This window comes from Calonectris borealis, chromosome Z, assembly GCF_964195595.1.
Source record: "Calonectris borealis chromosome Z, bCalBor7.hap1.2, whole genome shotgun sequence".
NCBI classification, from domain to species: domain Eukaryota; kingdom Metazoa; phylum Chordata; class Aves; order Procellariiformes; family Procellariidae; genus Calonectris; species Calonectris borealis.
In genome coordinates this window covers 67,941,974-68,011,650 of record NC_134352.1, presented here as the reverse complement: position 1 = coordinate 68,011,650, position 69,677 = coordinate 67,941,974, and the positions used below count along the sequence as shown (strand labels likewise).

General features: G+C 41.8%; 2 protein-coding genes across 2 annotated transcripts; both read left to right on the top strand.

Annotated features, from left to right (window-relative positions):
* The first annotated feature begins 12,673 nt into the window (after window positions 1–12,673).
* HSPB3 (heat shock protein family B (small) member 3) lies at window positions 12,674–13,369 on the top strand. Its single transcript, XM_075137103.1, is given in 1 exon segment — window positions 12,674–13,369. A coding segment is annotated over 1 exon segment (582 nt). The 3' UTR covers window positions 13,256–13,369.
* A 13,413-nt stretch (window positions 13,370–26,782) lies between these two features.
* Window positions 26,783–49,220, top strand: SNX18 (sorting nexin 18). Its single transcript, XM_075136834.1, has 2 exons — window positions 26,783–28,349; window positions 45,867–49,220. Exons 1-2 carry the CDS (start codon window positions 26,783–26,785, stop codon window positions 46,118–46,120), a joined length of 1,821 nt encoding a protein of 606 aa, XP_074992935.1. The 3' UTR covers window positions 46,121–49,220.
* The last annotated feature ends 20,457 nt before the right edge of the window (window positions 49,221–69,677 follow it).

The following is a 69,677-nucleotide window of genomic DNA, read 5'->3' as shown; positions in this document are numbered from 1 at the left end:
TTAAGACTTGCAGAGACTCAGGAATGAGACCACTTCCATATACTTTACAGTAAAATGTAGTAACAAACTAAGAATAGGCAGAATGTTCATTTCTTTTATAGTCTCCTTATTTTATACAAACTGTAATTGACTAGCTACCATTCCACGTTATTATTTCTAGGAAATTGCAAGTATATAGTTAAGAGAGAAAATCATGGGGTTTATGCCAATTATGCTTATGGTAATCCTGGATAAAACACATTTCTTTGTTGTACACTCTTCAGATTGTGGTCACACTCTGTTTAGCTGAATTTCCCTATAAACCAGATACTACTAAAGTTGTTGTACTTAATTATACACACTCAGCTGTCCTTCTGTTTTTCAGCTGAAGACTGAAATGAAGAAAGCCTTTTGCTATTTTACTGTATCAAATTTGCCCTTAAATATAAATAAAGTTTTCACAAAGATAAGTAAAATCATAGATCTAGATTTTTAACAAACTTTTGTTATCTTTACCAGGTCTGGTATCATATAATGCAAATTTCTTTAGGTGGTGGTGAGGAGTGTGAAAATCTCTGTCTAGGAGTTAATGCTATAAGAAGTGCCCCCATTGCCTGCCAAAGTGCACTATGGGAGGTTTGACTTCACTGAGAGTGAAAATTGTGTATTCCTGGTCAGCTTCTCTGATTCCCTTGCATGTTATCCAGAAAAACATCAGGACAACCTGAAAAGTTACAAGAAGGAAGGAAAGAACCTGTTTTTTATGCATACTCTTTGGAGAGATTGCAGTCTGAAAGGGTCATACGTTTTTGACTGTTTGATCCAAAGACATAAACAGACTCCTATTGACTTTAGCTTAAGACCTGAACTCCTGTAACTTCTCAGTGGCTAATGAGGTGGAGTTAGGGATTTTCTAGTACCTACCCTCTGCTTTATGAGTAGGAGCCTGCGTAAACCAAGAGAGAATCTATGCTTCGCACCCCAGTTTTCAAGAACTCATAAATCAATGATCTTCTAAAGATCTTTTTCCTTCCAGATTCAGTTTAAAAAAAACAACCAAACAAACAAAAAAGCAAACCAAAAACCAAAAACACCCTACCAGCAAGGGAATTCTTACAGTCATCAAGGATGTTTGGGAGATAAACAAGGCTTCTAAACATCTCCCACTTTCAGTGCAATGGAAAAAACTAGAGTAGAACAGGAAAAGCTGTGACAGAACACCAGCCAACAAAGCATAGGCTTAAGAAAAAGACAAAAATTGGGAAGTAAGGAAAAAGTGATGTCAGATCTGGTCAGTGAAATACTCGCCAGCACCGGGGTTTGGTTGGTCAGGATTGCTTATCTGAAATCCATCTCATGTGGGTTTTTGTCAGAAACTACAGCCAAACCTCCTTTTTTGTTACTCGAGTAGTAATTCTTATGTTCATAGTAATATCTGGGCACACTTCATACAAATACTTTGGATTTTCTTTCAATCTCCACTCAGAAACTCTCATGTGTGGAATTTACTTTTTAAATCTTGTCTGTCTTACTATCATCTACCAAGGGTATAGGAATACATATGACAGAGGGCATGCACAGCTGGAAATGCATTTCCACTCAGGCAATTTACTGTGTGGGTGGGAACTTTACACTAGCACTGTCCCCTTTTCCCACTGTTCCTACGTGTTTTTGGGATGAGGGTCTAAAGACAGTGTGTGAATTCAGCCACTCGGGTGTATTTCTTTCACCTATCCTACATGCAATTACAGCTCCAAAGGTGGGGGAAAGCAAGACAAGGGTGTGAATATTCTGAGTCCATCTCGAAGAATTTTTGGTTAGGAATAATCTGCATTTGTCCTTTAAGCATCCTCCACATAGTCTTGAGGATGGGAAAAACTGGCAAGTAGCCGGCCCATGAAGGAATGAAGGGAATCACAATTTAAAAGACATTGATAGACCTCTCAGCCAAAATGAATCTCAGATCAGGAGATAGCCAGTTTTTTTAAAAACTCATTAAGGGTTAGGTATTCTATGTGGCAACTGTATAGATTTCAGCTATGGGAGCAAGTCCAAGGCATGCTTTACAGGGTCCTTTGCCTCTCATTAACGTGTTTTTCTTTTTTCCCTTGAGGGAGAGGCCAGCAGCCAAAGTATAGGCTTCTTTTCTTCAATCCATCTGAAGAATATGTAAGGAGGAATACCTGTTCTATTTTATTTCTGTTTTATTTCAGCATGAAGGGTAGATAGATTTGGATCATACCTGATTTTCGTAGTCCTGGCTAAATAATAAACTAAAGCTTTCTGTATAACTAACATGAAATTTGAGTATTTCTTGTTGCTTCTACATGAAGGGTTTAAGAAGACAAGGAAGGTGAGTCTGTTAATTCATTAACATGTAACTCTGTTAATACTTACTGAGGGAATTAAGGCTAAAGATTAATGTTACACTGAACACGTGAAAAATCGTAAGTAGTGGTACCAAAATAAGAGAGAGACTGGGAGAATCTTTCAATTAAAGCTATATATATTGTGAGCAAAAAGCACAGTACATTTGTGTTTAGAGCAAATGATCCTCATTAGTATTGATCACTAATTCTTCATTTTCACCCTGTTCAGCTGTTCGGCATGCATATTAATGCACTGTCTCAGATCTGAACGAGCCTTGGGCAAAAGTAATGTTTTTCACATGTTCGCTGTTTGATATCTTGCTTTCAGAGGTCTGAGACATATTACTGCATACAAACAGATATTGGTAAAATGTCCCTATCTATTATGACGTGCTGCCCAATTATATAACTCTACTGTATATTTTCCACTTGACTACTTATTCAGTATTCAATTTTCCTTTTTCTTTACTGTTATTATTGCTGTGTATGGCCCCATGTATTATTTACTCACCACTTGTCAAATTCTGTCTGAGGACAGAATTATTCATTGCTTTGGCACATGTTATGATACTATCTAAGTGCTTCACAGATATTAATTGATTAGTTCATTTTCATAACAATCCTTTAAGATGAGAGAATATTATTATTGCTTTCTTTCAGAAGCAGGAATGAGGCACAGAAAGTTAAAGGTCAAAGTATCTATTGATTTTGGGTACCTAATAGAAGACAGACAGGATTCTGCAATATTTAGCATCAAATAGCATCCCAGCCAGACCGCTTTTAATATTATTTGGAAGTTCAGGTCTGAGTGCCTAACACTGCTGCAGACCAGGTCTTGACATTGTGGCTCAGACCTGCTGTAGTCTAACAAAGCGTGGGCTAACGGAGCCGGGTATTTCTGCTAGCCTTTCTCCCCACATCTGGAGGTAATAACTGCAGGGGGTTGTATCTGGTAACACAAGGGATCAGTCCAGTCATTCTGTAAATGCAGGCAATTAACTCCATATTAGTTTGTACAAAAGACATAGCTGACATGTAGCAGTCTCCTATGGCAGCCAATTTCGAGGCAGAAAGATACCCCTTAATGCACACACTCACACCTATGAGATGTGGATGTCAAGGGTAACAAGCTCTTGAAGACAAGTGACTGCAGCAGCTGCATTTTGGAAACCCCTAATGCCTTTTGCATGTTCAAATAGGGCTGAATTTTGCAAGTGGTCATGCACCTAATATGTAATTGGTGTGTAGCAAGCATCTTTTGTAACCACATCACCTAGCTATCTAAATGCTTACTTCACACTTGGGTATGCATAAAAATAAGCCTAAAATATGTGAACATAATGCTGGACATTTTAGATCAGGAAATTAAAATTATTATCAGAGTATGCAAAGTGACTTCAAAGACTAAAGAAATTGAACATCTACTGAGAAGAAATACTAACTTTGAGTTTTTACATAATCAGAATGTAGAACTGCAGCAGTAGAATAACTAAAAAACACTTTTCCAGCTTGCAGAATAGACTGGTATAGTATAGTATAATCAGGATGCATTGACTCTGGGAACAAGTAAAATAAGAACAAGAAACTGAATTCGACCTCTCAAAATAGCAGAGTCCTCTTGCACTATTTAAGTACCTAACCTTAGAGGATGCTGCTTTTCTTTGGTGCTAGGCTAGACCCAGGGTTACAGAATTACCAGTTGTTTGTATGTTGATCCCAAATCTCTATTGCTATGCAGTCTGTGCACGTTAGCCCTCCCAGAATTACGGTTTGTTCACTACTATTGTTTGCTCACTGATTGTTAATGGCTCTCTATGGCTTCCTATACCCAGGAAGAATGAAGCATGGCTTGGCAACTGAGGCCCTCATTCTTGTTCCTGAGCAGAAAAGGGGCCTCTTTCCAAATTACACAGATTCAGGTGTGAGAACAAAATCAAAAACAACATACAAGCTGTATCAAAGTGGACGCTTATCACCCAGGGAAGAACTAGAAAGCATCCCCTCCTCCATTGAGTCATGTGCTTCACCCTAAAATGTTGTACATAAAAAACGCGAAAACATTGCCAAAAAAAAATCTAACATTGCACCAGTGGAAAAAAATGCCATAGGCTGTAAACCGCTGGTATGTGACTTAATAGTCTGTCATTGTTCTTAATCCTGTTATTGTGTTCTTTGCTATTTGTTTCCACAGCAAAATTCCAGCAGTGATAGAAAATGAGTAACAGTGAGACAGAGCGGAGTCCATCTGAAACTGTCTGGTGGTTCTTTTTCTCCTAGATTGTTGCTAGAATAAGGTTTAATCCTGCGACCTTTACTCCTCCAATATCCCCACTGAATGCTATGGGAATAGCAATGCGAGTAGGGAGCTGGCAAACTGGACAGACAATCACTCATTATTCAACATCGAGCTGCCTTCGGCTACTATCGCTCAGTATATTTTGCTGAGTGAGAACTTGCTTGTACACTAGTAATCAAATTTCCTTGGTTTAGAACATTTCTCTCTATCCATTTTGTCTTTCACTCTCATTCTCTTCTTCTAACTTCCTTATCCATCCATCAGTCATGCTCCGTATAACTGAATATATTTTGAATTGAAACAAAATGCCAACCGCACTAACTCCTTTGACCGTGTTATGTCAAAGCCCCCTCTGTGGTTTGCGGTTCTGCTTATGGTTAACTCTTCTGAATGATCTTCGTGTGGCTTTGTTTATCCCTAGCACGCAGAAGCCCCATCTCACTTTATAAATAACAGAGTCCATACTCTTCGGCTGTCTGTAAGTAGCTTTGACCGACCCCAAAGAACGCTATAATCTATATGGAATAGCTAACATGCTTAAAAATGCCTGGTGAAGATCTGAATTAGTTTTTAAAGTTCTCTCCAAGAATAGGTAAGCACTTAAAAGTCCAGTATTACAAATATAACTACAAAACTATCCTATTAGCCTGCACAGACTTAATTTACCTACTAAGTACAGCAAAGTTTAATATGGAAAAAGAGCTTCTGCTGTGAAAATAAAACAGTTTCTATGACATGGGAGTTAAATCTGCCTTTATAAGCATTATTGCTGTCTCGATCTCACTACAAATATTTTATTTCTTGCACGATGTGCTATCTAAACATAAACCTTAGCACAATAAAGTTTAATTAAGGATCTTCTGATCTTCAGTAGAACAACATACAAGCAATAGATTTTGCACAGCAATTCTGCTCTGTATTATTATAAAAATAGCTGTATTGATAAATATTTTTGGGGAGGAAAGTATTGTAGTAATGGAAAGAAAGTGCTACCTTACCTAGTAACCACGTATCTGGTCATATGTTATAAATATTTACATGTACAGAGATCATTGCTTAGAGGGTACGGTAAAGACTGAGTGAGATTCTGCCAGTATGCTATATGATACAATGACTTTTTTAAGAAGAAAAGCAAGTCTCCCATTATTTTTTCCCAACTTACGCAGCATGGAGTCTTTGCACATAGGCAAGTGTACAAAGCAGGCCAGAAAACATGTTTTCAAATTTTTCAAATACTAACATGAATGAACAGAAGTTCAAGTAAGAGAGAGGAGAAATAAGTTTTAAATTTCAGGCATAACACTTAATTAAAGCATTCACTATCATGTCTGCGGAATATCATAACTGTTCAAGTCTTGTAAATTAAGATTCACAGTAAACTTAATCTGTGATCTTAAAGAAAAGTCTGGCCAAATGCTGTCTTCTGAGCTGAACCCGTACTATGAAAGAACATGTCATTTCAGAACTAGTATGGATGATAATGTTAAAATTAAGGATGTAAACTCTGCACTGATATACGCTATGTACAACTCCAATGAAGATAAAAGGATTATGTGGTTTATATATCAGAATTTGGTCCTCAGATTTAACTGAAAACTCTCCCTACAAAAAAGGATTTCTAACATCAAGTTTTACAACCTCTGCAGCCTTCCTGGCATCGCCAAAGTCAGGAAATTAAGACAATATGAAAATATTGTTCTAACTCCAATACTGAAGGAAATAACAATTCTGACATAGGAGCCAGATTTTGGTTGGCTTTCTGCATGTGGACAGGCAAGGGGAGGCAGTATTTTTGCCAATGAATTATTGGCTTTGCTTCTAAGACTCGAAACTTGGGGGAGAGGCTGGCTTTGTGATACAAATAGGTGGCCCATGGAATGGAGACATGGCTACCAACAAATTTCACATTATCCACTAAATCAGCATAGGAAGACAGTATCAATCCCCTATCAGTCACTCTAAACTTGAGATTTTGGGGCAAGCCTTCCCCACTCTCATTACTGACCCACCCAGTCTCCAGCTGCTCCTTGTCAGTTAAAAATGCTCATCATAGAAGTCAACTCCCAAGGTATGTTGACATTGAACAGCACATTTATGTCATTGGAGAAAGGAATTGTTCAGTAACCATAGCAAACTCTTCCTGTAAATCCTTCACAAATCACAGCAATTGCTCTTTAAGGACTTCCTGGATGAGGTGCTTCTACCCTGGAATCCGTAGCTGGCCACCTTCCAGACCAGCATGTTGACTCTCAGCCTCAACGAGTTTTGGGCTGAGTGATCTGGGATTCTTTGCTTGGCCCTAGGGAACTAACCCACCTTGGTGATGCATGGTGGTGGGTGACTTTTGGGTTGTTTGGAGAAATTTTTATGGATTCTTGATGTTAAAGAAGAATCTGACTGATTCTAGTTGTGCCGACAAGACACAGTCAAAAAGGACACAGGATGCAGCAATGCAGGATGCCTTAAATCAGTGGCTTCATTTAGCATCCAATGCCAAAGTCACAGACCTTTGCTAAAGCCACAGGCCACCTTCATATCAAGGGCCATTCAGCTGATATTTCATTGCTAGCAAATACTCAGAAAATATTGCCCACAGCTCTAAAATTTCCTAAGTACATGGAAAAATGTATTCTATAATGTAGTTTTGATTCTAGCACGCATGTCATAATAGAATATTTTCATGGTAGCTGAGCAATGAATTGTGTTCAATTATACCTTTAGTCCCTTCCAACACTTCAACACAGTGAAAATTTTAAATCTCAAAATTCATTTAGTAAGTTCAATTATTTTCTTGCAAGGAATTATTTTGACAAACATATCCACAGCATCAGTACACCATAGGTCTTCAACTCATTCTGTCTATTTAACTTCAGTCTTAACTTTGTTCTTAGAAAAAACCAAACAAAATGATATCATGGGGGTTTTGTGCTAATTACAGGTTAGCATGTTTTATGTGTAATTTAGGTCCTAGATTTTCCAGCCCTTACCCCTAGAAGCCTTAGGGAGTACCTAATTTTAAACAGCAGAAACATTACTACTCACAGAACTTCATAGGTGAGATTTTCAATACTTCTATTATTTTTACTAAAGCGGTCAACCTCAAAACATGCAAACCTGAAGATCTGATCCATGGAATAGATGTTTTACATCCTAAATAAGCAAGTGAGCACTTGCTATGAAGTTTAAACAGATCCAAAATAAATACCAATCCTATTGTACTCAACTGCCTTAAGTTATTCCTAACAAGTCCCAAGTCAAGACTTCAGTGAGGCAGAGGAGGAGGAAACCTGAAAACTGGCATTCTTCTTGGAACACTAGTTAATTTTTAACTGGTGAAAAATAAGACTGTTTCTACAGCAAGAGTGCATTAGATCCTGCCTTTCAGTGGCAAAACAGAGCTTCCAAGCCCTTAGGCACGATATTCTCTTTCAGTTGTTCATTTCCTCTCTACTGTTCTGTGTGCAAGAAGTGAACAGATTATTATCACTCCAGATAAAATACTGTAGTTTGCTTTCTATAGGAGTTTCTCAAGAATGCATTTGCCTATAACAGACATAAAAATGTTTAAAAAACAAGCCATGTCAATAACAAAACAAATACTTGTAAAGAGTTCCATAACATCACTTTAAAGTAACTTTTACGGTAACTTGAAATTTTAAAATCATTATTGTACAAGTTGCATTTTTATTCCTTCACTGTTCTGTAAAGTTGTTGCTCCAACAACGGCTGCTGTGTGGTCCTGTCATCCCCTGTCCTCATTCTTCTATCATCTCAACATATCAAAAGAAGTCTTGTAATAGTGGATGTAACATGTCAAAATGATAGACCTTTCCATGCTTACTTATATTTCTTACATAGCTTCCTAACAAATGAGCAAACACTTAATTCTCAGTGCAAAAGCTGACATTAGTTTTCCACTTCTTGAGAGCCCCCTAAAATTAGGAGATCAAGTTTACAGTTACAAGTGAGCATCAGTGCCCTGGAGAGATTTTCCAAGAGGTTGAGCAGATCCAGCCTTTTCCAGGTTTTGAAGGTCGTGACCCACGGACTGAAGCCTTCCTTCGGTTAAGCTGGCTGTGTAACAGCACAGCCTTTACAACTTGCAAGAAGTTGTATAACACAGCATGAAGTCTTGCTGCAGAAAGAGTTATGTTGTCATTCACTGACCGATATAAATGCATGTGGTTGGAGCGAGACATTAATAAAAAAAGATCCCTCAATATCTCTTGAAAACAGAACACCTGGTATCTGCTGATTAGACTGTTGCAGTAATTGTGATTACATTTTTGATTCCGTCAGAGCTTACAGATCTAACAATCCAGCTAAAAGGACAACTCACAGCTCTAAGAAGTAATGGACTCAAAGTGACACAAGTAGGAGACAATATTTTCTCACTCATTAAATGCCACGTGGAAAATAGCTCTTCACCATCCAGTTTCCGTAAGTGCCACCCCACATTCCATTCTCACATACATTTTATCTTACTATCTAGCTCTTCGGTATCACCACAAAGCTTAAACTCCCATACTGGATACAACAGACCCAGCACAGGTAAAACCCACCAAGTCCTACTCTTCCTTACGTTTCTTACACATTGCCAAGTCTGAAGTGACAGCATCTCTTTTGAATGACATGTGAAGTAGATCACGAGTGGCATCCTGGGGTGCTTTGGTAAAAGTAATTGCAGTGCTCTGCCTAAATTCATTTGGGTAATTACATGGCTCTCATTTGAATTTAGCCTGTTAGCTTTTGCTAGAAGAGTTCTTGTTCACTTCATCCTGCCAGCCTTTTAGCTTTTTTCCCCTTTCAGCAGTTACTGAATTTCAATGGTAGTTGAAATACATGCTTTTCTTTGGGGAATCAAGCATGCAGAGAATTGTGACAAGGCAATCTATTATTTTAAAGTTGCATCAGGCACGATGCACCTGCATTTCTGTAAAATATGCATCAAAAAAGTGTTATTCTCATGAGTTTGTGCAGCTTGCATTTTTGCAATTTACAATACAGCTTTACCAGGATGCCTGCTTTCTGTATTTTCCATGCGTTCAACATGAATCAAATATTTATTCCTCCCCCCCAAAATACTGAGAAAGAAGCTTATATGAGCTTGAAAATGGCCTCTTGTAATTTAAGTCTTGCGGTTTTCTTCCTCTGATTTGTCTTTCCATACAAGCGTTTCACAGACTGGCAGTGATAACTGGTACCAGCACGCAGCAGGCAGCCTGCGATTTTCTTTTCGCAGCTATTTTCTCCTCTCACCACAAGATGTCGGTGTGACCCATTTATACCGTGTTTCTCCCAGCCGACTGTTGCAAGTTGCCAATGGATCCCATTCCTTTCCCTTAAAAATCCGTAAAAGATACTGAGACCGTAAATACGTGCGATCAGCGAAAGAGAGCATGGACTGACAAGCGCGAGGCCACGATAACTAATGGCCTCACCTCAGTTTTGCAAAGAGCAGCTCTGCAACACTTCCCACGCCAGTCGGTGGTTTCCCACCCGCTGCGCAGCACCGGGCGAGGCCTTCGCGAGCAAGAAAAACAGGGAAAGAAAATGCAAGGCGCTGAGCTGGCAGTTAAGGACATCGATCCTGCTCCTGCCGGATCTGCTGTGAAGGTTTAAAATGACCTCAGTAATCAATTGTTATTAAAATGCATAGCTCGACTGAAGCGTGCTATAGATATTTGAAGAGTATAGCAGCATAAGCATCAAAAGTTCCTCAGTGTTGCAAGCACCGCATCCATATTTAAATTTGAAAGCCCAAAAATATATTCTAAATTGCTGGGATGTTTGCATTTCAAGGATGTTTTCTTTTTCCTGTTGACATATTCTCTGTGTTAGCAACAAAGATGTAAGAAAGATGGTGCTAATTCCTGAGCCCTTAGGTGGCAAACAGAGAGAAGAGGGGACTGGGACCACGGGGAGAGCAGGATGGGAGAGCAGAAAGAGGCTACACGGCTTCATTACCAAAATCTTTCCAATTCCTTGCCCTACAAAGTAGAAAGGGATGCTATTGTAGAGCTTTGCTCATGACATGAGTTTAAAGGGTATTCAAAGCATCCTTCGTGCTAATTAGGCCAGACGGACAGTTCTAAGCATGTTTTACACAGACATTTGAAAGACTAACGCAACTGTTTCTGGGAATAGATATAGTTGTCCCACAGTGAGCCGCACTGAGGTGGTGGGTTTCTGTTTTCATTTAAAGTGTAAGTATAGGCAAGTTTACCTTTTTCCAGAGAAGATGGGAATAATTAAAATAAAATAAAAATTAAAAGACTGCGGTATTCCTGCACAGTTTATTATTTATTAATGAAGTGCAAAATTGAAGTAAAATCAGTCAGGCTATCATCACAGGATTCAGTAGGGACAGCAGTAACTTTCAGCAATCTCTAAAAGCATAATATCACAACCAACCAGGCATACCGCTTCACTTCAGGGTTAAAGTTTCCTCATTGAGTGAATCATTGGCTAGCAAAACAGAAAACAGCTGCTGAACAGATAATGGGCAACGCTCCAGGTTATTTTTATCACTATTTGAGCATGCCATACATTCAGAATTGCATTTTTAAATGATTTCTGGAGGACAGTTTGACAGGAGAAGAGCCGATAGTTAAATAAAGTAGCATAACTCTCCTTTCCCACAATACTCAATTAAATGGTTGGCCATTACTGTAAGTTATCTTGAACTTTTAATCTACCTTTGAAAATTTCCTTACCTTGTGATGCAGCCTTCATGAGTCTAAAATAAAATAGCAACCTTAGAACTTTAATTATAGATATGTCTGGTAATCCTGCCCTGCTATCGACTCAATACAGAAGTTCATTTCTGATAGCTATCAAAATTCAACTGCCTCTTTCTTCATAAGCCCGTTAGCAACCAAAGATCCCATATAAACTGACTTGCCATTTTCGTGGTAATGGAAGATGTAAGGACAAGAGAGAGGCAGAGCTCTGGACAACAATAGCCAAACAAGAAGGAATAAAAGTATCTCGTTTGATTATTTCTAGCATTAGTGCAACTGAGGGAAATAAACAGTTTTCACCATCAGTTGCTGTAATGCATTCTGCTTTACATTACCAAGCCGAGCTAGAGGGATTTTCTACCAAACATACTAAAATTTGGAAATGCTTTTCCCTTTTCACTGCACCCTCCTCTTAGGTTTTGTTAACCAAACTACCAACACTTGTAGGCATTATTTGCCCTGAGGTCACAGAGTAGCAAGAAGATTACACCACAGAGAGCCTTTGAGGTCATCCATCCTGCTCCCCAGACGGATGCGATAGATGGGATCATAGATTCAAGCTGTTAAGCCCCAGAAGATGAAGGTTACTGGGACAATGTGATAGCAGTAAGGATTTGGAGTGGTCTTCTGCTGGGGAAAAATAACGCTGCCCTCCCCTGGAAGCTGTGAAACATGAGCTTTCACTGTAATTCTCCCTGCACTCCTGAGTCTGACTCCCTGACACGCTGGAGAAGGCTCTGCTGTGTTTGTAGGTCACTAAGATTGCAGACTCAGCCCTTCAGGCACCCCCTCTTTGGGCAGGGATGGTTACGGTTCCCTCCTCCCACCAATAACACCGTTAACCATGCCTGTATTTCACCTACACACAACTTCTGCAACAATGTCCAATGCACCTGATAATTTCAGTTTACCTAACCTGAAAGCTACTCCGTTCCTACTGTCAAGCTAATTAAATCCCTTCCCTCAGTACCTTTTTATTTCAGTTAGAAGAAATACAGAGTTTGTATCTATTGCCATGTATCCCTTGGAAAAACAGAATCATTAAACTTCCATTTAAATCAAAGAATCTTTCACATAATTTGTCTCCTCATTATTCATAACGACAAACAGCACAATACTGCAATAATCAGAGATGCATTAAAATTTTGCTTTTACTATTTATGCATGAAAGCTGTGCATGTGTTGAAGCCACTCAAGACCCCAGCACTATAAATAGTGTGCTCTATTGTCAGTGGATAAAAGATGAAACAAGTCTCCTGGCACTGGAGCACAACACGCCCTATCAAATGTTAAGCTCTGCCTGTGCTAAAAGTGAAAGGCGACATCAACCGATAAACTAGTCTACGGGTGAGGCATACGACCGGGAAGAGTTTGCTTTGACTCTGCAGCTTCCCCAGAGCGACACAGGAGCCTCAGCAATGGCAGAAGCTGTTATTAGACACTGGGTGGAAACTCCCGTACGCTATCAAGAGCAGTTTGCTGTCCAGGATCTGGAAGCACACAAACTGGACCACTCTTTATTCGCTTTGCCGGGCCCTTCTACAGCTGCACTGAGCAACAGAAGGTGTATCGCGGAAAGTACAGCTGGGGCCGGGAAGAGCGGCCAGGAGGAGGAAAACACACGCTTTCAGGTCTTGCTGGACGTTGTGCAGTTCCGCCCCGAAGATATCATTATTCAAACTTTCGAAGGCTGGCTCCTGATCAAAGCTCAGCACGGACCCAGGATGGACGAACACGGTTTTGTGTCCAGAAGCTTTACCAGACAATACAAATTACCTAATGGAGTGGAGAACAAAGACCTCTCTGCGCTTTTCTGCCATGATGGCATTTTGGTTGTTGAAATGAAGAACTCGGTGGGAAAGAATTAGAACCTTGTCCATAGTTATTGGTGAGATAAAATCATTCTTAATATAACAAAATAATACCATTCAAGCAACGCTGTAGAGTATAGTAAGCATGTGGCTGTATTTATATTACAGTAAAGGAAAATCTTTGTATATATTTTTCAGTATGCTGAGTTTATTGTTTGATGTGAAATGTTAGACTGCTTGTCTCCAGCCACATATGTGTTGGAAAGCCAGGCTTTTTGAACAGTAGAAAATTTAGGGTAGTCACAGAGGAAAAAAAAATCTGTTAGATAACATATTGAAAATAAAGCACATTTATGAGTTCAGTAGGAGGAGTTGTATTTCTAAGGAATGAGCATTTGTCATACATAGTCATAACCATTAAAAAAGCAACAGATAGGTTGTGAGTCTTATGGAAATTTAATTTACATATAAAAAAATCTGTTTTCTAATTTTTGAGATTAAATTCTTCTTCTTTAGGCTCTGGAAAAGCACACAAACTGAAGGATACTATCAAGGAAAAAAAAAACTATTTCCACAGTTCAAGCCTGTATACAAAAAACCCTTGAGAGATTACTTTTTAGAAGTGTGTTGCATGTTTGAAACGATAAGAAAAAAGAATAATCACTGACTGTATTTGCTTGAAAACACAGTAAGTAGAATTGATACTTTCTGACAAAGACAAATTAATTTGAAAGAAAACATTCAAAGACATTTAGAAAATTGGTTTTGTTTAACATATTCTGCTCTCTATTAGCAACTGAAGAAAAAATATATTGCTTACAAATACTCAAAAGGATCAAATTCTTCCTTGTGAAGCCCCAGTAATAAAAAGGCATTACTCTAGCACAGATGCCTTTATTCTTATGCATTTTAGGTAGTCTTGTTGTTCAATCAGATGAATATTTCATTCTTCATGTTGCTTGACAGTTTAGGCTGAGATCTTTGTCTTCAAGAGCAAATTTTTCTGCCTATGTATAGTCCCACTCTCCCCGAATGAATGTGAACTCTATATGAATCTAATTTTAAGTGCAGGGGTTCCTTACTACAGACACAGGTTTAATTTACTTCTCATTGCATGAAAGTGGTAGAGATGAAAAAAAATCCACCCACTATATCCAGTATCTGGTCTTCTCAACGTTAAAAGAAAAATGCTGTAAGTGAGTTTGTAAATACTCAAACATTTGAGGAGATCTGCAGCTGCAAGTCGAACTGCCTCCTTTTATGTGTACTGGAGATGAGCATGACTGCTGTGCTATGAATAGTAAAGGAATGTGGAATGGAAAGTGCCAAGTTAAATACAGACTCTTTATGATAGCCATCTGCTGTTTGGACAAATCGAAAACATATTCAAATGAAACGGAATACAAATATGATTTTAAGAATATGAGAAAAATCTGATGAACAAAACCCTGGCTTTCGCTAGCTGAAGCCAGAGAGTTCCTTTAGTTTAAAATGAAAGCCCTAAGCTTGTACATCTGCACATGTCCATTCATTAGAAAGATTTATGTCATGGTTGTTTAGACTTGAAGATACTTGAAGAAAAGTGGGTAGTCCAATTCTTGCATTTTATTCATTATTTGTGTTAAAACTCACAAGGAATTTGTACAAGAAAAGCAGAATAAGGTCTGGATTTCCATCATGTGCAATTACTTCATTTTTTGAATAGAGCAGAAGTCAAGAACCTAATGTTTTCTAACAAACCAAACCAAATATAAAACATAAGTCCCTACATTTCCACTCAACCCACACTTTTCCCTGGTATTGCCTGTGTTTAGTTTGTGTATCGGTTTAAGATACTAAACTGTCATGCTAGAAAATCAGATGTAGATTTTCAACACTTTTAGGTCCAGAAGCTTCCTCAGCCAGGAATCCGATGGAAGATGTAACATGGATTTAAAAAACCGAATTCTAGATACAGGTCTGGATTTAAACTTTACACACCAACTTTATAAAAGCTCACAAGTTTAGACCCATGGTTTCCACACCACCTTATGGCCCAACTGTTGGAATAGAGTTCAGGATCACCAGTTAGTAACCTGCTTTGGTGATTTTTATTTACAGAGGATTTTGTAAATTTGATCACTTAAAATTAGAGGTTATTATAAAATGATCCTAGCTATGATTGCAGTGATGTATTCATAGCCCTAGAGATGAAAAAGCAGTTCTAAAAAAACACAACTGATTTAATTATTTCAAATTAGATCATGATTAAACTTCTGGAAACTTGGCAAGGAATTAGACCAGACAGCCAAAATCATATCATCTGTTCTATATATGTTAATACCACGGTTACACACAGCCCTGCTTACGTACACAGGCCTGCCTCACAAATTGGGTGGAGAATTTGGCATTCGGCTGTTCTGTATCATAGGTCTCTTCACATCACTCTGTGCCCAGGTCTGTACTTACAACATCGTCAGTCAGAAGCCACTGGAACGTACTGACCCAAACATGGCAGGGACATACACAGGCGGATTTTACCTTCTCTTGTACCCAGAGCTTTACAAAAGTCTACGTTTGTGCTCCTTGGTGAATGGGAACTTGCCCTGCCTTGCACCCGAGTGCTTGTGTAACAGGGGCCACGCTGGAGTATGGACCTGCCGCTGGCTTCCTGCGTTTTAGCACCAAAAGCAATGCAGAGGAAAGTGCTTCTCTCCTTTTTTTAGTGGCAGTTTATTGAAAGTTCTTGGATTAATGTTTTTTATGTGTTTACCAGAACAGCCTCAAAGTGCTTGGCAGAGCATTTCCAAATTGCCTGGAAAGACCTGTTTTCACGTATCGTATGTGGTGTTTTACTTTTATAATCTGATTAGAACTGAATGTGAATGTCATGGAAAAAGCTGCTAATATTGCTCATGGACAGCATAATGAATTTATCAACAGCAAAGGATTTCAGAACAGCTACAGCTTAAGACAGGTTTAAGACATGCTGATGTGGTTAAACTAAGAACCCTGATATTGGCTGCCTACAAAATCCTGGCCCAGAATAAGCGATAAATGCTGCTGCAAGCCTTGCAGAGCAAATGTTATGGAGCCTTCTCAGTTCCCATCAATGAAGGATTACCTTCGAAATCGATCAGACTGCTCCTCCAAATGGATAAAGATTATTTCATGCATGAATCTAAGCACTGTGAAAAATGCTTTCATAGAAGAAGAAAATGTCTCAATATCAGCACTAGTTTCCAAAAGCAAGGTAACAAATACAAGTTTCCATGGGATCCCTGTGGGCAGAAAGCCCACAAATGCCTTTTTATAGTTTCTGCTGCACCCAGGGCATTTGAGATCTCTCTACACAATCCGTAGATACTTGTGGTGCAGTGAAGTGAACCGAGGCTGACACCCATCAGTCACTCAGTAATGGCTCGGCTACAGCCCTGGGCATTGGAAAAGAGGAAAGGAATCATGGTGGCAACATTCCCTCTAAGATGGGTAGGTCTTGTGCTCCTTAGTTCATAGCTAGGAATCAAAATGTGCTTTTTCATCTGAGTAATGCTACAAGATTTGACTTGTAATGTGAGTAGGAATATTTCTGAAAATATTGGGTGCACCTTCTCTTATTTGAAAAAGACGCTGACCTCTGTCTTGCTGACTACCAGAGACAACAGCTGACCCCTGTCATCCAGAGGACAGCATCTCAATGGCCCAACACTGTGAACGCAGGAGGTAAGTCTAAGGACTTAGACCTGTACATTACATCGGAGGTACCTGAGCTGGCCCCACTCGTGCTAACTCTGGACCCTGTGTGCCAAGTCAGTCCAGAAAGCCCGGATTGTCCATTGCTGTGCTCAGGCTAAAAAATCATCCCTTATTAAAAATAAGTTCACAGACGGAGAGACAGGAGAAACAGCTCAGGACTCCCTGCCCAGGTCAGTGCTAGCATGGGGGTCTTGGCTCTCTCTGCCACGGTGGGCTGTAGCCTCACCACAAATCCCATCAATGTCCTTAAAATGTAACTCTCTTTAACCACATGGTACTACCGCTGATGCCAGCGTTTTCAGGGGGAAGTATGTCTAGCAGCCGCTTGCACAACTAGAACTGATGCAAGTAGACAATCATTTACAGTTCCTCTCGTGCTCCTCAATGTGTTAACTGTGCTTTGGGCCGACCCCAACCCCAGCGAGTACCCCTCTTCTGCTGACCAAGCATGCTGCTCCCGAGCCCTGCGAACTAATACAGAAGCAGCAGCAGGCAGGTCTGTGCATGGAGAGGAGACAGAAAACTGTAGGACCAGGGTGGGCCTTGGTACTTAGCCAGCAAGGAAGCCCACCAGAGGTGTCTCAGGCTAGGATGGGGAGCAGGAAAAACTGGTTCAGAATATATACAGAGCGAGAGAGAGAGAGATAGTCCTGGTTTAACCCCAGCCGGCAACTAAGCCCCACACAGCTATTTGCTCACTCCCCCGCAGTGGGATGGGGGAGAGAATCAAAAGAGTAAAAGTGAAAAAACCTGTGGGTTGAGATAAAGATCGTTTAATAGGTAAAGCAAAAGCCGTGCACACAAGCAAAGCAAAACAAGGAATTAATTCACTACTTCCCATCAGCAGGCAGGTGTTCAGCCATCTCCAGGAGAACAGGGCTCCATCACATGGAACAGTTACTTGGGAAGGCAAACACCATCACTCCATCGAATGTCCCTCCCCTTCCTTCTTCTTCCCCGAGCTTTATATGCTGAGCATGACATCATATGGTATAGAATATCCCTTTGGTCAGTTGGGGTCAGCTGTCCCAGCTGTGTCCCCTCCCAACCTCTTGTGCACCCCCAGCCTACTCGCTGGTGGGGTGTGGGAGAAGCAGAAAAGGCCTTGACTCTGTGTAAGCACTGCTCAGCAGTAACAAAAACATCCCTGTGTTATCAACACTGTTTCCAGCACAAATCCAAACCATAGCTAGCTACTATGGAAAAAATGAATTCTATCCCAGTCAAAACCAGCACATATATATAAGGATTTTAAGGCATAATATTTAAACCTCCTACAAGAAGTATTTGACTTTTCGATAAAATGAGCATTTTTAAGGGCTGAGAACGACTTTTCAAAATGGCTTTAAGAACTTTACGTTGTTAATAGAACAGGAATACCACACATGGACTAAACTCTTGGTATGCTAGGATGAAAGAATAAATCACCTTCTATCTTCAGTTACGTTTCTTTCCAATTGCACATCCCTTCAACTCTCCCATCCATTAATTCTACACTCCCATCATGTAAGCAGAGGTACCATGGCAGAATCTCCAAAAGTTTCACTTGCTCTTAGCAGAGTTGGATGACATGGGGGCTAAAGTGCGAGTGCCCTATCTGAACAAGCCACACCAAAATTTCTACAGTCAAGTTCTCATCACCTCAAGCTGGTTTACTGATTCACTGTAAACTAGTCAACATGTGCAGTCACCCCTCTCATTGGCTCTGCATGGAGTTGGTTTGATCCAGCAAGACTTCCTCACTCAGGTGCCACCCTGCGCACAAAACACAGCACTAGGAAGAAATTTAACCCTATCCCAGCCGAAACCAGGACAAGCCTCCAGAGAAGACCGGCACGTCGCTCTCTCCCACCACAGTACTGATGCAGCGCAGAGCTCAGCTGGCTGCTCCTGCAGCTGATTCAGTTCTCCAGCTGGAACGATGTGAGTGGTTCACTGTGTGTGTGTGACTCCACACTAGAGGTAAGGTGGGATCAGAAGACGTTTTGGGTTCCAGTGGCAACAATTCCTTTATTATTAGTCCCCCTCCTCATTTTCCAGGATGTCCCGCTCTCCTCTTAGCCTGGACACTGGAGGTAGCTGTTCCACAGACGCCGCAGCAGTGCAGTAGTGCAGGCACTAGGAGCAGGCGTAGCTTTTGTCTGTGAATGAGCTGATTTTGAGTTTGGATGTTGGGTTTAAGTAAGTCCAGGTCTTAACTAAAAGTGATAGCATTACATCACAGCTATAATGAAAAATTAATGAAGGGAAATGATTTTCAGAGTGTGGTTTGACAAAACCACATAATTTCTTGTACTCTGTCTTACAAGGCAGACAGAAACTTATGAGCAGTGGTGACAGATGTATGCATTTTCATAGTATTTCAAGTATGTTTTTTGAAACAATTACCCAAGTCCTGCTGTCATGATCAGGACATGTATGTACTGTACAAGATGCACCATAAATACAGCCTCTGCCTTAATGTACACATGAAGCCTTAGGGCTTGATCCTGGAATGAAACTGATAGGGGCTCAATGCAGATTAGGAGACTCTGAGGCAAATACATGCAGACATATGAACTCTGAGACTCATTCTATCATAATACCCCTAGCAATATTTATCAGCAATATCGAAGACCTTCTAGAAACTTCAGCCTGAAATGGTTACAGCGTGAAGACAGTTAATGTTTCCAGATTTATAGGTTTAAAGGTCAGAAGGATCAGTGATGATCCCTAGTGTGATCCCCTGAACAGAACCCACATCATCTCGTTTACTAATTTCCTCATGAAGCCCATAATACGTTTGAAAAAGAACACGTATTTAAGATATCAAATCTTTATTTAAAGACTTCAGTTGATGTAAAACTCACCACATCCCTCCACAAATTGTTCAAGTGTTAATAATCTTGATGGCCAACAAAAAGCGGGTTTTCCCTAGCCCTCTGAGATTTGCTCAGTGATACAAATTTTACCCTAAACTAAAAGTAATAGTCTGGACAGCTCTTGGGACAGTTCTTTTACTATCCTGATGCTGTGAGTTACAAAGATATAAAAGTTTAACACCTGCTGCTTAATACCCTCTTTAGTTACTAATAGAACACAAAGGAATTCATTGAGATGAAAAACTGTGAATATAATTTTTCCACATACAGAGCAGAAATATTTCTTGAATAACCTTGGATATATTTAATATCTCTCCTGTATCACCATTGGCAGTTTTGTCATCTTCATGCCATACTCATCTAAACTATTGTTAAGATTTTGTTTCTTCCTGAATAAGTCCTGCCTGTTGTCCCACTGGCCGTATAATTTTTAATACACCTTTAGCTTTTTCTCATAACTATCAATTGGTATCGCTTGCTATCAACTTCTTAATTTTTCCATTTCTACTTTCACTTGCCATTTTATATTAAATACAGATAATTCTGCCTATATGAACACAGTTCTGTATTTATGGGTAGCTAATAAAACATTCTTCTAAATGCATACAGAATGGCCACATACAGGCAGGTTCTGACACTGTTTCTCTTAGGAAATTACCATCTCTCAACATTTCACTAATGGTATGGGATGCCTGGTATGTCTCCAGCACTGAAATTCCTTCTAAAACAAGTGTATAATAAAGAAGCAACAGACTGCACCACCGGTGAGAAGGAATTCATACTATTCACCTTCTCACCAAACCAAGCACAGCAGGAACCTTCTTCACCACCTCATCCTTTGGAGGCCTCTGTGTTTGCCAAAAGACCAGCAAAACCCAGAAGCTAAAACATTTACCTTAGAGTAACTTAATGCCATTTTCAGCCACCGAGCTTCTTAGCTCAAGATCTCTTGAGCTGACACAGACAACATGAGCACCTCCTTGACCGTCCTTTCTGTACTCCATGTCCTCAAGCAACAGCACAAGCTATATTTTTCTCCTTGAAGACGAGACAGCAATCTCACTCAGAATTTAATGTCGCTGCCTCCTGCTAGCAGAATGCACTGTCTCAGCTTAAACACAAACACTGAGAGAATGGAAGATAGTTTGATGGTCAAACTGCCACCAAAACCCATCTGTTGCCTAAGTTAGTGAGAACTTGTCCTGGTTTCCAGGCTGAGATTGAGAAATTACTCTCATAAGGTTCCACAATGGACAGTAAAAACTCACAGACACATAAAGTCAAGTTAAGGCTCAACCGTCCTGATCCGTTGACAGGTATAACCGAGGAGCTGCCAGTGACTAGTCCTTCACTCTGAGGTCAGCCTCTGCCAGCCACCTCTCTGCACAGGGCCAGAGCAACTTCATGGTTGATGTGAACCTCTTCAGCCCAAAGGACCCAAGTCCCATGGATTTCTAGAACCCAGCAGCATTTATTTTCCCATGATAGACCCCTGTGGGGAGAGGCCAGAGTTAACACAGGTACAGAATCCACTAAGCAGGTCCTCTCTGTAATTTCTCTATCCTGGCTGAGGATAGAGATACCTGCATGTGGGAAATGAATGAATGCTCAATCCTTCATTCTTGCTATACCATACTTTACTCATGCTATACAATGGGTTTATCACTGAGATAACTTTATTTTCATGCCACATTTATATGACGCATGGACATAATGTTCGCCTCACCTGGATTTCCTTACCAGTTACCCACGTAGCTCACAGCCTTGCTTTTTATAAAATGTTTGTTATCATAAAAGGTATTGCATTGCAATATATAAGGCTGAGATTACTCCCCAAGGACTTGTGTACCTTGGGCTAAAGCACAGCAGGCTCATGCATCCTCTTTCGCTGTGTCTCAGTCTTTAGGCGTAGGAGGTAAATTCTGCCTGTGTGCATGTCAAGGGACTGGCAGTCGACCCAGGCCCATTCGTCTGTAACCACGCAAGACTCTCAGCACCATCCAGAATGTCTGTCTAGCACATACCCCCACTGCCACGGCATGGAAGAACTGCATACATAATGGATTTATCTTGACAGCATCCTTAGATGGTTATGAAACATTATCTCTCAGACAAGGAACGGAGACAGACATGCATTCCAAGCAATATTAAATGGAGGGTTGAGAACTTCTGAGTAGCCATCTATTACACAGACTGGGGCTGAGAGAGCTAACACATATCGCAAAGGTCAAACGAGAACCTCAGTGTTTCTGCTCAATTACCTATAATTTTACACAATCTAGTTTGAAATAAATTATGCAATTTCTGCTTGATTTATGTTCCCACTTGAAAAATACTTTCCTTTCTCCTGAATTCCACTGCATCTTTTCCTAAATTCCACAGCACACTATAAAGTCCATTTCTGATATCTGTTTCATGTTTTAAAGTATGATTCTCCAAAACATTTAAAAGCTAGTCATATTCGATCTTTTAGAAGCTGAAAAAAAGAACCCTAGAATAACGCATTTATTGCATTTTCTTCACTGCTTTGCTAGTTCGAAGTCTTTACTTGCTTTTAGTCTCGTAACTTCAGTGTTTAAAGTAATTTCGTGCCCTCTAGTGGCAGCCCTGCCAGGTACCCTGAACTGCTGCCCTGGGAGGATTGGGAATTCGACATTACAGATGATGTAGAAGTGAAAGAAAAACCGTTTATTCCCCTTTTAAGTGAAATTTATTATCCATCTCTACAGTTTAAAAAAGATTACAGTCATTTCTAGTTATGATGAGAAAACAAAACAAAATCCAGCAACAAAAAAAACAGCAAAACAAAATCATCTAGAGGTACAACACAAATAGCAACAAAAAAAAAAATCACATACTGAGTAAGCATTTGACTGAGTTTGCTCTTCGAAATTATATTGATGAAAACTGACCTATTTGTAGCCATTTCCTTGCACAAAGCACTATTCAGTGTGTTTCCTACTAGGACATTATTCAATATCCAGACACAGAGTTTTTCCAGGATCCACAAAAGGGTATCATCATAATGAAAAGGCTAAGTGCCGCCAGAACTTCATCTTCTCTCATGGAAAATCATGCTTTTTTTACTAAAGCAGCAACGTGATAGCATAGAGGAAAATTAACAAAATAAAGAAGGAAAGATTTGGGTGCTTCAAGGAAAAGTTACACAGGGGTCATGCACATTTTCATTATTTTTTATTTCAGAGCCTCATTCACTTTTTCCTAATTCAAGCTAGCCTAAAGTCCTTACCTTTTCCCCAAAATGTTCCGAAATTTTTTATTTTAAGCTTCTGCACCTGAGCAGAAAAATCATGCTGCTTTCAAACAGCTCCTTCAGCATAGATTCTCAGAGGTCTTGACACGCCTAACCCCAAATTAAAACAATGAGATATCCCATACCTAGACATCAGTAGCTATTTGGCTTTAGTTTGGCTTTCAGTTTCACCCCTCAAATTACAAATCCGCAGGAACACATGAAATAATAAACATTTTCACTGAATTATAGGTTATCAGTCTCAATAGGATTGGAATAACAATCACTTTGACTCTGAAAATTCAATTCCCAATGAAGATGGTAGAAATTCCCGACCAAGCAAAGCATTCAGATACATGCTTTGTGCGGCTAAAATGCTGCAAGTCAATATGTGCTGTTTTTATTTTGAAATCCTTGCCTCTGCTAGTCTCAACAACAATAAACAAAGCTCAATCAATCCAGCTGTTCTATTTGGCACTGTAGATGGTTACCGAGGGCCTAAGAAGCTGGCTTCTTCAAACCCTTTCAAAATCTTTTCAGGGTGGCTTCTAATTTTGCAGGTTGGTTTCCTTGAAAACAATTGTTGAGTTTTTAAAAATGTTAATTTTAACATCCACAACAGAATGCCTGCACACAGTGGTAATCAGCGTTGGCTCACTGGTGGGAGAAAGATGGAAAATGTCATTTACAACCTTGCTATTGTTCCAAATTCTCTTTGCAGTTTTGTCCACTAGGGAAATAATGTAACACACTTTTTCCTTTCATGATTTTGCCTTATTGATGGCATTAGTGCCTGAAAAACCACAACCCAATTTCACATAACTTAATTTTTGTTGAAATCTCAAGATAAAAATGGAAGATCTTAGAGAATAACTACTTCACTAGTTTACACTTACTTATTTAAGAAATATATTCTCATTAGCTTTACAGATCTTATGCCTTCAAATTCTCCTGGTAGCAGTATTTGCACTTTTTTCAGAACTTGACACCTTTGCTTGTGTCCGTTTGAGATGCAAATACTGCATCAGTACTTACTAAGAAAACGTCAGGTCTAATGCACTAAGCGGGGCAGGGGGAAGCAGGACAGCTGCCACCTCCATCACCTCCACCATCGGACCCAGGGAAGTAAGGCAGGCACCCAGCTCAACATTGTCCCTTCATCCTGCCCCAGCCGTGACAGCTGCAGCCTGACAGGCATCGGCAGGACCACCTGGAGCAGCAAAATCCCATTCCTGAACTGGCTTTGCAGCTGCGCGAGGCATTTTGTTCGTCACTCCAGGTTGTTCAATGGGAGCAAATATTAAATGTGTCTATTTAGACAAATCAAGTAGGTCAGCATCATTTCCAGTACTGATCACCTCGTATGAAAAAAAGATGGTTTCAGAGAAAACAACATTAATGATTAAGGACATTGAAATTAAGATGAATAGGTCTGAAAAATTTGGGAAATGAGTTGAATCAGGTGCAGTAAAATATATATAAAACAGTAAGTGGTATAGAAAAGGCAGATCAGGAGCTAATTTTCTGTAGTTTAACCTCTGAGGATTCACATGAATGCAGAAGACTGCTCAGATGAATGTCAGGAGTAACTTTAAAACCCCAATCACTTATCTTGATTTGCAGTAGTCAGAATTTGGGATGAAATCTAAGACCAAGGTTAAACTGATCCACACCTACCTCCCGTTGGGGTTTTGGTCCTTGGCTGGCCACATGGGTGGAGGGCAGCACGCTGGACCATGGATCAGGTGCCATGGCAATCTCTGCATTTGGCAGAGAACCACGTCTGCGTCAAAGGCAGACACTGACAGCACACCGGCTCCAGCGGCAGAACGCTGGCAATCACTAGCCTTGATGGAAAAAGAGCCTTGAGAGCTCTAAGAGCACTGGCAGATGCTGATGCAGGGCTTGAGGAGCGCGTCAGAGCCTGCTGCGGGCGTTAGTCATGACCAGGCCAGGTCAGGGTGCTTCCACCAGTACCAAGTGGGATGGCACGGAAACCCAGAAGCCTTGATACAGAGTTGTCTGAAGTCAAGGTCTTCAGCTGCACCATCCTGGGCAGCTGCCAGCTCTCTCTCGGGAGGAGACTGATGCTTCTCGCTTTAGCACTGATGTTGATACTCACAACTGCTCTCTGTAAACTTGCTGCTGCAAATTTAGTGCTTGCGTTTGGAGATGGTGGCACAGCTGATGCAATATGAACGTGTTCTGCGGGCTGGCCCCCGAGGAGCTGGTTGTGTGGTGAACCATGTGGTTCTTTGGGCACTATCGGTATTGGCTAATTAAAACCGACTTCCAGAGTTGAGCAATAAGGAATTTGGAGCTAAAATGCTAGGCTGGGGTGAGCTGATATATTCAAAAAATGTTAAGTGCACAAGCCAAGCAACAGTAACAGAAAGGCGCTGTGATAACATGTGCACTAGCATCAGAAAAACGAAGGTCAGAAGAAAAAAGTGAAGAAAAGCAAAACCCAGGTATCAAGCACTAAAACCAGCAGTGAAAGGAAGCAGTGGTTCTTGAAGCATTCCAGTGAAGACAAATTATTTGTCACAAAGACCTTTAAGAAGAAACATACACTTTGAACTACGTCGGAGAAACGAGCAACAACTGCATATCTGGCAGGACGCTGATGGGAAAGCATGAAGAACTGGGGACCAAACAGGCACATCTCCTCTGGAGGACTTCTTTCTAATTGTTCATGAGCAGGCAGAAATCTTGAGAGAAACTTGTATCCAGGGATCCAAAGAGAGCTAAAAGATCGTTGGTGGGATGGGATCTATGTGATTAGACAACACAGGACCACAGGAGTAACAAGGGGAATCGATCAGGGCAGGGAAAAAAGAGGGGAGATGGGATTGAGGCTGTGCCACAGGAAACCAACACCAGCAGCACGACCACGTTTTTCGAGCGGGCTAAAATACACATTATCCGCACGTAAAATGCACGCTTTCCTAACTCTAACCTTACTTCTCCTTGTCAGCAACATGCAGCTGCAGGACCTCCATAAACAGGGCAGCCCCCCAAAAGCGCCTGCGGGACGCACCTCCTGCAGGGAAGCTGAAGCAGCGGCAGCACCGGCTCGTCCTGCTCACCCCGCGGGAACCCCGGAGGGACGTCCGAGCTCCCCGGGAGGCGCGCGGGCTTCTTGGCCAAGCCTGGAGGAGCGCCGAGACGCCTCCGAGGGGGGTCGGGAGGAGTCGTTGCGTGTTTGGAAATCTGCCAGACTTGTCGGAAATCGGTCACCGCACTGTAAGAGGCTGAACGTGCAGCTGTGACAACCTGCAAAGCCCGGTTCCCGACCCTCAAGAGGGGACCCGCGCCGCCGCCCCACCCGGGGCCCCGCGGCCGGCCGGACGCCAGGGGGCGGGCGGGGACGGGGCGGGCCGGGCCCATCGATGGGGGCGGCCGCTCTGCGCTCGGCTCCTCCGCCCTGCCTCTCGGCTCTGGATTAGCGAAACTGGCGACGTGGGACGGTCGCCGGCCCGGCCCCCGCGTCCTGCCTCGCCCGCCGGGGTGAAGCCGGGACTCGGTAGCCGGCCGCGCCGCAGCGCAGCGCAGCGGAGCTCGGGGAGCCAGCCGCCGCAGCCTCCCCGCCGGCGGGACGCGGAGGCAGGAGGCAGCAGCCAGCAGCGGCGCTCTGCTGCCGCAGCCCCGCCGGCGCGGCGCGGTGAGGGGCGGCGGCACCGCGGCGGCGGGGACCCCCCCCGGGGGGCGGTCGGGCGGTCGGGCGGCGGGGCCATGGCGCTGCGGGCCCGGGCGCTGTACGACTTCAGGTCGGAGAACCCGGGAGAGATCTCGCTGCGGGAGCACGAGGTGCTGAGCCTCTGCAGCGAGCAGGACATCGAGGGCTGGCTGGAGGGCGTCAACAGCCGCGGCGACCGCGGCCTCTTCCCGGCCTCCTACGTGCAGGTGATCCGCGCCCCCGCCGCTGAGCCGCCGCCGCCCGCCCGCTACGCCAACCTCCCCGCCGGCGGCTTCGAACCGCTGCCGCCCCCCGCCGCCTTCAAGCCGGCGGCGCAGCAGCCCCCGCCGGCGGCGGCGCCCGAGCCCTTCCCGCTGCCCCCCGCCGCCGCCGGGTACCCCTTCCCGCCGGCGCCCTACGGCGGCTCCTACCAGCCCAGCCAGGGCAGCGATGACGACTGGGACGACGACTGGGACGACAGCTCCACCGTGGCCGACGAGCCGGGCGCCCTGGGCAGCTCCTACCCCGACTACGAGGCGGCGGGCGGCGGGGCCTCCGGCCGCTACCGCCTGTCCACCCGGTCCGAGCTCTCCCTGGGCTCCCGCGGCGGTGGCCACCCGGCGGGCCACCCGCACCCGCCCGGCGGCGGCGGTGCCAAGAGCTCGGCCACGGTGAGCCGCAACCTCAACCGCTTCTCCACCTTCGTCAAGTCTGGCGGGGAGGCCTTCGTGCTGGGCGAGGCGTCGGGCTTCGTGAAGGACGGGGACAAGCTGTGTGTGGTGCTGGGCCCCCGGGGCCCCGAGTGGCAGGAGAACCCCTACCCCTTCCAGTGCTCCATCGAGGACCCCACCAAGCAGACCAAGTTCAAGGGCATGAAGAGCTACATCGCCTACAAGCTGGTGCCCAGCCACACCGGGCAGCAGGTGCACCGCCGCTACAAGCACTTTGACTGGCTCTACGGGCGCCTGGCTGAGAAGTTCCCCGTCATCTCCGTGCCCCACTTGCCGGAGAAGCAGGCCACCGGCCGCTTCGAGGAGGACTTCATCTCCAAACGTCGCAAAGGCCTGGCCTGGTGGATGGACCACATGTGCAGCCACCCCGTGCTGGCTCAGTGCGATGCCTTCCAGCACTTCCTCACCTGTCCCAGCACGGATGAGAAGGCCTGGAAACAAGGCAAGCGCAAGGCTGAGAAGGATGAGATGGTGGGTGCCAACTTTTTCCTGACCATCAGTGTTCCCACGGGCCCCGGGGCCGGCCTGGACTTGCAGGAGGTGGAGAGCCAGGTGGATGGCTTCAAAGCCTTCACAAAGAAGATGGACGAAAGCGCCCTGCAGCTTAATCACACAGCCAACGAGTTTGCCCGCAAACAAGTCACTGGTTTCAAGAAGGAATACCAGAAGGTGGGGCACTCATTTAAGTGCCTCAGTCAAGCGTTTGAGCTGGACCAGCAGGCCTTTTCGGCTGGCCTCAACCAAGCCATAGCCTTCACTGCAGAAGCCTACGATGCCATCGGGGACCTCTTTGCAGATCAGCCCCGGCAGGACCTAGATCCTGTGATGGATTTGTTAGCGCTGTATCAGGGGCATTTGGCCAACTTTCCAGACATCATCCATGTCCAGAAAGGTAACACCTTTTCATGTTTTCTGAAACGATGGTTTTATGTATCAGTGGTATGCACACAGATGTAGGGACCAAGGGCTGACTTTGCCCTGCATCTGGCTTGCTAGTCTTGGGTTAAATATTTCCATGTTTACTCAGGTAGACTGTTGCTAAAAATACAAAAAAACACATCACTGACAATTTTCATTCTGTGCCAAAGGTCTAGATGTCGTTGGGAATTTTACTGGTCAGAGGTTGCTGCGTTTGGCTGTGTATCTCTGAAAGAAACCACATCTGCCTATACTGCTGATACATTAAAGATTAATGAGCTTGTTTACAAACCCTGGAGATAAAGTGGTATGAAAACATCTATTACTCTTTGATGTACCTTAGGTATCTTAAATCTCTGATCTAGTAGATAAAAAATATGAACTAATCTGAAGATGCAGGTACTCCAGTTGACCACCTTGTTTGAGGTACGTCTGGTGGTGTGTGCGTTTTGCAGTGTCAGACAGTCAGATGAAATGTTTAAAGCTGCTGGGATTTCTCACTTCGGCCATGCATTAAACTCTCCTGGTGCCTTTGTGAGATTAATGGTCTGCCATGGAGTTCTCAGTTGGGAGTTGTTCATCCTTTGCCCTTACTATCATAAAAGGATGTTGATCGCCTGTTATCCTTTCAGCATCTTTCTAGCTGAAACACGCTTCTGAGGTTCAGGTTGCTGTTAGTATGGCACTTTGTGATCCGTCAGAAAGAAACTCCAGAAATGGAAGAATCATCTGGTATAGAACTAGTGACACTTGTTCAGATAAACAAGTTTGTAGCATTATATAAGTGTAGATGATGTCCCTGCTGTGAAATTAATGATGTTCATATATTCTTCACCATTGTGAGAAGACTAGCCCATCATTCCTTCTTTTTGCTGTTATATTCCTTACCTGTAGTTTTCAACTCGAAAATCAGGGCTGGGTGGGGATTGGGGCTGTAAAAGAGACCAAGAAAACATCACATATTGCTCTGCAAAAGCGGATGTGTGTAACGGTTACCTGAGAAAAAGCATGAGCTTTATTGAAAATTATTTTGGAAAAAAATTATTTTATTGAAAATTATTAACATAAGTGGTGTTCTGCATCCCAAGGGGCAGAGCTTGAATTGTCAGTCATGGTGAATCAGACTTTTGTGCCCTTATGTGACATTCCAGGGTTTTTGCATCTGGAACAGTACCTTGAGTTTGACGATAAAAGAGTTGGAAGTTTTTTCAACAGATCAAAAAGGCAGGCTTGCGGGAGGTATGCATTATTGCTGGAAAAATCTGAGGAAACAGAGTTGGTACAAAGTGCACAATTTGTTGTTGTTTAAGAAAGTAAGCTTTTCATAAAAATTGCATGCATCAAAGTCAGATTTCCATTCTCCTGTCGAATCTTGAATATTGTGAGTGGAAACTTAAACAATCTTAATATTATTTTGAAGAGAAAAGGGAAGTGTGCAGTCTAACCTTTGAGGAGTTGTTCTGCTAGCTGCTGTGGTGTGTTCTGATAGCAACTTTCAAGTATCTTAAATTTGGAGAGAAGGGTGGCCTTGGCAATGCCTCGTCTTTGGGAGTAGAGCAGAGCATTTTAAAGTGAGTTGTCAACTAATAATAGGATTATCTGTAAGCTTCTTGAAAAAAATAAAGGGAAAGATTTTTTATTAGGTGGAAAAAACCAGCAGATTATATATACTATTTAAATAATATATCCTCAAGCTTTAAGGCTATATAGAGTTCTTCACTGCAGTATTTTTGGAGACAAGACTTTGAAGAGAGGATTGGGAATAATAAGATACGTGCTTGACTCCACCCTATTTCTTTTATATGTCTGTTTGAATTTGCACTTACTGGTTAGGTTTACCTTGCTGAACCAAGGAATGTTCATCTAAATGAGCTTCCACTAGAGCAGTGCATGAGCATGACGTATGTAGAGTTGATTTTGTGCCAGAGCACTGTCCTGGAGCTGCTTGGAGAAACGTACAGCCTGTCTGTGTGCAGGTGTTAATGCTCCAGCACGTCTGGACTAACACTGCCTTCAACCCAGTATTACCCCTGGTACATACTTACCATCAGCAAATGGCAGGGGCTTGAGGAGTGGGTCGCTTGAGTGTCCACGTTCATGGTAGGAACAGGGTTAGAACCGGGTTACGTGTTTGTTGTTGTCGTTCCTGTTACAAAACAGGCAAACTGGAGGAAGACTGCGAGGAAGATGTTTTTTACCCCCAGTTCATTGCTGTTTTATTACTCTTGTAACAAGGTATAACTTTTCAATTCCAAATTGTAAACTTCAGATGAAAATATGAACTGTTTGGTGTTCTTCAAACATAAGAGCTTTCTTTTAAATTTACTATCTGGGATAGTTCCCAGTTTTGAGAATTATTATTGTCTGTATAGACTAAACAAATATCTGTTGGTGATAGTATATAATCTGAAAAATAGAGTTGACATGTCTTTCTTCAAGTGTTTTATTTTCTACTGTACCACTTCTTCATGCAGTAAAATGACCCCAAAGAATGACCCCGAAGTGCCTTTAGAAGTGGTAGAAAGAGCAGCCTGATTGATGCATTGCTTACATGGCGATGCCTTTAAAAAGATGAACTCTGAGATTAGGAGTACTTCTCCTTTGTTTTCTACATAGTGCAAATATATTGTCCACTTGAGACAAAAAGCAAGGCCTTCTCTAGACTCCATTTCTATATTCCCCTAGACCTGAGAAGGACCAGAATATAAAGGCAGCTGTGCCAAAAACATGCCCATGTCTGCTGGTAGAATGTTCAACGGCATTGTCCTGATACGGGTTTGCTCCACTGCAGATCATTGAACAGCTGCTGAATGTGATTTGGAAGTGTGTTTTGTGGTATGGACTGAGAAGTCTGGACCTCTGGGGTTTTTTAATAATTTCTGCAACTTCTGCAGGAAGAAGGACAGAGAATCCGTAAGTCAGAGACAGAAAATTTCCCTCCGTTTGGGCTTTGTCTTTTCTCCTAGAATTATGAACCAAAGCCGTGTCAGACCCACTGTCGCTTCGTCTGCTTATCAGCAGGAAAGTGTGTTAACTGTTGTGCTTCTGAGTGCTCTGGGGTCCAGGTCTTTCTGCCTCCTGTGGCGAGGACATCCTACGTGATTTGAAGTGTGCAGAAAGGGATTGTCATTTTGGTCACTTGTGTAAAATGTGAACCAATGGACTGTGGGAATCTTTTCAAACTGTTTATTATTTTATTAATATTGTACATATTTTATGAAATGGCCGTAGCTTCAATAGGACATTTTAAAAGATTCCTTTCCCTCTGCCTCCTTCATCTTGAGCACGCAGTGTTTAAGGAATTTTCTGTGAGGGAAGGAAGAGTTAAAGTTCCTGCTCCAGAAGAGACAGAGGAAGGATTTGAACTTTTCTGTCCCACATGTCAGTTGAGGACCAACTTGTCAGTGTTGCGTGAGAGACCTTACCTGGTTTCATGTGCGCTCCAGTCCAGGTCTGAAGATTCATTGGATTGAGCCCTACAGTGAAGAACACGCCATGTTGAAACCCCACGTTTCCATCTGGAAATGCTTCATTTGAGAGTCCCTGAGTCTGGCATAGAGCATATCAGTCCCCAGGCATGCATCCCTTACAAATGACTTGCTGTTTCATAGGTTTTATTTGGAAAACTAAGCAATTAGGGGAAAACTGGTATCTGTAGGGGTAGATGATGGCAGAGTGGTGTCTCAAGCATCTAAGCACCCAAATATTTGTATGAATCTAGCCTTCAACCCCCCACAGGTAAATGCTTCTAAAGTGCTTGCATGAAAGTATTCCTGTGCATACCTGTGTTTTTTGGAGTCGAAGATCCAAATATGTTAGACATATACTTGTACTCAGTTTTCTTTAGCCTCTGGCAAAACATTTGTAGAAGAGGAATGTTAAGTTCAATAGGCTCAAAAACTAAGCTGCACTTTTGTCATTTTGCAGAACTGGTGTATCTTTCAAGAAATACTAGATTCAGTTGCTTTAATTTTGATAAGAAAAGCAGCCTCCCGTCTTCATTTGTAATGGATAATGCCTTCTTTTCTGTGTTTTAAAGTCTACTTGTGGAAATTCCCTAGGCATTCTTGGCAAAATAATTCCTAAATATTAATTACTAGAGTTTCACTCAACTGATGAGATCTTCTGACTTCAATAATCTTCAAAATAAATGCTCACTGCAGGCCCGTGCAAGTTCAGGTTCAGAAAATCTATGCACATGTAAGAATTTGAGATAGTGTATGCTAGTTCTGTAACTCATGCTTGTCTGGCTATCTTGTCTTCATATTTGCTTAGTGAGAGTAGAGAAGTTACGGGTTTTCGGGTTTCTTTCTTTCAAGTTTTGTTTGAGGAATTACTATAATTGGCCTTTTGTGATTCCTGCAGTGGAGGAAATACTGACTAACTTGCTGTTTCATCTCTGGTTTCCAGATTTCTCCTTTTTCTTAACATTATGTTGTTTAACTCTAGACAAACTTTTGGTTATGATTTTTGCAAAACAGATTTGAGAAAGTGCTCTAAATATCTTCTAAGAGGTAGTCAGCAATTCTGTTTCCTCTGCATGCCAAGATTTAAGAGAATTATTTAAAAAAACCATCTGAATGACCTTTTTGCTTCCTGATCGCTGTTTGTGAAAAGTAAAATAAGGCAAATGGTCTTATTTACCTGAAGCAAACTTAATTGCAGACATTGGCTTTAAAGAATGTGCTGGGTGTGTTTTTAGAATATCTTACAAAATTATAGACGAAAAAACATTCCAGCTGGAAATGCATCAAAATTTCAAGCATCAAAAAAACCCAAACAACCCTGAAACCTGGAACTCTCTGTAACATTTTCAGCAATGTTTTTTTTTTTGCAGGGGGAAGGAGGGGTATGTGTCTTCACGAATAAATCAGACTGGTCAAATTCACACCTAAAATTTTATATCACAGTGTAAAAGCAGGGCTCTGCTCTCTTGCTTACTTTCTAACCTCTTAAATTTGTTGTGCAGGCATGTTTTTTCCATCTCTGTTTTTCCTTTTATCCACCTTTTCTTTTTTTCCCCTCCCTCAGATAGATACACTTTGCAAGGGGTTCAACTTGGGTAGCTACTGGCTAAGAGCTAGGCATGTAATCCTAGCCAGATGACCCTTACAACAGTAAAGAGAGATGGGTACCTACATTTCATCTGTTTCGATGAGAAGGGATGCGTTGCTCCAGGATGACTTGTGTCTTTTGCCCTGTCAGCCCCCCCATTGCTGTTACAGCGATGATGTAGCCTTGTCTGCCTGCTGCTGAATCACCCAGTATTACCTCCCAGTATTTAAGGGTAACCTGAAGAAGCTGAGACTTTTAGGTGGCTAAAATGTGAAAGAATCTTCACGTTTAGAAACTGTATAAAATCATAGCTTCCTTGGTGTGTGTAAAATCAGAGGACAACAATAAACAACACTAAAATTGAACAATAGCCTTACTGGAAGAAGATTAAACAGAAAGAGAAGAAAAAGGACTTCTATGCCCTGTCTACCTAAAAGATGCATGGGTCTTTTCAAAGTTTGGGTTTTTTTTTCTTTTCCACTCCCTCTGTAATCTCTTCTTCCCTTAGCTTTTTAAGGGAGCAAGATTCATGCAGTCATGATGTCTCTCTCTTTCCTGTTACCTTTTGAAACCCACTAGCCTGATATCATACACATTTGATGACAGAGAGATGTTTCATAGCTGATAAAACCCCAGTGATTTTTTTCAAAAACAGCCGGTAGCAGAGAAAGAACGTAACTGTTCCGCCCGTGGGGGAGACTGCGTGCGTTAGTGCACACCAGAAAGTCTATCCGGGCTGCTCACTTAGTCCCAGCAGGCTGGAGAGGTTTTGATCAGAGCTCACACCTGTAGTAGGTTTGACTGCAGGCAGTGCATTGTCACCTCTTGTGCTCTCACAGGTACTTGCTCACCGCAGGCGGCAAGGCCCTGTCTACTGGGAAGACCTTGTGGGCAGCTAGAGAGTAGCAGGACAGTGTAGATCTTGAAGAACTAAAAATTATTTTGTAGAAGGAGGAAGTAATTTTATTTCAAAGACTATGTAACACCTTTTCAGCTCAAAGCTTATGAAGAATCTAGATGGTGATATGGTTTTCTTGCAGCTCAGAGACTCCAGGTCTTGCTACAAGGACTTCCATCCAAACAGGGAAGACAAGAATTGGTAGACTGAAAACGGAAAGTAGCTTTCAGAGCTCTCCCAAGTCTTTGCAAGCACATTATCAAAAACAAACAAGCTGGCTGATCTTTCTATTTTGCAAGTCACCTTTGAAACAAGGACATGTTTCAGCCTTTCCAGCCTCTCTCCATGACTGCATTGTTAAACTTTGTTTGAACAGTTAAAATGACAAGTTAATGTGTGCAGACTGTATAAACTCATCCACCTGGTACCTTACTTTTAAATTGCTTTGTTCAAATAGCACAGAATTTGAAAGTTCTGATTAGAAAAATGAAATCGCATTCGGCTTAGCCGGCAAAACATGAGTTTTATGAGACTAGAGCAAACAAATGGCAAATGCTTTCTGCACAGTCTTGCTTATATTTTTCATGAAGGCCAGGAGGATTTAAATAAAATAAAAAAAAAAAAAGCCTAGTGAAAAGTGTGTTTTAAATTTTGGAGTGGAATCTCATTAAATCGGTGACAGAATATATACATTTAAACAAACTGTGCAGCTCTTGTCAGTGACTTTGGGTTGTTATTGTAGCAGACCAGGAAGAAGTCATTGCTTCAGCCTTTGTTTTAGGTAGGTATGCGTCACAGGTGGACAGTTTATGTAATCATGATGAACTGAACTACCCTTTTTATGCCTACATGCAGTTCTTTCATAACAATGTGAAAAGCAGATTCATGCTATGATTGGAGGTTTACATTGCTTTTTTGTCCCATAGTAAAAAGCAACTTGCTATTCTAGTTTTTTCAGGCTTACCATTTTGAATCCTTACATGCATGGATAGTTATACTGGCTACCTAGCAGTATACTGAAAAAAGAACCATTTTACCAAATATCATGACACTACATTCTCAAGTTGCTTGCAGTTTTGTGTAAGCCCAAACTCAAAGGGGCAGATCCCTTCCTCCTAAAAAGACAGAAAATTCTCTTCTGCCTTTAAAAAACTATAATATTTTCTCTAGATTATAATATGCACTATATTGATATATTAATTTAATAAAGTTATGTATTATAATTTTAAATTTATTAACATAATACAACAATACATAATGTATAGCATTTCTTATATATAATATTAATATAGCATTATATTATTATAACGTTCGCATGTTCTGCTTTTGTATTATATAATACATTTTAATTGGTTACATTAACGATGGTTTACCTTGCATATTTTGCCTGCAACAAGGAGTCTACTTCTTTTTGTCCTTAAAGAGATACTGCAGCATTCAGATTTCTAAGAGAGAGCATTTAAGGGGTACTAGAAAAAGTGGAGCAGCATCTGCATTTCATTTGGATCTTGACTCTTTTCATATGAATTTGTTACTGTCTATGCATGTTGTATTTGCTCATCTCAGGACAGGAGTGGAGCTAAGCAGATGATGAAGGACAAGCAAACGCCATAAAATGTGCTCGCTTTTTGCTTCCCTTCAGCCTTTACCAAGAACAACATCCAAAAGCAGGTCTTTCATAGAGCCCCAATAAAGAAGGGACGTATGAGTCGGTGGAACCTGCATTTATACTTGCTTCTCTCAATAATCTTATATGGATATCGATGTGCAGTGTTAACGTGTCTTCTCCTGTCCACCCACATCCGATGAATCTTAAGAAAATTGTGAAGAAGTTACCATTTGATATAACGATGCTTACATCCATTTTGGCCGTGATTTATATTTGTCTTCTGTAGATCCAGAGGACACATTTCTGCTCATATGCTGTTAACCAGTTTTACTGAAAATAAATTTACATCACACGTGCACAGCATCATTTCTGAAATAAATTTACATCACACGTGCACAGCATCATTTCTGATTTAGGTTGTTGTCTTGAAGTCAACATTATGAACAGGGCATTTACAAAAGCTGTTAAGAGCCTGTAGCATCATTCTAGCAGAAAAGTGCCTGTTCTTAGCATCCTAATTGGGAGCAACTAGTGTTCAGAACCTTTGACGACTGAACTGTAATAGACCAACTTAAATTTTGGAAAAACAGAGATTTATCTTAAAAGCTTGTTTGATGCCTTCTTCAGATGTAAGGTAGTAAGAAGTACTTGAAATCACTGAAAGGTTTCATCTTGGTACTTCTGCAAATTGTGATTGCTTAAATTTTCAAGTGTGTCCACCCTGAAAAATGTGACTGGCTTTCTAACGGGCAAATGTACTGTGTTTCTAGTGACCAGCCTAGTTCAAGTTTCACTCCTTTCTGTCCCTGCAGTCTGCAGTGTCAGCTGAAGCCACACCAAAGAAAAACTCCTTAAATGGTACATGTGAGTGCTGAAAAGTACAGGCTGCCTTAGAATTGGGCAAAACCAGCATTACCTAGTGTTTGCCTCTCAGGCAGTGGTGCAAAATGCTATGTTTGTGGTAAAGGACAGCAATATACACAATTTAGCTGGATTTTAAGATAAAATTATTACTGACAGGCTTCCTTTCAGACATCACTGTAGGTATCTGTAAAGTCAGAACTACTCATGAACGCAGTTTAAACATGCTTTAGTGGCTGAAATAAGGTCATTTGTTTGCTTAAAACACTGTTTGTGTACAATACATCTAAAGAGATATTAGTTTTAAAGTCACTACAGTCAAGATTTGAATGGAAAACTTCCATCTAATTTTGCACAGTTTTTACATGCGGTTACCTAGCTCTATGGGCTTTTCGTGTTTTATTAATGGGGTTATGCAGGGCAGTAGGTGCAATAAACTGGTAATTCTGTGATGTTTCTTTCATTTATTTTGACATCTTGTTCTCACCTCTATTACCAACTGTTTCAAGGGCAAACTATGGCTTGTTGCTCGCACAGCGGTGTGGTGTAGCATGGCCCATCCACCCATTCGTATGGGCGGTGCTGCACTCCAAAGCTTGTAGATTGCTCTGGGGGACTCTGGAACTGAAATGCACATTGCCAATGTGATAATTTAAATATTTTTCAGTAGCATGAGCACTTTGGAGCCTCTGAACATGCAGAGGTATGGTTACAATCCTTGTAGATCTGGATAAATAAATTGACCGTGTATGCTCTTCCTATGTGTGTGTACACCAACTGGCACGATGAGTCTAATCAGGTCTTAAATACCACATCATTTAAAATTAAAAAAAAAGATTAGTTAGACATGTATAGCATCCATTAACCTTGGTAGTTCTTTAAAATTGGGTGACATTTGACGCTGTGCATTCTAACACCATTGTTAATCGGTTATATATTAATTAAACCAATGTATATGTTAAAACGCCAGATGAGATTAGAGTTAATCAAGTTTCTGAAATCTCTAGCAAAGACTGTTTTATTTGTGCGTGATCTCTGAATCGTGTAGATTAGAAGGTGATTTCATTTTGAACTGAAGAATGCATCTCTGTGTGACAGCTTTCAATGAGCTTTGCAACAGGGTAACTGGAAGAACAAATAATTCAGTCTGACTTTAATAATCCTGCAGTCGGTCAATGTTAACGTAGATGTTAGCAGAGTACTGTGATTTGTGAGCCTAGATTTATAGGATAGTAGTATTTTATTCTGTGGTTTTTTGATTCATGGGCAATGAAATAAAAAAGAATAAACCTCGCTTTTTTAAACTATTTTTAGGCTGCAGATTCTAAAAGCATTATAGCCATTTTCACGTGTAAAAAAACCCTTGTAATACTAAAGTAATTGCAATTTTATTTTTATATTTCTAACTTTTGTTAAAGCAGTTTTGCATCCTTAAGGAGAAGAATATAATCTTTGAATTAGAAAGACTGGTTTTGAAAACTCTGTTGTGTTGGCACTTTCAGAAAGAACAAGTGACTTCATCATTTTGACGTTGATGTTGGAAATCACTTGCTTTTTTCTGTTTCAAACTGTAAAACCAGATTTTAAAGTAGCAAGTTGTTCCTACATTAATTACTGTAATGGTACTTTTTCGCAGTGACATTTCTTTTATACAGTTGAGTCCCTACTGGAGAAGTCTTCTGGTTTTAATTTCAGGCAAATTTCCATTATGCTGCTTTCCATTCTAAATCTTGGCCAGAAAATGTAAAGAATTTGCAGAATCTTAATGTAGGCTTCTTTTGTTAATCTGTGCTCAGAGTGTTCTTACGCAAATAATCTGTCAATGTAGTAAAATCTTCTGCCACACACAATTTCGTTGTTTCACTTTGAATTGAGAGAGGGAAGTTTGGGAGCTTTTTTTGGAGTAGGATTTCACGTTATGTGTAATCTCCTGTGGTGCTTCTGCAACTTCTCTTGTGTTGGAGCTAATGATTGTGTAGCCCTGGGCTGAGCTGGATCACATAGCTAAACCATTGATAAAACTAAGCCACTGTCTCCCTCCCCTCCAGGCAAAATGCAGTTTTTTATTGGATTAGTCATTTGAGTCATCTCGTAACATCATCTTTGCTAGATCTGGTGCAAGTGGGACGGCCATGTAGACAGGCTTGTTCTGGCAACAGTCTGCTGGATTAGACTGATAATCTACTAGTAATGTTGTTTCCACCACAGTCATTTCTTTCAGAAGGAGGGTAAGTCAAAACTGTGCAGCATGCACGTGGGCTACCCAGGGTTTGCGTTTTCAATCTTTAAGCAAAGACTTGTTGTTAAATAACCTCACCATTAGGTAAGGAAGAAGAAAATTTATTTCTAGTTACATTTTCTGCCTTTGCATCCTTTGATGAAAGCAACATCGTGAATATATTGTTTTCTCCCTTCCTTTAGAGATGGTGTCTCAGAACAGTGTCTTGTAATAAAAAGTAAAGCAAAGGGAGGTGTTAGACTAGATCAAAGCTCTCCCTTCAATAGTATGCGTTGAAGGACACATCATGCCTACTGTTAGACAATTTAATATGATGGGCAGCTGAATGGCGTGGAAATGTAAGTTGTTTTACTTTCTAGTAAGTAATGCACCAAATTTTATTTTGTAGCTTGCTGGTAGTAGAAAGATGAAAAATCGTTTATTGCACAGGTCATTTTATTTTCACAGGATTTCTGAGATACCACTGCTGAGAGATTTGCTTTGTCAAACTTGTGAGTTTCTTTGAAGATCACGGTGTTTTCTGACCCCAGCTGTCCTTCCACGTGAAGGAGCCACCTCTCAGAGGAGCTTTCGGACTTCGACACAAGGGGTGGTCAAGGGGACTTCTCAAAGGCGGTGGTCAAGAATGTGGCGGTTCTTTGGCTTTGCCACAGTTACCAGTGATGTCAAGGCCAGAACGTTCACCCTCCTCGGGTTTTTCTCCATTCTGCCGTTTTTATGGCTATTGTCCTTTTCAGTACCATTTACGAATAGGGTCTACAAATAGAATAAGTACAGGTTTGTGGTTGGAGGAGTTGGTGGCCAGGTGCCCTGTTTCCGTCTCTCAGCATGGTTACTGCTTCTCACCTGCAGCATGGCCAGCGGCCCCGGCAGTGTGCTGGCCCGGGCTCGCCTCCCTCCTGGCAGTGCCGGAGCCAGCGGGGAAAGGCAGAGAGCCATCGTGTGAGGAGCAGCACATACTGTTGAGCTGGCACCCAGCTCACTGCTTCACTCTCCCTCCCTCCCCCAGCTCCAGAAAATAATGTTCTTTTTAAGATACCAAAAGGAACCACAGGACTAACTTTTTGGTCTCCCGTGTCTTCTTTCAGTCCCTTTGCGGTTGTTTAGCAGTAATTCTTTACCTCAAGGTATGAAGTAGAGTAATAAGAACATGGGTATTTGCTGAAAGAAAGACTGTTGGACTAAGCATAACTGACATACTGACATGTAAACTGTTATTTCACTACTAGAGAAAGAAATCTATTTGCTCTCTTTTAGCATAATTCATCACTGAAGTGAAAGAAATATTTTAATAACTGCAGTGATAAAGGCATTGCAATTATAGGATCTAAAAAACTAACTTCTTGACTCCTACAAGCTGGGTGAGTTTTTAAGTTCAGTATTTTGGAGTGAGATACTGAAGGCATTGATATGTGGGTGACTTAAGAGATGATACATGTTCCTGAGAGCAACTGTGAATTGCAGACCTCCCTGACTTCAACAGATACTTACCACTGCTTCAAGTGCTGTATTCTAGCAGTGTTGAGCTGCTGCTTCTTTGTGTTTCATCCCATGTGCAGTGTTACTGTATGCAGTTAAGTCATCGCTGCTACAGCAATGATTTTTCAGAAATAGTGATACCGTTATGAACAGTCTCAGTAATTACTGCATGTGTGTTTTAAGAATCGAGCGAGCCCATCCGTGAAACAGATGTCCACTCTAGTAAGCACTGTGCAAATACAGAGCAAAAAGGGCTCCTGCCCTGAACGATTCCCTTTCTTTGGGCTTGTCTTTATTTGGATTAGTAGCTTCAGACACCACTGACATTTCACTCCTGACTGCTGTATGCAGCACTGGAAAGCTGATGTTCGGGTACTTTGAGGAGAGGTAGAGATAGGGCAGTAGGAAGATCATACACCCTTAGCAGTTACTGCTCTTCTTTGGCTTCTGATCGCCTGTGCTGGCAGGGGCAGGGCAGACCTGGCTTCAGGTGAGACAAAGGAGTTGAGTGAAGAGCCGTCTTGATTGCAGCCTTCATGAGCCGAGCTCCAAAACTTTTGCCTTCTGGTCATGTTGCAGGCTGCAACTTGGACTTGTGTCATGTACATTAAGTGTGAAGAACCAGTGTAAGGCTATCTGCTGGTAGGCTGATCATACCATGCAACTGGAGAGCTTGGAGATGCATACGCATCAGCATGGGTTTACATGTATATATGTATACTTACAGTGTGGAGGAAGAGTGAGTACAATTTCAAGTATGGATTCAAATCCACCCTTGGTTGACTTTCACACAATCTCAAAGCATTTATTGGTGTAATAAAAATGCAGGTGATGTGAAAATACATTGTTTGACCCAAACCTGAGTGCTCTCAGGTTCTTTTTTCTTATTTAATTTTCCTGAATATATTGGACTCTTGCTGCCTCATTGCAACCTCATGTTTGCATGGGCAGCTTACTGACTCAATGTACTACTTTTTTTCCAGATAACTCCTCAGCACACCTTTAAGTTGCTGTTTGTATTGTGTGTTTTACAGCTTGGAAGTATTTATTTCTAGCAGGAATTTTACATTGTCCCTGTCGTCTTGGCTGCTAGGACATTACTATAAATGTTCCTTGTTAAATGTGTTTATATCATCTTGTGTTGTCTAATCTCATACTTCAAAACAAGCACTGAAACCTGCGAGTTTCTCTTAAGCCCTTAGCAGCATTCAGTGAGCACCACTGTCTAACATCAGGCTTTGGGCAATGAAAAACAGCATTCACATCTGCTTTTCCCCACCTTTAATAACAGAAATAATGTAGCACTGGTTTTTGCAGCGTCTTTGATCCAGGCCCTCTTTGCTCTTTGAAAGCTAGTCCTGATCACTGGAACATGATCTCCTGACAGAAGGTCTTTTCATTGGACCAGAAGTTTTAAATGTGTGGGCAAGATTTTACAGAATCTGTAGAGCTGGAGCTAAAAAAACCCAAGAATTTATTTTTATGTATTCCATCCCTCTGGGAACAGTGCATTGGCGGGTATGTATCCCAGACGTATTCAGCAGGAGGTTTCCTTGAGCTAATATGCATTAGGAGGTGGCTCCTTCTGTTTCTTTTCCCTAAAACGCGTGTTAGTCTTTTCTAGGGCTGCCACAATTCTGCTTTTGTTTTTTAAATACGTCTTGCTTTTTTGAATTGTCCAAACCAATACTAGATGTTCACATTATTAAATTCAGAAACCAGGAGATATTTCTGCAGGTGTGCCAGGCCGGAGGGAACTTGCTTAGTTTCAACAGCCTGCAAGGGCGGCAGCGGGAGCTGGGAGGTGCTGGATTAGGTGCTGAGGGCGATGGATAGATTAGTGAGGATGGAGATGGGGGAGTTCATGGTGCACGGCCTGGGGTGAGACGGGTTAAGAGCTGTAGGCTGGGAGGCATTAGAGGTTACCATGGGGCCCGTCCCCGTCCCCTACTCATGTCTGAGCAAGACTCTTGTTTTCAAGCATGGATGCACACAAGGGGCTGCTCTCTGCTCCCCAATTCCCTCACCCTGTCCTCCTCCCTGCTTTCGCCATTAGACACCTGCATGGATCATTGCACCCTCGACATCACTGAATCTCTGCTCCGGCTCAGAGTTTTGCTTATGTAGATTCAAATACAAGGCCTGTAGGCTATGGAGAAGCATTTGGAGAAAACTTGGGATGAAATATGTTATGTTATTGTTACTAAAGCTGCTGCAAGCCGTGCAAACTAACAATGCTTTGTTATGAGGTTTACTAAACTAAGTTTTGCAAACTTCAGTAGATGCTGAACAAATTAAAAATGACATTTTAGAACAAATGATCGTTTGCATCTTAAAATAAAGCACATGGGCTTTATTTCTGTGTGTTTGGGGGAGGTTCTTTGATTGTCCTAAAATAAGCTAAATTTTTCCGTCCTTTAAGTTATTTTAAGATTAATTGTTTCACTAATAAATAAACACTTCATTTAGAGGCACTCAAAAAAACCAAGCAAGTTTGTACTTAAGCATGTGTGTAAGTTCTTGTCATACATTGCTGACGTCTGGTTGTAGTCTAACTAGGTTTTAAAGGAAATTCCACTATAGGACCAGTATGAATCCATGTGCATTAAGAGAGCAGTATTAATGGTTGCAAGTTTTCCCCTTTGGTTCCTTTCCCTAATTATAAATCTTTCTTTTTTTTTTAATGGCAAAAAACATATAATGCATAATATGTCTTGTCTGGAAGGGTTTGGTGTTTGATAATGTATGGTTTTTATTGGTGTAAAACAATTCGAAGATTATGCATGCTCCAGAACTTAGTTATGTTTTCAGTTGCTGATGCTGTAAATTTCAGTATTTTTCTTCCAGCTTGGTCATTCTAGAAATAACATCTAAAGCTGTTTCCCACATCACAGCTGAAGAGTTGTCATGTTTATTTAACCAGCTCCATCTGGCTTCCAGTAAGTCCCAAATTTCAGTTTTTCACAGCCATGCATGGATTCCTGCCATGCCCACAGAACGCAGAGGAAATTTCTGCTAAGCCTGGTTTTGTTTGTTGAAAGAAGCGTCCTTTTTGCAGAAGAGGGGATTAAATATTTTTCAGATCGTGCCTTACCTCGCAGATTCCTCACTCCTTAGAGGAGAAAATACAGATCTTCTGGCACGGTCCCACTGCTGGCACCACTGCATGTGGAAAAGGTTTTTTGGTGGTGTTTTTTTGGGCCAGGCTGGAGATGATGAGATCAATCAGCTGAAGCAGCCAGTGCCAAGCTTTTAGCCGCCACGCCGGCGGGCCGTGGGGACCAGGAAGGTGTGGAGCCAGGCCTGCCAGCACCGCGCAGCCCCGGGGAGAGCCGTTGCCCTTGGCCTTCGGGCAGCTCTTTGGTGCGCCGGGTTCAGAGCTGGCCTCTGCCACTCAAATGCCAGCGTCCTTGGCCCTGCAGCCTGCGGGCTGTGCTTACCTTGTTAATAACCTCCCTGCCACAGCTTAAAAAAGAAAAGGAAAACCTTTTGTATGGTCTTTCTGCAAGTATGTCACACCAGAGGGGAATTTCTTAACGCTTGTGATTGAGAGCTCATACCAGGGCTGCAGACAGGCTAAATGCAAATTAAGCAGAAAAATATGTTTTTAAGAGTGGAGAAGTACTGATAACAGAGGAAGTATTTTCCGACTGTTTGCAATTAAAAACACCCCCCGCAACAGTTAACAAGTTGTTGTTAGAAGTTGAATGGAGAAAAGTCACGCATGCTTCCCTTTAGGAATTCCAGATTTTATTTATAATGCAAGACACAACCCCCATTTCGTTTCAAAAAAGCAACAAGCTCTTTTTTGCCAAGTCTGCCAAATAATCTGATATTTTAACTTGCTTCTAGGAAAAGCATACCTTGACCCTCCGTTCTACCTGACTGCCTGGTGAGGGGTTGGAGGTGGGCAGGGGATGAGCCGCAGCGGGCAGGGGAACGTGAGAAGCGCCTGAACGAAATGCAGCGGCCGTGCTCCCCAGTTGCCTCCCAATGCGCTGTGCGTGCAGCAGACCCCGCGCACAAGGTCATGCTCTAGATCTGAATTGCAGAGATGTGTCAGGGCGCAGGGGGGAGGCACATTCGAAATGGCTTGTTAAACAGCCACAGGAAGGAAAGGACAGAAGATAGTATTACTGCTGATGAACAGCATTTTTACTGTTTAACGGTGTTTACTACATGTGTGGATTTAGTCTGACGAGAAGACAAACCTGCTCCCCCAGCAGATAGAGTGGAGGTTGTCCCCCTGGAATAGATGGGCAGAGAGGTTTCTCTGTTAGCTTGCTGGCTAGCGTCACTGTAGGGGGTACAGAAAAGCATCTCTTCAAGGCAATGTGAAGGGAGTCCTGTCAGTGAACTGTAGTCACGTGCACGATAAGAAGTGTAATTTGAAAGGAAAAAGAGTTAAGGGATTACAAATAGTTGAAGTGACTTAAGCGTATCATAAAGGATGTGAAAAATGTCCTATCACTAACATCTTGTGAGAAGATAAAAGCGGTATTGGTCTGATTGGTTTTAGTTACATGAATAAAATATGTATGTAATATTTAAGGCAAAGAAGTTGCTCTATGGCAAATTGAGTCCAAGAAAATTAATGTCTTAATTAATATCTTGGTGCTCTGTCATTATATGAGTCTGCTCTGCGTAGGTCTGTTTTGGGTGATATTTTGTTTTTGTAGGATGTGTGTGCTTTAATTAGCTATTTGGAGAAGGAGGACTGTCGATTCTTTTGCTCTGTTTTTCTTCCAGCTCTACAAGACTGCGTTAGGTCTACCTGGACGCCTGTGACTTTGAAGTAAACTTTTAAATTCTCTAGTACTCAATAATTAATTTTGGGGTATCTATAGTGTAAAGGCAGAATGGTGTATTGGCAAGATTTTGTGTATTCAGATCTCCTTTTGATGTTTCACAAAGATTGGGAAAAGTGATGTTTTACAAAGTCCAGTTTCTTAATGAGGTTACTTTTCTGGTGTCTATGTAGGCTTAAATTGATCTGACTAGTTTTCTAGTGGTTTCATTTTTTCCCACTGCTGGTATATTTATCAGTTATTCTCTGAAGGACATAACTGACTTTTAAGATAGTGAAATAGGCATGTTTTATTAACTTTTGCAAGCTAGAGCCTTAAAAAAGTGGTTTTTTTTTAAAACAAGATTCACGCTTGTGTGATTTTTTATATGAAAAAGCTTTTATTTTATTCCTTTTCATTCATATGTATATATGCACACATGTAAATACATTTAGACTGAGCCTTATACAAATCCTTGTTGTTATTAAATCACTTGTTAAAGTACAGTAGTCAAGTCTGCATTGTCCTCACAGTTCAACTATTTTGTTTTGTTCTTTACACAGGAGCCCTTACCAAAGTAAAGGAGAGTAAGCGGCATGTGGAAGAGGGGAAGATGGAGCTCCAAAAAGCTGAGGGCATTCAAGAACGCTGTAACATCATTTCTTTTGCGACCCTAGCAGAAATTAACCATTTCCACAAAATTCGTGTGAGGGACTTTAAATCACAGATGCAGCATTTCTTGCAACAGCAAATACTCTTTTTTCAAAAAGTGACACAAAAGCTAGAAGAAGCTCTTCACAAGTATGACAGTGTTTAATCTCTGAACTTTGATTTGTGGACTTCCCTCAGCATGAACGTGACCCAGGCAGCAGAGCCAATGCTGCTGATGATGATGAAGAACTGTTGCCAGTGGTAGATGGTGGTACAAGGATGGTTTTGTGTTCACCTGGAACTCCGGTTTAATCTCCAGTTATGTAGAAAGGAAACAGTTATAGGGCTATGTAGTAGAAACAGTACCACGCATTGTAGCTAAGTTATACTGTGTATGCCTACACTACCATTGTAACTTTTTTGAAATAATGAGTATACTATTTGCCTTATTGCTTTTTGAAATACGGTATTTTAGTGCATACTTTGTAGACCTCAAAACCCTTTGGGTCTTTAAGGAAGTTGGCTAGATAAAAGCCACTTCAGATGCCTTTTTACTTTCCTAGATTTGGATTTCCTAAATTCAAACAATTCTCTGTTTACAGACTCCTACTAGAGCAGCTATGTGATTCTGTGCCTTTAGACTCTATTTTTCCTTTTCCAGTAAGTCACATTTTTATGATTGAATGAATGAAGGGTTGATGCCTGTGACAGGAACTGATTATGAAACCTCGCATTGACTGGAAAAAAATCAGCTGCCATCCAGTTTGCACAGCGAGTACTGTCTTACGACAAATGTTGGCTCAAAAAGGAAACTTAAATCTATTCACACTTTCCCTGAAAATGGAGACTACTTGTTACATGTACTAGGATGTTAAGCGCATATACAAAAATATACCTGTTAATTCCCTTCCTGAAATGAATAATACAGTGAGGGTGTTGTTTTTTTTTTTGTGTACAGCATTACTGTGAGTAGAAATTTGAAGAGCTAGCCTAGTAAAAATTACGTATATCAAGGGGATATGAATGCCAGCTATGTGGCTGGAACATTTTTTTCAGTTTGAAATGATCTGCTCATTGTTCAGTTGCTGATTCAGTTTAACTTCAGACTTGCATCTACATTGCCAGTTGTCTGAGTTGAAACTCCACTGTGATTCACTAGTTTACTAAGTTACAAATTTTCAGGGATGTTCAGTAATATAAAGGATCTGAAATAAGTCTTGGCTGAACTGACTTGGAAAACAGGTGGCATTTTTATGTTTGTAACACTCAAGAACTAACAATTGTCTTAATTTTTGTATAAATATTTTTGACAAGCAGGGTGCATTTATATATACGTAAGCGCTATCTTTTAAAGAGTTTTCTGGCTTATTTCCCTTGAATTACCTATTGGTTTCCTTCTTACAGGTCAGTATGAAAGAGGGTTTTTATTTATCCTATCTTTTTTCTCCTAAACAAAAATAACAAAACCTTCCAAGGAAGCAAAATGTTTACTTTTTTGTTTTTAATTAAATTAATCAAAGATAACTTAAACAAATGAAAGCCTGGAGAAGGAAGTTAAGTACCAATCATTCCTCGCCTATGCAGCAGAAATGTGCAGTTCTTTCGCTCGGTCATGTGAGTTTCTGTAGCTTAACCCCACACCTCTGTTTTAGAGGAATAAATGTAAGAATGTAGTTTTGGTTTCAAGATTCATCCCCAAATGCTTGGAGATTGCTATTTTGCGCAAGTTGTGTTTGGCAGTGCTTCTAGTATATACCCAAAGAAGTAAAATACAGAATGATGAAGAGGAAAAAAAATCAGTATTTGCAAAAGAAAGGACAATCAGTGAGGAAAGAATCAATTTCCAGGCTATTAAAAGAGTGCTGCACCCAACAAGGTTTAAGGACCATAATCATAGGGATGATTTGCTCTTTATCTTCCTCATGGTGTGTCGTTCTACATTCAAAACTCACCACTTCCCCTAACAGCTCTTCCCAGCAGTACTCCGGCTTCCCATATGTCATTTAATTATGTGAGATAGTCAAGAGCTAGGTTTGAGCTGAGTTCCATGGCTTATGTTTGCTTAAGCCAGGTACTATTTTATTAAATGTCTTTGCAGTAATTAGATCAGACTACAATCAAAATAATTCTACGTGGAGGTATTAAGACCTGTTAAGAAATTGATCTTGGTCCAGTTGAAGTATTGTAGGAGGTTAGTATTAATGACATGTACATGTCCAGGAGGAAATTAAGCTGTGATATGTATACATACAACATTATCAGACAGGTACAGTTTTCCCAAATAAACTGTCATGGCCTTCACCTTACTTTCTCATTTGTGAATTTTTGGGGTGGGGGGAAAGTGGGGCTGCTAATAGGTTAAACTTGATGTACCAATAAAACTTGACTGGAATCCTGCATCTGAATTGTTGCAGAGTTTGGAAAGGTTCAAATCTGCATCCGTATTAGCATCTTCCTTTTTTCCTCACTCATTATAGAGTTGGCGTTAAACTGATGTGGGGAGCCTGGACTCTGTTAATGCTTATGGCACTATGCAAGAACTACGGTTTTAATTTTATTTGGAACAAGTATGACATTGACCACTCATGACTGACGGACTACTGGATGGTGTGGTCTGAGATCCGAATGTACTCTACAGTAAAGTGAATGTATATTGTGTGGGACTTTGGAAGCATCAAAGGAAATTAACAGAATCTTTTTGAATAAATAAATGTGGAGGAAAGCAAATTAGCTCTGTAGCATAATGTTAAATGCCTTTGCTTTATAACATTCCTGTAATTTGTTTTTGATGCATCACAATTTTTGCATTGACAAGTAGTAAGTATCTGCTATACTTGCTGGGGGTTAGAGAGGTTGAATTGAAAGCTGCAAGAAGATCCACTGAGGTATTGGTTTCTGTTAAAGTGCTGAATCCAATGAAAACTGTGGAATGAACCCATCAGGGGAATATATCTACTTACAATTACCAGCAAGTGGAGTGTGAATAATGTTTCTATTCAGGTTGTAGGGTTTCTATTTAGAAATTAACAACCTGCTAAAATTATTAGATCAGTGAGTTTCCTAGCCCCTTTGTCGTCTGATACTTGCAGAGAAGACAGTTGCTTCTATTTATTACTTGTGCATGTTTTCTAGACTCTCTCTCCCAGTTTCAGGGTCCAATGGCATGGTACGCTTGATTTAGAAGTGTTGTAAGACCCAGCTTAGAGAGATCAATAGGAAAATTATGTGGTGATGAAACATTCAAGACAAGCGCCAACAAAATCTGAAAAAAAAAATTCAAAATGGAAGAATATGTTGCATATAAAATTGATATGTTTTTAGAAAATGTTAATCCACTGCCTACACTGAAAATATCTACATTATTTGGTGAGGCACAAGTGTCTTTTTGGTGAATTACAAGACCCTGTTTGCAGTACCTTATTATTTTGCCAGACCTTCACTATGCCAGCTAACATCTTCCGTGCTTGTTGCCTGCTCCAGCCTGAATTCTTCTGGGAAATTTAAATCAAAGTTGTTCAGCTATTTCTCAGAAGGAGATCATAAAAATAAAAAAGGTTTTTCCCTCTTAAATTCTCTTAACAGTTTGGCCAGAAAGCTTTAGTTCTTTCATACTTTGGAACAAGGACTTGAAATTTGGCAGACTCATTACCTGTTGCATCCTTAGATATGCCTGCTGCGCTGCCTGTGAAATTTATCCAAGATATTTCCGAGTTAAACTAAGGTTTCTTCAGGCCCTACTGTGCTCAAGTTTGACAGATAAATTTTCTGTAGCTCTCCTTTTCTCCAGGCAATCTTGGTTCTAACCTTGGTCAGCAGCAGCTAAGCGAGACTTTCTCTGTAATTGTTTTTCCCTTCATCCAGAAGGTGCTGAACCTCCCAGACCAGAAGCTGAGTAAAGAAGCTGTCGGCAGGTCCTGGGGTGGCTGCTCTTTGAGCCTGCCCGCGGGAGGAGGGAAGCAGCAGCCTGGAACACAAGTTTGAAGTTGGGCCTGGCAGCTACAGCAAGGTGGAGGTCGGAGATGGTCAGGGAGGAACACGTGGGGACAAAGATCAGGAAAGGGTGAGGGCAGAAAGCCCTGTGACTACAAAGGCCTGTTCCTCCAGTCCCTGATTATACCTTGGGCTTCCAAAGCGTCCGTGTCCATTTGCTGTTACTAAATAGCCATAATGAGCAGGCACAAAACGGGCAACTTAAGTTCTTCTGGTGGTGAGGACGGCAACGTTTTGTTTTTCTCGTTAGAAATTACTTTCTTTGCTCAACGGTCAAAGGTCTGATAAGGCAGTTGAAAAGTTTAACTCTGTTGATGAACTGTAGATTTCGGGGCTGAAGGAGATGCGGTAATGCAGGCTCTGTGAGGCAGCACTGTGGGTGTCGGTACAGCTCCGTATGTTCTATTACCTGCTTTTTTTCTTGGGGAGGGAAGAGGGAATCAATTTAGGAAGTTGCACACATATTAAAGAATGCTAAGATTGATCGTCCAGTAAAAAAAAAGTTAGAAAATTTCAGAATTAAAGTTGCCTTATATATCAAGGCACATCATGGTACACAGTCACATAACTCTTTTTCCACCACTTCCCTGTCTGATTCAGTGCACAGGCTATACAGTGGTCTCCTAGTCAGCCACGGTCTTTCAGGGAGGGTGTTGCCTGTACAATCCTTACTGCTTCTGCAGCTTCAGTTGTCCTCTGCACAGTGAGAAAGAAAGGCAGCGTGAAGATCAAGTAAGGGTCTCTCTCAGCCTGCAGAGTGGTGCTCAGAGAACTCAACTCTGTCCCTGCCTGTACCCAAGTTGTTCTATGCAATATAAGCCACACAAAATAAATAATTTGTATGAAGGGTGTGCTCTCCATTTTGTGTAGGCTTGAGTTTAAACCTAGGACTTATTCTCAAAAAAGTGCTGGGCATTCACAGTTTTCGCTGAAGGTTATGGACATTCTGCTTTGAATAGAGAAAATGCCACAAAATGCAAAGTTCTCTGGAAAAAAAAAATCAGGAATTCATTTCTTTAAGTAGACCACCACAAATTGGAGGGCACTTGTAATCTATCAGCTACAAAAGAGGAATAATAAACCAGCTCGTTTTGCTGGAATGTTACAAATATAAACTCCTTGAAATAGAGTTTTCAGACGCTGGTTTATTAAGGTTTAAAAAAATAACTCAAACTCTCCTAGGGAAATTAATACTTAGTCTCCAGAATGAGGTGTGAATGTTATTTGGGAAACAAGGGATGGGGCCATGTGCAGAGCAGCGAGGTAAAATAAGCCTCTAGAGGAATCTCAGTCAGGTACTGTTCATTCAGTGAACAGAAAGAGAGAGGCCTTCATCATATATGATCGTACCATTGGAGCCCATTTTTGATGCATATTCACAGGGAAGCTGAATTAGTCCCATGGGTTACCTTACTTCGGGCATTTCCTAGTTTTGAGATGCTGCTTTTGTAATTTCAGTAATTTCTCAATGTAACACAGTGCAGTATAGTACATGCTATACATCATAGAAACATAAATTGTGTAACACATGCAAGTAATGTAACTTCAGTATGCTTCAGACTCCTGCAGTTAGCAGAGTTCAGGCATGCACTGAGTTAATTTCAGTACACATTAATTTCAGATAGAGTAAAACGCTTAATTTTCTAAATTTAAAAGGTGTCTCCCATACCAACTGTCTGATAGACTTGCCGCTTGGCAATTGCATTTAAAACTAAGCACTTAATTTGGTTCCACTTTGAAATCAAGGGGAAATTTTTTTCCTTGACTCCACTGGGAAGAATATCAGGCTCTGCGAGTGGAAATTACATCCTTCCATCAATCCAGTAGCATTCAGTCCAGAGTATTCCCCTCCTTTGCTGATTGAATCGAACCTACAGAATTTTGAAGTTGCCTGTCAAAAAGCTCTTTCCTGTAATTTTAATAAAAATCCACTCCTGCTGTTTTAGGGAATATGACATTATCATTCGAAATAAAGAATTGGAAGGAACATGTCGTTTTTTACTGGTTTTAGTTTTAAAAGGCATTTCCAAGGAGCATGAAAACATTCTGTGAGAAGATAAAATCAGGAATTTTTAATTCCATCTTTTTTCTCTTTTGATCCCTATAGTTGACAGTAACAGCTAAGTTTTTATGGACAAAATAATGCTGCACATGAGGCGCATAACATAAATACACAAAAAATTAAAGAGGTAGGTGAGGCAGTACGAAGTTTTATTGTGGTGAGGTAGGGTGGCTGTATTTCTCACAGTTGGTACTGATTCACCCCATGCTATTTTTTAAGATTTTCCTTTTGGGAAAAAAAAAAAGAGTCAGTTCTTTCATTAAAAATGAACATCATCTTGCTTGCGTCCTTGTTCAGGGTCTGTGAAGCAAGCTGTATAAGAGGGAAAGTCCCTGCTGTTAGAGTGCTGTACCAGTTCCGTATTGTGCCCGTGTGTAGCTGCAGTGTAGAAACACAGTCTGTCCACGAGATTCATGCAAACAAGATTGAATGTGCTAATGAAGGATTGCTAGACCATAAAGAAAGTCTGTCTACTCAGTATCAATTACCTTCTTCAGCAGAGTCATTAATTTCAAAAATTTAGCGTATGCAGTTTCTTTTTTTTTTCTTTTCCCCTTCCCACTGTCTCCCTGGGACTCACTTGTGAATAAGCCCAGGCAGTTTCTCTCAGACAGCTTGGGCTGTCCTGTAAGCAACATCCATTCACAAGCTGTGTGCTGAAAGGCAGCTGGATCTCTGCTTTGATTAAGGTAAACAATGTGTCAGGGTGCCTTTAAGCTGAATTTTGAGTGGCGTGAAAGTCAGATGGAAAATTGAAGTTGTGATGATACACATTAAACCCTGAATAAAAATGTGGCTGGTGCATCACCCTGCAGAGGTGAGCAGCTGGAGCTGTTGTCCCGTTCTGCCTGTCTTTTCCTCCAGGTGGTTGTAAGCAATGACACTTCAGTCTCACAGTGTCTCAAACAGGTAATTTTCCAGCCTTAGCTGTCCATACCCCTGCAGCACACACAGTGATGAAGCAGCGTGCCGTGCCATAGTTCAAGAACTGATTGCTCACGCTCTGAACCATAGTTAAGGAATGTGTTCGGCCAAAAGAGTTGAGCAATACGCATCCCCGTGCCTGGGGGTGGGGAGGAAAGAAATGTAACTGCTCACAGCAGTGACCAGATAAAGGGCAGACTCTGCACCTTGGAGCATTGCTCGGTGTGCCAATGTGGTGAGAAAAGCCTGTCTGGAATTCGTTGGGGCAGGGGGACGGGAAGGAAAGAGGAAGCAATTGTCTCTTTCCTCACAGTCCAAGTGCAGACTGGGGAGCTGTCTATTGACAGCCAGAGAAGGAGACTGGAGGATGCTGCAGGTTTCCCTCTGGACCACTCTGAGATCACGAGTGCCCATCCAAAGAATGAAGTATCCCACAGAAGGCAGTTACGGCCACTTTCTCTTTAAAATCCATTATTGCTTGGTGTAAAATACAGAAGTAGCCCCGAAAGGAAGAACCTCTGGCAGTAAATGCTCAAAGCACTGGGCTTCAAGGTCATTTCACAACCTCCCTTGGATTCTTCTGCGCTCGGAGACAACAAGGGAAGAAGGAGCCCTAGCTCACACTGATCACAGATGCTTGCTTGCTCCTGGGATATATGCGCCTGAACCTCTGAGGCCGAAGGAACGAGGATTCCCCTCCATGCGGGTGAAGCTGCTTCGCTGTTAGCCCGTGCAGTGTGCAGGAGGCGGTGGCGGTCCCACCAGCATCTGTTAGGGCTGAGTTTTACCCTGTTCTTCAAGAGGCCACACTGAAGGTGCCCACCTGACAAAGAGGACTCTGGGCTGTAGGTTCCCAGGTTATAAAAACATTCGTCTGAAGCTGTGTAGGAAGGACATAGGCTCCCACGGGGGCTGTGCTGCCCATGACCCCAGTGCTCATTCCTTCACTGGCTGCTTCTACATGTCCTCTTGTCTTTCTGGGAACCGTGTATGCAAACTGTGCAGGGACCCAAGTGACCCGATGCAGAGGTCCCCTCTGCGAGCCAGGCACCTTAAGCTAGGCTTACAGGATCTGCATACCTTATAGGCTCTAGCCTTAAACAGTTGTCTACTTGGAGAGTCAGGAAAATTTGTCCAAATTAGATCTAAAGTAGATTAGCTAAACCATGTTAAAGCCTTGTGTACATGTACTCATTCATGATTCATGTTATTTCCATTTAACTTAATTTACCCAGCTAATGAATTAAAGCAAATCAAATTAAGTTTACTTTAAATCTGAACAAGAATGCCCAGTGTTCGCACAGGGAGTTACGCAGCTCTAATAACCTAAATTCCCATACCTAGCTGACACATGAAAACTAGTCTGGAAATTCCTGCACAGAAAAATCCCAAAATAGTTTGCTATATATTCTGGGATTTATACAAAATCTGAGCGCCTTTTCTCATTCTTAACATCTTTTCTAAACTGGGGTTAGAGGCTAAGTTTGCTCTAGTCCAGGTCAGATTCCCAATAAAAGCTGTAGCTACGTATCTACAGGAATCCCAAAACCAGAAAAGGTGGGGGGAGAAAAAAATGTAGCTATCACTCAGTACATGCCCTTCAAGCCTTCATGGTTGTCAGCATTACCGCGAACACACTACCTCATATGTGAGGCATGACATGCCTTCTGCCCTTCCCACTGTACCATGCCACACTTCTGCTACCAACCCTCCGCTGAACCGCATTCCCACAGAGCAGTCACCATCCCCGCTGCCTGGAGGAGGAACAAGGCTGACAAGGAAAAACAGGCGAAAATGGGCTGGTAGAATTAAGCTGGCATGCAGGGTCTGTGATCCGTAGCAACTGGCGAAGTTAGCTATGTGTTTGTGGGTAGTGGTGATTCAACTTTTTCCTTATTATTGGTGCGTCAGGCATGTTCTGTCTGAAGCAACTCTATTTTTGTATAAATTTACCATACATATACCTTTTCTACATTCACTTTTTACTCCAGTTTGGCAGGCTGCATTCTTAGAACTTGCATTAAACATTCATGAAACCTTTTTTCAAGATTTTACCTGTCGGATAATTTTTGGTCTCTTGTGAATAACTGTCACTGAGATATTGTTTTGGTGGTGAATCTGAACTCTTTCTTGGCTCATTTTTAATTCCTGCTCAAAGGTTTGCAATTTGAAAGTAGTCTGACAATGAGCGGAACCTAATCTCTATCAGTAAGAAGGGAGATAACCTGGTTGGTTTTTTTTTCCCCTATCTTAGGGTCCTGATGAACACCAAGCAGTCCAGAGCAGAGGTGTGTCCCGGATTGCAGTGAAGCCAATATACAGGCTGCTGCAGTGAGCTGCAGAACAAGAATGTTTGGGACTACGTTCAAGGAACCACTTAGGCACCTAATTCCCAAATTATGTATTTAAAATACCTTCATCATCCACCACTCAATCATGGAAGCACCTAATTCCTTAACTGCCTACTCTTTCAGGTTTACGTTCTTGGGGCTGTTTCAGGTGTGCTTTGCACCTCCCTCAAAGTTGCTCAGGTCTTTGTAGGATCAAACAGCTCATTGCTTAATGTGCATCTAAAACTCACCATCACAGATTAACTGGGCATTTCTCTGCCCCAGCTTCTTAGAGTTGTGATGGTTGTGCTAGAGGCCATCTAAAGGAAAACAAGGTCTAGATTAAAGAGCATTTAGGTGCCTGCAAAGTGAACTCTGATACACCTTTTTTAAGCATCTGGTCCCTGAGTGCAGTGCCTGGAAACTGAAAACCTCAACTGGGTTCAATTTCCTATGATGACCCTGCAGGCTTTCCTCTGGCAGGAGAGTTCATGGCTCCAGAGGGATGAGTCCCAAGACTCATCATGCCAAGGGTGAGACCCAAGACCCACCAGCTAAGCCTAGAGCCTCCCTCTAGGAAACTCAAAATACAAGGTACATTTGAACTCACGCTCAGCTGGAAATGCTGGGTATTTGTTTTGCTTTAAACTGTCTTTTAATTGAAGGTAGAAATAACCTGGAAAAAAGTGAGTAGATGGCAAGACTTCTTTCTTCTCAGGAAGCAACTCCATCAACAGCGAGAATGTGAACGATGACACGTTGGGGTGTGCAAGCTGTGCAGAGCCGGGGGAGCCCATCCTATTTCACGCATCCCAGGTGGAATTAAAGAGAGTCTGGGAACTTGCAGGCTGAAGGGAGGCTGGTTTTACATGCTGTTGAGGTTGAGGAGCCACTGGCCATAGAGGGGTTTGAATCACATTTTCAGGCTACCCACCTCGTCTGCCCAAGTTGTGTTTTGCTTCTAACCACGGGCATCACACGGAGTTGCTAGGAGAAGAAAAAAACCACTGGTTTTTAGGTCCTGGCTTTGAGCCACTTTTTGGTCCTGAGTAATTCTGTGTGACAGCTGAAGTGAACCCGGCGCATCACCGGTGGGGCGCCTGCGGCCGCGGCATCAGCACGCAGGGACGGACAGGGCGCGCCCGGCCCGCTGCGGCGTGACACAGACCTCTGCGGTGTCTGAAGCAGAGGAGATTGGTTCTTTGGAGATTGGTTCTTCACAGGTGCTTGCATTCAGCAAACGGAAGAAAAAAGACTTTTTTCCCTGCATTTGGCATTTATAATAAATAAAATCTCCTGTTGTATGAACTTTATCAGTATCAGGTTAGCTCCCACTCTTTCAGTCCTGAGAGAGCAAACACTTGCATCGATTTTTTTACTCCCTTCCCAATTCACCTTCTTCAAGATAAGTCTTAGGCTAAGATTTTTTAAAATCATCTCTTAGGTTCCAGAGAAAAGACCTATAAAATGAAGTCATTAGTATCAAACTTGTTATCAAGTAATTATTAGAACTGCCAAGTACAGTATGATAGCAACAAAACACCCAATGTTTCACATGTGAAATGTGGTGATCTTGCACTGTACTAGCTCAGACAGTAAGTACTTCCGAAACCAGTGACAAAAGTTTCAAGTGTTTACAATAGAGAATTTCCTCTTGCGAGAAGATTTCCAGTCTGCCCGAGGGTTAGTTTATATGTTTAAAATGTTCTTATCAAAGCAACAAAATCAGATGCACTATTTGTCTGCTTGGTCACTGATGTTAGGAAGAACAAGTGATGGGCATGCAGCAGAACATGAGGAGCTGTTCTCCACAGAGTTTGCCTTCTGCTGCCACCACTCATTGGAGTGGAAATTAAATTAATAGACTGAACAAATCTATAGGACATTAAATGGTTTATTGGCCAGCAGGTCAAAACTACTAGGAAATGAGGCTGGATTAGGGTAAAACACAGACTGCAACAACAGTCTCCTTTCTCACTTTCTTCTAGATGTCTATTTTTTAAGAAGGTAGAGGGTTAATTATCAACATGTTTTGAATTGGACACTATTCCTGTGTCAGTGCTTGCTGATCTGGGTGTCACTGAACGACTTGCTAAGCCTGCTTTGTGAAAAGGGTTTGTTGTTCTGTCAGCAGCAGGTAGCATCTCTGTTTTGAGGTTGGAAGAAAACAAACGATAGGAACACACTTGTTCAGCTCTTGAGCACATTTATTTAGCAACATATGTTAGGAAAGTAGCATCCTTTGCTAAAATGAAAATATTCAATCCATGTTGACAGCAGGATCTGCCAGCTATGGTTTGTTGGATATTTATTAGGCACACTGCCAGTAGGCAGCAGATGCCTACGTTTCTATTACTGACAACTCCCTGAAAAAAAAGACAAAAAGACTTAAATGGGACGATAATGTGCTGAAGCATCTCTTCACTTAGGTGGTAATTTCTTGACTTAACTAGAATTATAAACATCAGGCAACATGTCAGTATACCTATACCTCCAGTTCAGTGCTGAATTTTTAGGTCATTTTATTATTTTCTGCTAATTGGTTTGCAACTGGCAGACTTTGAAGTCGTGTATTTTTTCGCTTATCATACAAGCTGGGAAAGAGCCCAAAGCATATTAGCTCATCAGCCAGCCATTCGTACCTGCTGCTCGCTGTCTGCTACTGCTAAATATATGCTAATGATGCTATCTGAATCTTGGGAGGACCGGGATGAATTTGTAAATTGTGCTTATGCCAGGAAAATGAATGCTACTTACAAAGATGACAAAGAAAGCAGCTGCTTTTAGATGAGATGAATCACCACATTACATATTACTCTGGGGTAATAAATTATATTTTCTCTCTTGAATTTATTTTTTGGAAGCATGCGGTTATATGGCAAGTGTAGCATGTGAGAAACCTTTCAAAGCCTTCTGAGGTGGAATAAAGAGATAGTATCAGATTTATTATTTTTTAATAGACTTATGTCTAAATATGTACAATTCTGTTATAATGTGGATTTTTTAAAGGTCTTTTCACATATTGTGTCCTAATTAGAAGACTGCAGCCTTTAAATATTTTATAAGGGTTTTTCCTTTCTTTTAGTTATTAATTACAAAGGTCTTTTCAGCAACAGTGAGCAATGTTCGGCATGTCAGAAATGCTTATGTATAAAATATATCCAAAGCAACGGAATAATATGAGAGCAAATCGAGGCAATTTGAAATTCCAATGTGATGTAAAATAATGCAGCCTCTGTTAAATATGTTTGGTATGAAAGAACAATTTAAGCTAATTGTAAGTACAGCTGGAGTCTGAATTTGTTTTAACATTTTTGAAAGATGATTAAGACATGGAAATAACTGGCTGAAAACTTAGGTACTGCATTTGACAAAGATGCAGATAGGAGTTAGACTGAGGAGCAGAGGTGGGGATTATTTTGGAAAGCACTGCAGTTCCCCTTTCTTTGGTATTTCTGGGGTGCCAGGGCAGGCAATGCCCTTCCAAAGCACTTTTTCCCACACTATCCTATCCCCCCAAACTAAAACAGGAACAGAACAGGTGAGGAGAATCGGTCAGAGACACAGAGCAGGTACGTTGGCCGTCCGCCCCTGAAGTCGGCGATGGGCGCCCCAGGACGCTGCTCCCCCCTCGCCTGGCCGCCGGGCTCAGCAGCTCCCAGTGCCCGGCAGCGCTGCAGGCTGGGCTGGGAGGCAGAGTCCGGGCTGGGGGACTCCTGGGGGGGTCTGCAAATGAACCCTGCTGTCGTCCAGGCCCAGAGCTGGTGAATCGCTGGGAGCTGGGCTGGCACCGGGGACAGGGTTGCCGTCTCATGGGAAGGCCAGCAAACACAGCTCTAGTTTTCAAAGCCTGTTCCCATGAAGTGTCCAAAACATGCTGGGCCAGGCAAACTGATCAGATGATCTTGTAAAATCCTTTTCTCCAAAGTCTTAATACTTTCTGAATAAGTCATAGAATTTTCTTTCATATGATAAACCACTGGAATTAGAAACTTTTTTATTTGTCCTTGCTAGGGATGAAACAACATGAAAGGACCTTAAAATATTTATATTTAACCACAAAAAAATACTTACCCAAAAGCAATGGCCTAAAATAATGTGCAGGAGGTGTGACTGGGAAATGCAAAGAACATCTAAAGTAAACTTAGGACACCAGGTTCTGCAGGGGATGTTGCAGCCCCCTGAACATCCCAGACCACGAGAGCACCACGATGGCTTGCGGTCATCTTAGCCCACAGTCATTCTGGCCGTAGGAGCTGTGCTTAACCTTTTAGACGCAGCACTGACATTCACTGCATGGGTTTTAGTACAACTCAGCAGCTTAAAAAGAAAAGCTGAGCTTTCCCAGTCCCTGCACATACATCACCACTGGATGATGACACCGTGAAGTGTTTCAAGTGCTGGGTGAATGTGTTGCTATTGGAGAGTGATCATGGAAACGCAAGTATCTCCAGAGACAGCAACACTTTGCTGTGTAAGCCTGTAGCCCTGCAATGTGGTATTGCCCTCTAGCAAGAGGCCATGAGCTCTGCAGTGAATTTGCGAGGCCATGAGCTCTGCAGTGAATTTGCGAGGCCTCAGGACTGGGGCTTGTCAGGCGTGCGCTGCCTGAACCTCTCTTGACCTGCCCGCAGCTCTGTTTTACTTTGTTCAGCCGTGACAGCGATTTCTCTAATTGACCAGGTGTCTGGCTAATTTGTTCTACTTTTGTTTATCCTGGCATGGTACTACCATCGTTTTATATAGCTGGCAGTAGCAAGAGGTGATGTCGAATGAGATGTTTAAGACTCTGACACAATGATGTAGGGCTGAGAAATAGAGGCCTGGTGCCACAGCAGAGGATCTGAGAAGCGGAGACACAGGGTGCGTCGCAGAGGCGTGCAGGGATGGAGTGATGAGAGATGGGGCACAGGCTTGGGCGCTGGAGACAACTCATCAGGGGTCAGTTTTAGAAACATGGACCCGTAGCTGGACAAAACTGTTTTTAGGGATAACAAAGAGAACAAAGAAATAATATCGAACATACATAAATGGTACCATATATAGTAAATACGTTTGTAACATTGAACTGTAGACCAGTGAAAAAAAAGAAAGGTGTAAAACCGTGTTGGCAAACATAAAAAAAAATCCCAAGTGCATCTCAGGGGAGGAAGAAGAATCCTGCACCATGAACATCACATTCCTTACAGTGAGGGACTCCAGGGGCTGATGGTCAACACTGTTGTCCTCTCCAGCAGTCCAACGCTCCTGAAGGTCCAGAGGAGCAGTGGAAGGGCAAGCATAACTCCAAGGAAAGGGAGAGAAACTCATAAATATACGCATTACAATTTTATTATTGTTATTATTGAGACTTTTGCCATACAGAAGTGCTCTAACTGCATTATTAGTGTTCTTTTTCCTGCAGTAAAAACATGTAGACTAATTATGATTCTTGAATTAGGCTGTTACGATTTACATTATAGTAACAATAAATTCTTGGCTTTATTTATGTATATGGCATGCTTCCTCTTTGCCCACAAAGAAGATTTTGAGCGTAATGGTGTGTTATTTCCTGCACAGAAGGAAAGGAAATGTTTATTGGCATCTCGGGAGTGCCTAAACCAAGGCAGACAAGCCCTCCGAGCTCATTGCCCCAGTACCGACACTGCCTGCATGGCTGCACTGAAGCTAGCACCCTCTAAAAGCGATTTGCCAGGTCGATTTGCCAGGTCACATTTTCCTTTCATAAATTCATTTGCAGACACTGTTTCCTGATGAAACAAGATGTTTCCAGTCATGAGCCACCCTGGAAAGCCATGGCTATTGCTCAGTTTGGGGGCTGTGGGGTGAGCCCCTGCCTCTTGCCAAATCCTGCCAGTCCCACCCCTGGCCCAGGTCTGTGTCTCTGATCTCTCTGGGTCACCCCCACCGCTGGCCATGGACCCTGGCCCATACCAGCATAAACATCGCAGGGGAAAAAAAGGCATTTAACTTCAATCATGTGGGCTGAGGGGTGGCAGGTAAGCAGGCATGATAATAACCATGTCAATTCCTGTCTACAGGAATGGGAGGACAGGGATTTAACAGCCATGGGAGCCACCTGGCCTTGACCTCAGAAGACAACGTGTTTTGTCTCTTCCCTGGTTGTGCCTCAAAAGCTGTTACCCACATCAGTATCTCAAGGTAAAAATATGACTCTCTTACCAGCAAAGAGACGATGCTGAAGTCATGTCAGGGTCACCGAAAGGAAATTTTGGCCGTGTCTGAAAGACTTGCACTTGGGAAATGATGTGTTTATATATTAAACTGAGTTAAACTGTGAAAAATACTACTATGCAGCTGTAAACATCAGAGGACCAGAGCACTGCTTGAAATGTCAGGGAACAGTGGAAAAATCCTTACAGCTTTGGCAGAAGGAGATGGATGTGAGAAGAGAGGTTTTCATTACAGTTACTATCTCATGGTAGTTTTACAAGGAAATAACTGTATATTTATATTTTTGAAGGCAGATTTCCAGTCTAATAATACTAGTACTGCTGTCCGCTGAGAGTTGCTGTGCCTGTGAGAGTGTCACACGCTGAGTGACTTGCCATGAAGGAAGAAGTGTGCTGCCATGCAAAGTGAGGGCTTTGCTCAAATGGATCAGATCGGCTTTCTGTAGGTACGTGGATATGAGCATGCACATGTGTAGTGGGTGCAGAACAAGCTTACAGTGAAATAAGTCCTTATTTTTTATTGCCTTTTCTGTCACCTGAAATATCAGGACCACGACTGCAAGTTATGAATGCCTGTATAGTTACATACGCATCCATCCATTCACATCCATTCTCTGTAGTTTGAAAATAGCTGCTCATACAAAATAAACTCTTGTGCATAGTAATTGTGACCAGCAGATGTGCCCCATTCTGACTACTAACTGCTCCCAATGAAACATCCTACTGCATACCCATTGCACAAGTCAAGGTTTCTTTTTGTTTTCCTCCAAATAGGCACATAGTTTAAATTTTGTACTGATTTGCAGTTTCCTAGATTCAGAAGTTAATTACACGAACCTATACACTTGCCATATGTTCTATACACAGAGCTTTGAGAAAGTACCAGAATGAACACTAATAGTTTCAGAATCTGCATTGACCACAGTGGGTTTTGATGTATTTCTCAAAAAAATCCACTTGCATTAGGATTTGATGCAAAGGACTAGAATACACGCCATCTAGCCTGAAATGTGTGATTTGCATCTATATTAACTTTAGAGAGGTTTACTCTCTGAATTGTTTTTCTCTGAGACAAAGGAGAATTCAAGTCTATCCTGCTGAATTATCAGTAATTTGATTAAAAAATGCAATACTAAATGTAGTATTATCCTTGTTTGGGATTTAAATGAGGAGGTTAAAAACAAAATAAGAGATATTTCCCAGCATTACTCCTAATACAACAAATCTTTCCTGTTACGGTCAATATGAATGTATTTTTTATTGCTTACCCAAACAGCCCTCCAAATCTGCCTTTATTTAGGTCCTATTAGTGATTTCCTAATCTAGACAGGTGGGTAAAGTTATCATTGAGTTGAAATTTATGTTTTAACTAAGAGATATATAGCCGAAATAAAAATGCTATCCCCTGTCCTTCTTGGGAATCTAATTCAAGGCAAGAGGTGTAAATGGCTTCCATATATTTCCATTAGATTTGAAAGACTCTTTCCCACACCCTAAATTTTAAAGCCCTACTGCGGTTATTGTAAAAGAAGCAGTATTCATAAATTTAGCAACTAACGCTTGAAGAAAAGACACTGAACAACAATTCATAAAGTGTGTGCAAAATCTTTCTCAGCTACCTTTCAGGGCATAATGGGTGGAATTGAATACCCAAAACTGCATGTGTTTTTCTCCAGTTGCATTACTTACTCTGATAAAAGATTTCACCTCTTCCTTCCTTGTATTTCAAAGGTGGTTGCATACCTGGTGAATTTTTCAAAAACAGACAATTACTTAAAAGGTATCCATCAGTAAGAAAATTCCTATTAGGTGAAAAAATAAGTATTTGAATCTCTATTAAAACCAGAAAATAATTTGTTCTGAACCAAAGATGGGCCAGAGAGTTGACACCACATGGTAACACCAAGTAAATGTAACATGGAATAGGGTGCTGGATTAAGATGTTGATATGCCAAACCATAAAGCCACAACTGACATTTATGGGGGTATGAAGAATGGTGTGATGAAAACAGATTACGCCTTACCATTCCACTTCATTGCACTGCTGAGTTAGCCTCACTTTCAATTCAATTTCAAAAAGTCTGTACTAGCCAGACATCTAAGTGGATATCAAGGAGATGAGGCTTCAATAGCAATCTATTGCACATATGCATAAGCAGAGTTTCTTTAAAAACAGCAGCTTTCCAGGGCCAAATACACAGCTGAAGTGTATTTTCTTGGGTTGGAGGCAGTCCAAAAAAATTGGGATGCACCTTCAACAATGCAGAAATCTCAGGCTCTGCTCAATAAGCCTGATTTCGCTCTGCCTGTGAGTCGCTATAAGAAGGCAGCAAATCTGCTTCTGGTAAGGGAATCAAGGTCAGACTCATATGAGCCAACTCCAACTCCGGCAGAGTAGCTGTGGATGAAGCAGAGCATTATAACTGATGGAAAAATACAAACGACAATTTGTAATTTGTAATGAATTATTCTACCTATTTTGCATTGCACAGACTCCATTCCTCACATCATTGTTAAAATTATTAATAGGCATCTTAATAGACAAAGTGAAGGTTGGCAGTCGGAGCAAGAGAGGGAGGTCCCATTGCAGGCTGAGTTGACCGCACTGCGCTGCCTTGCTGTCCACCTCCTCACCAAGGCTAATGTAAGAAAGCTGCCAGATATGTTTAATTGCTAATTTACTAAGTGAAATGTTTTATTATTGATACTTTCATCAAGAATGTACACTTCCAATATTTGTTCCTCTCAAAATAACTGTTCTTGGAAACATCTGTGGTTGCTATAAGTAGAACAAATGAACTAAGACAACCAGATATAGCAGACTGAAGCAGAGCCTAAGGTATGTGATGCTTTTAGTTTAAACTGTGCTAAACTAAAATGTGTTCTTTTTCATGGCAAAATAAAAAAGAAAAATTTGAGGTCTTCTCTAATGTTCTGGGAACATTTTAGCGGAGCTTGAATCTTGCAGGGACTAGCAAATATTCTGTACAAGCTGACCAGTTTCCTGCATTAATAGACTGGCTGCTGTCCAAACTGAGCCTCCTCTATGAAAATAGACACAGTTTTAAAGAGATTACTCAGCAAATTCTTATTTTTCTACAATGAAACAAACAGTATAGTCAAGAAACACCTTCCCAAATCTTTGCAGTGTTCGTGTTACAATAGCAGACAACAGTGTCTGAGGGAAAATGATATTCACAGACACCAGTAATAACTAAGCTGGGTTCCTGAAAAAATGTACAGTTATTTCAGGGCAATTTATGTTTTGTGTGTTGAATACTAACAGTGGTCTAACTTTTAGCCCCAATTAAAGGGAAAAGCCTGAATAGTTGTGTTGTTTATGGAACATGGATTTGACTTTATATCCTGGACTGAGAATCTGTGCACGATTTGGAAAGGGACTGCAGGGGCGGAGGAGGAAAGCGAGGAAAGAAACAGGATAAAAAAAGATTCAGAGTCAGACATTATTCAAAACCACATTCAAGGACACAGCCATACTACATGGCTAGATATGAACTGGCTGATGAATAAGTTCATTGCTCCATAATGCCTGTTAAGAAATCACATTTTATTCCTGCCAGAAGTTGCTTACTTCCCACAAAGATATTTTTACTTAAAGTTTTTCTCACTTTGTAATCGCTGATATAAGAAGACATGAAAATAAAGAAGTAGGAACCTTCCCTTGTTGAAGTGGCTGGCAATATCTTTGAAACCAAAAAAGTAAAATGCTCAGAAACCTTGGAGGAACTAAGAATCTGAACCTGAATTTTTCAGATGGAAGTTCCCTGATCAAAACCCAAATCTGAACGCTTCTTGAATTTTGCACACTTGAAAACCTACTTTGAATGTTTAATAATGTGTTTGAGGATCACTTCAAGTTAAATGTGCAGAAATATCATAGCGCTCGGCTGTGTTGTGCATTAAACAAGGCGCTAGAGGGAATAATTTTCTATAAAGGCAGGTAAATTTCTGTATGTCTCACGTTAGGCAATTTTTTGTTTTCTCCCTCATTAGCAAAGCCCAGTTTTGCTTTACAGAGCAAATTAATGCCTGTCCAACACATAGTTGTATCATTTTAGATAATTCCTGCTCTTAAATTTGAAAGATAAAAATTACAAAAGTGACCTAATATTTACAGCTAATTGCAAACACATTCTACAGATTTTAAAACCTGATATTTGCTCTATAAAGTCATAGTGCCAGTGCTGAAGTTATTACTGGAAAACTAGATACTTTGGCATGTATTTGTAAGAGACATTACTAAATCAAAACAGCTCCGGCCAAACTTGGACTCTGCATTAAATGGCATTTTGGTGTGCTCAAGTTGGCATAAGAAGAAATTCTTTTGGCTGCTTCCTAGCTGGGGGAAGTGAAAACTAAATGCTAAAAAACTGCATAAACCTGTATGCTAAATGCAAAAATCTCTGCCCTTGCAGGCGGAGATGCTCTCTTAAGTCCTCTTGCCCTGCTCCTTTCCCCGTGTAAAGCAGCCAGACGTCAGGAGGAGCACAAGATGCTCCCCCATCATGTGACAGTGATCTTTCCACAAAGGGAATGAGCCGATAACTTTATTATGAAGTGAAACACGTTGCATCGCGGGGTGAGGTGCGTTACCGTGCAGGTGGAAGGGCACCGGCGGTGGCCGCAGGGTGCCAGGACATGCAGCAGGGAAGGAGAGCAGCCGTTCCTCCGGGCTGGGCCGCGGGCAGAAAAGAAGTCGGTATGACCCACCAGCGACAACCTGGTTTCAAATCAAGCAAGCTGGAGTCGAGCAGATTTGCAGGTCAGAACGGAGTTTGCCCGGCTTACGGGAACCGCTGGTCAAAACGTTGCCAGACAGGCCATTTTTTCCTCGCTGACAGCGGCATTCCTCTCCCCGCGGGGAGCGGCAGCTGGAAAGGGGATGCGGGACGGGGCAGCAGGGCGCGGAGGCAGCGCGGTCCTGCGGAGACGGCTGGCGGGTGCCTTTGGCACAACCCGGCTGCCAGGTGCCGGAGTGTTTCTGAGCTGTTTACAGAGTTGGTCCAAGCCATTTGAAGAGAAGCCGGGGAAGGCTGCACCGCCTGCACAAACAAGAGAGAGCACAGTTGCCTCTTCCTTTAGCATACAACTAATAAATACAAAGAATAAATAATTTATTTCCTTAGGAACAGTCTCTTAGTTTTAACAATCGATAAGGGAAATGGACCTGCAGTATAAGACAAGCCACAGTTTTCTAGCTCCAAAACACTCGCTCCAGCAAGCCACAAAAGCCTGATACAGGGGATGGATTTGTATCCCAGATTATGTCCCAGGGAAATAAAAACTAAAGATGTTTTTTCCATATTCCAAAGATAAAATATACATTACCTCTAAGTGCAACTGAAGTGAAATAAATTAATATGCAGTAGCTACAGGTCCTTTGATTTGGACCCATCAGGGAGGTAGCGCCATAGGGAAGAGTTAATATCTGTACTCTACTGGTTTACTTACGATTTAATCATAACTCCAAATGACAGGAATTTGAATATATTTCCATACATCTTATTTACATTTTGGAATGTGAAGGATGAAATTGAGTATCTGGAAAATTATATTGCATATAACTTGAGAGATAGGTACGGGTAGATTTCCAAGTGTAGATGAGAACAATTTCAAGCTTAAGGTTGAATAAATAAACAGAAAAAACCAAATGCTAAGCCAACCAACTGCACATTAAATTCAAACAGGACCTTTTATGGGAGCACAAGAGTGGGGCGTCACCTCTAATGTGGACCTGGGCAGATGAGTAGAAACAGGCTTTAACATCTGCAAGACAATTTGGCTGACTTAGGAACAAGAGCAATCCTGCTCGGGCTTGTAGTAGAGAGACAATCATGTTGCCCCTTACACGTAAGTACTTATTTCATGTCAATTAACAAATGCCTCACAACTTGAACTGTGCCTGGTTAATATGTGTAGACAATGCAGATTTATACAGTAAGATGCTGCAAAACGAGCAGGTGTGTTTTGGGCCTTAATCTTTCCGCTGCTTTTTGTGATTTCCTTCTGGCCACGTACCTCCTGCGGTATCCACAGTGAGAAAGCTCCTCTGGTCGGAGCAGCGCTCCCGCAGCACCAGAGAAGGAGAAGGGAGCAAACAACAGCATTTAGCTTCTGTCTTTTCCTTCCTGTGTCCCCAGGCCCAAGTAAAGCAACCTCAACCTTTAAGGATGCGATTTGTTATCCTCTATCCAGGACACGTCATTTGGCAGAAGCAGAGCAAATAGTTGCAGGCTGGGTTACTGACCTGAGTCAGCAATCTGACGGGTCAGAGGAACCCTCTCGCTGGCCTGAGGAGGGTGGCACACAGGTAGGAATGCCTCTTAGAAACACCTCTCCTTAGCCAACTACAGCTTCTTCACAGACCCAAGCAGCCAGCAAGTTTTCATTCTTGCTCTCTGAATTGCTTCTTCAATCTTTGGCTCACTGCTGCATGACAACACCCTGCCAGGCACCTGAAATTTCTGCCATAACCAGTTTCCTTCGAGATTACCATTATTTTCCAAATTATGGTTTCTATGTCTAAATCTTATCCCCAGAGTCCTGTGCACTACCTGTCGAAAACTATGATATGCTAGGTCCTAAACTTGGCCAAGAGATAATTTTATTCCAAGTGACATCAATAAAGATCAGTCATAGTCAGGACTTACCTAAGTCCATCCTATCTGAATGCCTTGCCTAGATGAGGAATATGCAGAACTCCTTTAAAAGATTAGAAGATTCCAACCATTCAGAAACTCTTGATTCCTTGAAAATATGAATGCAGAACAAAGAATACACTGGAAATGAATACTTTCAGAAATGTATATGGCAAGGACAAAACTAAATGCTTAGGGATATGGTTTAGTGGTGGACTTGGCAGTGTTAGATTAACAGTTGGACTCAATGATCTTAAAGGTGCTTTCCAACCTAAATGATTCTATTCTATTCTATTATTCCATTCTATTCTATTCTATTCTATTCTAAATATATTCACCACAATGATCTCAAAACAGCTTTAATGTGCTGGGGACATCTGTGGCCAGAGACATGAAAAATGTCAAGAGAGTCTTGGCACTAACACTTCTGCCAGAGATGAGTGATGGAAGAAATGAGGAAGCCCAGTACACTGGAGGGAGTTCATTTATTTCCAGACTTGCAATAAACTGGAGCTTAACATCTTTGTGAGTAGCTGGCTGCTGGCAACCAATATAAAGCTAATCTATCAAGAGTGCCCTAGGATCAAATCTCACATACAAATGCTATCTCATTAAAGCAGCTCAGCAGACCCAATGCCTATAGGATTGTATCTATAGAGCAAGAATGCAGGTAGTATTTCCTTGGCTCTTCTTTAGTGTCTTCGACACTGATTAAATCCTGCTTATGGTAGGCAAACAGAGCCAGCTGAGCAAAGAGCTATCACAGTCCCTCTGAAACCACTCAAATTTTATAATTTTTAAATGCTAACATAACATCTGGCATGAGAAAGCATCCACCATATAAGCAACGATCAGGCAAGTTGCTGCTCAGAGACAGATGGGATCCATCCCTCTGCAGACTGTGAAAGTCCTTTTTTGACAATAATTGGTCGAGATGTGATCACTTAGCTGACGGTGCATCAGACCAGATGAATGGTGACCTAACAGCGGTCTCCTGCACCACCCCTGCTGCCAGCTCAGCAGATGCGGGTGCAGCAGGACCTCTAAGGAGGGGGGGCACATCTGGAGCCCCTGAGTCCAGCTGCAGGGCTGTGGGGCAACACATCGGTAGGCTGCAGGGCTGCTCACTCCCTCTACATCCAGGCAGGGAGCAGGATGCTGCTGACTCAGGGATCCACAGGCAGCTCTGGACGGCTTAGCTGGGGTTTGTAATCTAAATCTCACCACATTTGTTTTGCCCACATAGCAAGGCAGCAACAAATAACCATAGCAAAAATGACGAGCCATGAATCCATCCTGTTTCTGTATCCTGTCTCACAATGTGGGGCAGGAGAAAGGACATGATGGAAGGGCATGGTCACAGGTGTGCAACCAGCTTTGCAAGGGCACAGAGAGCAAACACACTCACCAGCGTGCACCGAGGCTGCCCCAGTGATGGGGAGGGTCAGCTAGTAACAATACGGCTCTCAGAGTATAGCAAGTTAGTCAAGGATCAAACAAAACCCTCATGTTCCATCTAATTCGTACTCATTTAAAGAATGTTTCTGTGTGGTTTTGGCAATGA

Coding starts and splice junctions, on each gene's coding strand:
- SNX18 (XM_075136834.1), top strand. CDS start 26,783: ATGGCGCTGCGGGCCCGGGCGCTGTACGACTTCAGGTCGGAGAACCCG. Junction 28,350..45,866: donor CATCATCCATGTCCAGAAAG/GTAACACCTTTT, acceptor TTCTTTACACAG/GAGCCCTTACCAAAGTAAAG.